The 72,089-nt window shown below is 41.7% G+C and overlaps 2 long non-coding RNA genes across 8 annotated transcripts; both read right to left on the bottom strand.

Moving 5' to 3' along the window:
* Positions 1–25,232: 25,232 nt before the first annotated feature.
* On the bottom strand, positions 25,233–36,836 carry LOC135729904 (uncharacterized). Of its 2 annotated transcripts, none has more exons than XR_010525800.2 (5): positions 36,548–36,836; positions 36,262–36,341; positions 35,246–35,320; positions 25,594–25,651; positions 25,233–25,472 (listed from the first exon to the last, which is right to left on the bottom strand). It is a non-coding gene; the product is annotated as an uncharacterized lncRNA (long non-coding RNA). The 2 variants fall into 2 exon arrangements; XR_010525799.2 differs by having other exon boundaries at positions 25,234–25,472; positions 36,262–36,346; positions 36,548–36,835.
* Positions 27,039–34,024, bottom strand: LOC135729902 (uncharacterized). Of its 6 annotated transcripts, XR_012337971.1 has the most exons (10): positions 33,858–34,024; positions 33,415–33,460; positions 32,771–32,787; positions 32,643–32,660; positions 32,292–32,478; positions 31,275–31,400; positions 31,132–31,183; positions 30,732–31,023; positions 28,978–29,046; positions 27,039–27,757 (listed from the first exon to the last, which is right to left on the bottom strand). It is a non-coding gene; the product is annotated as an uncharacterized lncRNA (long non-coding RNA). The 6 variants fall into 6 exon arrangements; XR_010525794.2 differs by lacking the exons at positions 27,039–27,757; positions 28,978–29,046 and having other exon boundaries at positions 29,062–31,023; XR_012337972.1 differs by lacking the exons at positions 27,039–27,757; positions 28,978–29,046 and having other exon boundaries at positions 29,062–31,023; positions 31,283–31,400.
* Positions 36,837–72,089: the final 35,253 nt, after the last annotated feature.

Here is a 72,089-nt window from a genome sequence, read left to right as displayed (position 1 = left end):
TTTGACATCAAAGGTACTATCACATGTTATACATCTAATGTGATTTACATGCTGAATTGCCCCTATGGTCGTGCGTACATAGGAAAGACCACGAGACCTTTATAGACTAGAATTTCTGAACATCGATCCAACATTAGAAATTGTGATCCAAAAAGCCCTGTTGCTGTTCATTTTACTCAAAGCTCACATAATTTGTCTTCTCTCCGATATTGTGGAATTGAGGTAGTAAAAACACCTCCAAGAGGGGGTGATATTAATTCCCTACTTTTAAAACGAGAAGCCTTTTGGATATACACTTTAGATACACGTGCTCCAAAAGGAATGAATGAGGAGATTGATCTGCGACCATTCCTCTGATTGAATTTGTGGACTATGTAGATATTAATCTGTGTGAAGATCTAATTGATCAGAATATATATTTTTGGACATGTATTTGGTGATTGATATCAGTAACAGGACTATAGTTGTATATTAAGGTGAATATTTCACTTATTCTTCATGGGAGATGGAGTGCATGTGTAGGTTTATCTGTATGAGATGTCCCTGGTAATGTAGTATATTTATATATTTTGTATTTTTTATGTATATTTATGGTCAATATTTCTGTCAATGTTAAGAGCTCTCAAAACTGTCATTTACTCAACCTCATATTGTGTCTAACCTTCATGATTTCTTTCTTGAGTGAAACACACACAAAAAAATTGAGAATTTTTTTTGGTTTTTCCCTGACTAGCAAAAAATACAATGGAGTGGGGACCAGACACTGTGGTTATCAACACTCTTTAAAATAACTTGTGTATCACACAATAAAGAAACTCATAAAGGTTTGGATTGTCTGTTCTGTTATGTAAACTATGACTGAATTACATGTTTTAAGTTAACTATACCTTTAAGACAGTATTTTAGAGTTAACACTGCTTTAAATTCAACCATAACTGTGACAGTAGTGCTGTTAACTGTATGTCTGTCTGTAATTTATTGTAGCTTTGTTTACAGTGCAGTACAGTACGGCATAGGCACCTATCACGTGGGTGCTCGATACACGAGATATTCTCCATTTATAAAACTTTATTTGATGTGGTTTGTATCTGACGTTTTATTTTATTGACAATTATGAAGAGCGTGTTATTTCAGAACGCATTTAATCCGCTTAACTCGGATGTCAGGTGGATTCCCTTCACTTAGAGTGAACTTTCCGTTTTTATTTGACTAAAACTGGATGCTCTCCCCATGGTAAAATCATTGTACTTTTTCGTAAGCGCTCAATTATAAATGATGCTCATTTACAAATCAGAAGTAATGTTAGCGCATCTTGCGGTCAAGTGCACGTTATGAAACGGAGCCTGCGCGACCGTCGACTTCAAAGGATTATTAAGCTAATGCATTATTTCATTATTTGCACATCCACCCTGACCAGTTTACCTTAGCGGGTCAGACGTCTTGACTCTCCGTTGAAAAAGATGGTCAGAAACTGCGGGTGGAGGAAGGAGATCACGCTGGATTTTGTGATTCCATCGATAGCAGACTCTTGTTACTGATTGGCCATACGACTTGTCAATCATCCCCACTTTCTATGTGGTGGCAGAGCCATAGAAAAACAGAGTTGTGCCACCGGAAGTCCAGAAGCTCGCCCGTCACGTGATTCACAGAGATTTCAGTTAGTTCCTAGAAGCTCATAGTGAGCCATTGAAATACATTGAGTTAGAGGCAAAGAGCTGTGATTTTTCTTAATTTATAGTCAAGAAACGTATTTGTTTTTACAATATTTATATATCACATCAAAATGTGAAGGTAGTATTGTTATGTAGTTATATAAACAATGTTTTTTGACAAATTAAATTCACCAATATAGGAAGATTTGTATGGTCATCTGCTGGTATGTCCCTTGTTAACATGTTTTACGCTGCCTTTAGTAACTTTAAAGCTTTAAAATGCATCACACTGTGTACTAATGTAAGTTTATGCCTGTTAATAATATACAAAGTGAATGTGCTGTGTATGTAACTCATACTGGTTTAATTTATTAATATACAAATCACAACATAAAAAAGACTTACAAAGCACTTTGTTTAATTTATTATAAATTATAATAATATTTCTGGCTTAGTGTAGTTTTCTTTTTGTTGTTAATATAAACATCTGATGGGAAATAACATCATCATCACTTTAAATGATTACTTATCTCTTAACTATGTAAGTATACATTTGACAAGTTATTAATAAATTAATTTATTTTATTTTATTTATTAACCAGCAAAACCACAGTGTCAAAAACACTCCACCCATACGTTTGATGCATAAATATGCACTTTATACCAGCATCACTTTATTTAATAGCCTCTCTAATTACACAATATTTACAATAATGGATGAATCTGCATTAAGAAAACAAAATTTACCAATAAAAGGCTGTTCGTGGTTTGTTGTGTGTTGCTAAAGTTATCCACAGCTTGTCCTAGCCTGACCCGTTTTCTACTAACACCCCCTAAATGTACTTATTAAATGAGAAATAATGCACTACAAACACACTGATGCATAAAGTCATTCGATTCACATGTATTGCTAACATACAATCTTATTTGTCAAGAGTATTAAGTCTTAAATCTTGTATTAAGTTCAACACATTCAATCTTTCTAATGCAACTCTATGGAGCTGACTGTAACTTCCGGGAACTCTGGAGAGACTCTGTGGTCCGCCATTGCTGTAAAAAAAACGTTCCTTTGGAGTCAATGGACTTGACGTAACTCTCTCCTTCTATGGCTCTGTGTGGTGGATGAGCCCAGTGCTATGATTGGACATATTTTTCTTTTTTCTGTTGCTTCTTTTGAGTATTTCGAGCGGCAAAGGGCGTTATCAGGTTTTTGCGTAGTTTAGAGTGACAAATCGTACCACCGTACTTTGAGGTCAAAATGAGTACCTGCTACGCAAAATGCGTACAGGTTGGCAGGTCTGCTGTAATGAGATCGCCTGTCAGTGTTGTCAAAAAAGTTGCCTGCACACTGTACTATTTAGCAGTCGAGGGGAGATTACGGAAGACGACAAACGCCTTTGGATTATCAAGACAGGTGGTGTCGAAAATAGTAAGGCATGTATGTGAAGCAATTACTGTCCACTTGGGCCCTGTGTATATACAGTTACCTGTCACTGGGTCCAAAGTAAAGGAACTTGTAGAGGGGTTTCACCGAGCCCATGGCATTCCTTAGTGCATTGGTGCCGTGGATGGGACCCATGTTGAAATAAAACAGCCATCTACAAATGCTATGGATTACTTGAACAGAAAGGGGAGGTTTTCTCTTAACATACAAGCCACATGTGACCACAAATATTCATTTATAGATGTCGTTGTCAAATGGCCAGGTAGTGTCCATGACGCACGTATGTTTGCAAATTTGATGCTGAACACACATTTGAAAAATGGCACGATCCCCTTCTCAAAAAAACAAATAGTAGAACATGAGGAGCCTATTCCAGTTTTTCTTCTTGGGGACCCAGCATATCCGTTGCTTCCCTACCTGATGAAGGAGTATGCAAATGGGGCAAGCACTGTTCAGGAACAGTATTTTGGACTCTCCATATGTCGAGCCAGAATGGTTATTGAATGCGCCTTTGGCAGACTGAAAGCACGATTTGGAGCATTGATGGATATGGATATTAATCTAAACGACCTGCCCTTTGTCATCTATGCCTGTTTTGTGCTCCATAACTACTGTGAGGCCACCCAGGAGACGACGGACGAGAACAGTGTCAATGAAGCAATTCAACATGACAAGGACAACCAGCCAGACACACAGACTTATTTCAGAGCTGACTGTATCACAGCAGAAGGGAAAAGGGTCAGGAGAGTTCTTACTGAATTTCTTGATCCATAAAAGGGACTTCTATCTGTTGGCCACTTCTCTGCCTAGTACATGTGGGTGTGTTACATGCCAGTAAAACTGTTGTGAGTATTGTGTAAGGCGCTATATAAATGTGTATTATTATTATTATTATTATAATAAGGTGCTGTGAGCTGCGTGATCTGCCAAGCTTTAAAAAGCTAAGATGTCAACAGTCATGCACATTGTGCAGGAGGATCTGGAACAGAGGATGTTTTCTTTCGTAGGGAGGACATTGAGGAGACTCGGTTTGGAATCAACAACAATCTGACTCGTTGTCATTGGTTGTGTCTGTGTTTTTAAGGATAAGGCTCCACCATGTTGCCAAACTCACCTCTCTTGAACTACAGAAAGGGAGCACGGGAAAGAAGCTCTGCAAAACAGTCCTCTTTCAGGGGTGGGTGTGTATGTGCGTGTGTTTGTGTGCGCGCGCCCGTGTGTGTGTGGAGGGGAGGTTACAAATCATATTAAATTGTTTCTTCACCTTATTAAAAAGTCTTATTTTACTGCAACTATCTGTTTCTGCATCTTTGTCATATTTATAGTGTGTGATTTATAAAATATCTTATATCCTACATCACATATTTTGATTTTGGACTCACTTTATATCTTATATCAGAATATTTTATTACTGTTTAGTGAATATTCATTCATTCCTACTATGAACATTAAGTGGCGCTGTCCACATTAGTGTTTGTAACACTAATATTCTAAATCTAAATCGTGACAAACTATATATTGTTGGAAAGGTCAAAGAGTATAATTTTCATATTTCATTACCATTTGGGGTTTCTAAAATGTTACGGGCCCACAGGTAGGCCAAATTTGTTTTTGCATATAACACTAAAACCCTACTCTAAACCTAAAAAATCATGACAAGCTATATATCATCGGAAAGCTCTCAGAATGTAGTTTTAATATTTCAAAAACTTTTTGCATGAAAAATAATGCGGTGACAGTAATTTATTAGTTTGTGAGTATACAAGAGTACAAGCTTATGTGGCAAAATCTAGTGGCAGTTGTTGGTAAAACCATTAAAATTGTGACACAAACATCATTTTTTGTGATTTTAACTTGAAATTTGGATATCAACTACTTGAGACATATTGCTTCATGTTAACATTATTTATTGTGTGAAACATTAACTTTTATGTAATTTTATTTATAAATTAATATGTTACTGCATTATTTTATATATTAAAATAAAGGTAAACGGCTATAAAAATATTTATATTTAATATTTTTTACTTTCTAACTCATTTGTGAAAAACCCTAAATTCTTCTTTAAAACAAGACCAAGATTAGGTTTCTAGCCCAAAGAATCCCAGAGAAATATTCATTGAAAGATGTACATCACATTGTCACCCTCCACTCAAACGGGATTTGCGGCACATAAGGGGTTAAAATACGCCAAACCATGTGTCCTGTATCATAGCTCCATGAATGACCTTTTCAGCAAAAAAACCTGTGTGAAAATCTGTTCGGTATTCACTGAGATATGATTAATTAAATGCGCTGATAGCTCATTCCACCAGTCATACAGATTACACTGAGTGGAGCAGGTGACCGATCTAAGATGGCGGCACCATGTCTCGCCGCGCCAGTAGGCAGTAGCGGTCGATAGGGCGTCTACCTATATGATGTCTATGACAGCACTACCCAAAGCTTCAAATGAATGGGACAGCAGTGGCTGGTGCAGTCGACATGTATGTTCGCGGCCGCGCGTGCGGAGCAGAACCGTCACGTGTTACGGTAAGGAGGTTGTAGGAAACGGAGGGAGGGGTATGACAGCGAGCTCATCAGATGTTTCCTAAAAATAAACATTGTTCACGAGTCCCGCAGCTCGAGTCCGAGTCGAGTCTGAAGTGTTTGAGGACGAGTCTCAAGTCGAGCCTGAAGTAACTGTGTGTGCGACTTAAGTTGCATTCTAGTCCGAGTCTCAAACTCGAGTCCCCATCTCTGGCATACACATGTGCGCAATGCTGCCATTAAAGGCTCTCAGTGAGTATAGTCTACAATTAAAAATAACATTGATTTGAGTTAAGTTCTGTTTTATTTGAGTTGTTGTAATTTCAAAAGACTTATTACAGCAGTTTTCTAATGAATAATTTTTCTGTGTGAGGTGCAGGGCTTTTGTGGTGGAGCAGGGCCTTGAGCCAGCGTATTGCCCTTGTATACTCACCTGTATGCCCAAAGTGAAGATCCAGTGGCCCTCCTGTATACACACCTGTATGCCCAAGCTAAGAACCACCGTATTGCCCTTGTATACTTACCTGTATGCCCAAAGTAAGGATCCAGCTGCCCTTCTGTATACTCACTCTTCTACCCAAAGGTACGAGCCAGAATATCACCCCTGCAAATCCCACCTGTAAGGTCAGAGCGAAGAATCAGTGTGTCGACTTTTATATTCAATCTGTATTCTAAAGGTTGAGATCCAGCATCTCATCTCTGCAGACTTACCTGGACAAATCAAAGTTGAGATTTTGTGTATTCTTCTCGCATACTTACCCACACACCGAAGGCCAAGACCCCAGTGCATTCATCTGCATACTTACTGGCCCGCCCATCCAACCAGGCCTGGTCGCTCTGTCAATACTTACCTTGGACCTTCTAGGTGTTTCCAACAGTGGACCCAGGACCTTGTTGCTAGCAGTGTCAGGTACGCAACCCATTTAATTCGTCAGTGTTACTTACCACCTCCACTTCTTCACGTGCAGGAATCGGAGAGGCTCCACTGATAGTTCTCCTGCAAGACAAATACAAAGACGCAGCTGTGAATAACCCTGTTGAGGTCACGTGAGGGAGAGAACACGAAGAGTTGAGAACCTACCTGAGAGCCCCCGTGACGGAGTCAGAAGCGACTCGGATTGATACTCTCTGGCCCTGAGAGTTACATTTTTAGTATTCCCCCCCTCCCCTACATACTTTTTTAATAAATTAAAGTTTGTTTTAAGTTACTTACGCTCCTTGTGTGTCTGGTCATTGGGGTGTTCTTGGGACCTCCTCGAGGTGGAAACTATGGAGGGGCGACATCTGTGGTCCGCTCCGACCTGTGACAATACTGTTATTTTTTTGTCATTTTATGCTATAAATACCTGTGACTATACTTTTACTTGAGTGTTGTGTTTTATATGGTTGTGAAGTTGGGTTAATTGTAAGTGTGAGGTTAGATGCTCCAAAATATCTTTAAAACCATAAATGTTTATGAAACTATTTCTACATTTACAAATGCAAAATATAAAATGTGTCTAATCTGACATATAAGGTGAAAAACCTTAAAACGCAACCACAGGTCGTATAAGCTTTGGCCGCTAGAGGGCACTAATCCCTTATACGTCCCTTGACATTTTGGGACGGTTTCCCGGACCAGGATTATCTTAATCCAGGACTAGGCCTTAGTTTAATTAGGAAATATAACTAGTTTTAACAAACATGCCTTACTAAAAACATTACCCGTGTGCATTTTGAGGTAAAACAAACGGCACTGATGTATTTTAAGATATGTCAGTGCAAGTTGTTTTCAGCTTGGAGAGCTCTTAAAAGTGTTTAAGTCTAGGACTAGTCTAATCCCTGTCTAGGAAACCGCCCCCATATCATGGTGCTTGCACAAACTATTAGGTCGGAATTTTTGGAGGACAGTTTGAAGAAACTCTACATAGCTCACAAGGAATCCCTGAATGTTAAGCAGCAGACACACTAATATAATTCCTTTATCAAACCACCTTTTTGCAAAAATATGCAAAACACAATCAATTCAATTTTATTTAGCGCTTTTCACAATTGTTAATTGTTGCAAAGCAGCTTTACATGAGTAGATGTAGAGGAGAACACAGAAAATCAATAGATAGTATAAGAAGTAGAATATAGCGGCTAAGAATAAACCGTACAAGTGAACTTATTAATAATGTAACATATACAGTACAGTGCTAAATTAAGCCAAAGATGGCTGACTCTCCCTGGGACGAAAAACCCCCCTAGGAGAAAACCCGGTGGGAAAAACTCCTAGACGGACAAAAACCCTTGGGAGAAATTAATATATATTTATATATATATAGACACGGTAGGGATAGGAAGCGGGTAAGCGGATTAAACTGGTTCAGCCGGTGGCCATTGGTTGCGCATCGGCTGGGCATCACATTGAAGGACAGCCAGTAGATCAGTGGTGCGATGTCCTTCACAGTAGCAGGAACTGGGTCTGTTTGTCTCATTGTCCTCGGGGTCGAGGACGCGACAGGGAGACAAAAACAGAATTCTATTAGCGTGTAGGGGCCGTTCGCATGTAATGCAAGTGTCATACATTATAGTGGTTTCATTCAGCTCGGTTCCAGGCTAACTATTGCGGCAATAGTATACCCAATTACCCATATGAGGTATCTGAGTGCTTTGTTCTAGACAAAATAACTACTGCGGAAAAAGTACATTTACTGGACATTCTATGTGAATGCTTTGTTAAAGAAGAATGTCTTAAGTTTAGATTTAAATTGCTCGACTGTGTCTGATACTCAAACATTATTTGGTAAATCATTCCAGAGCTTAGGGGCCAAGTAGGAAAAGGATCTACCACCTTTAGACACTTTTAATATTCTAGGGATAATTAAGTAACCAGAATTTTGTGATCGCAGTTTACGTGGTGGATTGTATTCTGATAGTAATTCTTTAATATACGAGGGCGCTAGGCCATTTAAGGCTTTGTAGGTGATTAGTAATATTTTAAATTGTATGTGGTTTAAATTTAACTGGTAGCCAGTGTAAAGATGCCAGAAATTTACTAATGTGGTCATACTTTTTAGATCGAGTAAGTACTCTTGCGGCGGCGTTTTGAACCAGCTGTAGCTTGTTTACCTGATTTGCATTGCATCCCCCGAGTAACGAGTTACAATAGTCTATTCTAGAGGTCATAAAAGCATGGATAAGCTTTTCTGCATCTGATGCAGAGAGCATATGGTGTATTTTTGAGATATTTCTAAGATGGAAGAATGCTGTGAGGCAGACGTTGGAGATATGACTATCGAAAGATAGATTGCTGTCAAACATTACGCCTAAATTCTTAACCGTGGAAGATGGCACCACCATGCAGCCATCTATGGGCAACTTGTAATCTGACATATTATGTTTGGAGCGATTTGTTTCAATAATAAGTATCTCAGTCTTATTGGAGTTTAGCATAAGAAAGTTATGTGCCATCCAGTCCCTAATATCACAAATGCAGTCTGTTAGTTTGGCAAACTGGTGGGTTTCGCTAGGATGTGACGAGATGTAATGCTGGGTATCATTCGCATAGCAGTGAAAACTTATATTATGTTTCCTGATAATGTCTCCTAGAGGTAACATATATAACGAGAATAGGATAGGACCTAAAACTGATCCCTGAGGTACGCCGTATTTAAAAAGGGAGTGATATGACTCTTCCTCATTTACATAAACAAAGTGAAATCGATTGGTTAGATACGATCTAAACCAGGCTAACGCCTGACCACTGATGCCAACATAGTTTTCTAGTCTATTGAGTAAGATTGTGTGATCTATTGTGTCAAAGGCTGCACTAAGGTCTAGTAATATAAGGATTGAGATTTCACCACGATCGGATGTTAGTAGGAGGTCATTTGTAACTCTAAGCAGCGCTGTTTCTTTGCTATGGTGGGGCCTGAATCCTGATTGGAACTTTTCATATGTATTATTATTCGCTATGAATGTGCGTAGCTGGCTTGCCACTACTTTTTCTAATATTTTAGAAAGAAAAGGTAGATTTGAGATTGGTCTAAAGTTATTAAGATCTCCCTGGTCAAGATTTGGTTTTTTAATGAGCGGTCTAATAACTGCTAGTTTGAAAGCTGTTGGAACGTATCCTAATTCTAGCGATGAGTTAAAGATATTTAGTACCGTGTCTGACACTACATGAAATACCTCTTTTAGTAATTTTGTGGGAACGGGGTCTAATATACAGGACGATGATTTAGATGACATTACTAATTTAGAGAGCTCTTCTATTGTAGTAGGTTTAAATGACTCAAGATGTCCGTATGGTAATCTAGTGGTAAATGTACTATTGGGTAGAGTGGTGGCTGCTTGCATAGATTCTATGTTTTCCCTAATAAACATTATTTTGTTAGTAAAGAAGTTCATGAAGTCGTTACTATTGTGTTGGAGTTTACTATTGTTTTCTGTTTGTTCTTTGTTTCTAGTCAGTTTCGCAACTGTGCTAAAGAGGAAACGAGGGTTGTTATGATTTTCTTTAATAAGCATACTGAGATAGGTAGATCTGGCGGTTTTAATAGCCTGTCTGTAGTGTTGAACACTCTCTTTCCATGCTGAACGCCATACCCCTAACTTTGTGTTTCGGTAGTTTCTTTCCATTTTTCTAGCTACTTTTTTAAGGGCTGCAGTATGATGGTCATACCATGGAGCTGGCGTTTTTTCTTTGATTCTCTTTTTCGAATGGGAGCAACGACATCCAACGTGATAGAGCAAACGTTGTTCAGGTTTTCTATTAAAATATCCAGATCTTCACGGTTATCTGCTACATGTTTCATTTGAGACAGGTCTGGAAGAGTGCTAATAAAGCTATCTTTAGTGGTGGAAATTATTGTTCTGGCTAATCTGTAGCATGTTGTAGACTGAGCGGTCCTATCTAGAAGTATTGTGTTTTACACAAGGCAATGGTCTGAAACAGCATCGCTCTGGGGTGATATTTCGATGTCATTACGCACATCCTAATGCATCTTTTGGGTTATCCACATGGATATTAAAATCACCAACGATAAGAGCTTTATCTACAGTGACTGTAAGCTCAGATAGGAAGTCTGCTATTTCTTTAAGAAAATCTGTGTGGTGGCCCGGAGGCCTATATATGGTAGCTAAAATGAACGAAAACTGTTTGTTGTTACGATCAGTTATTTCCATATTTAACAATATTATTTCAAACGAATTAAATTTAAGTTCGGATTTATGGTTTACTTTAAATATTTTAGATGAGGAACGTGTTTATATGAAATAATCCTTTTGAAATAACGTTGCGGAGAAAAGTTCTGCTTAAAGATGTAGCCGTGCATGAAAAGCAGACAGCTTCACTGGTAATTTCTCTACCTTACAATCACACAAAAAGAACGATCACCAAGCTGGGCAAAAATATTAATATGAACAGTCACATGGCCTTCAGACAGCCAAGTTTCCCAGAATGCATTTCGCGTCAACGGCAATGAAGCTTAAAGCTTGCACAAATATTACTCTTTCTGTGTCATCAAATGTAGTTTTAAGAGCTGTTAAATCGAGAATAAAAATGAATAAACTTCAAATATGTGGTCAGTTAGTAAAGATAGCGCCTATATTAAATTTCCTTTTAGATATGTGAGTTCCAGGTAATCAGAGGGTGGTCAGCGGCGTATACAACGAGGAGGGCAGCCTCATCTTTGCAAGTCCTTCTGAAATTTGTCGTTATCTCAGTGCAGCTGCTCTGCCCTCCGGTGTCTGATGGTCAAACATAAAATATTCCCTTTGGATCTAACTGGCATTTTTGTCTCAAAAATGTATTTCTTTATTATTCATATGAAGTCTGTTATTTGTTATCCTTTCAACTGTTGGTAAAGTTAAGTTTCATAACTAAAATCACATATATTTTTATATAATCTTAACACTGTAGTAAATTACTGCGCTTTAATTTAACTGGGTGTTTTTCTTGTGTTTATTTCATGTTGTACAATCGTTTAGTAGTATTAAAATAAATGGTTTTATAATAAAATAAATAAATAAATGTGTTTTATATCATACTTCATTTGGTAATAAATACATTAAAGCTAATCAGCGAATTCATGTGTTGCTTTACCACATATTAGGGTTTTTGCATTTTATATATTTAGTTAAAAACCATTAAAATAAGAATAGCCAGCACTGCATGTATTGGCTAGATTCTATTATGAAGAATAATATTAATACAAATGTATTATTCACAGCATTGAAATGTGAGGTTAAGAGTATTTCATTTGTATCCATAGGGCAGGCCTACTCTGTGTAGCTGGCCCACCATCTACTGGCAAAAGAAATAGTGAGGTGGCCAAAGTTACTTGCAGACTCATTGTAGAGAATTTTGACTTTTTAGGCTACGTTGCGTTGCCTGGCTGATTAAAGCCCTTTTATTTTCCAATTTTTTTTTACACTTCATACCTTGAACTTTTCCCTTACTCGCCGTAAGCCTTAGGGAGGTGGGTGCACACTCATTTCTTTTTGTAATATGTTTTTTTTCCCTAGTCAGTGAAGCAGCGTATACCTTTTGTTGTTAATTTCATTTTCTGTTGTTAGTTAAGCAGTTTCGTATTTAAGTAGACAGATCACATATTTGCGAATCTTGTTTTCTTTTCTCCTGCTGGGCTCTGCAGGAAAAGGCTGATTAAGACCAAACAGCATTTACACAAGTCTCTAGTGTTTTTTCTTTACCCCTTTATACACGTAAGATGCTTTATCCACTGCAAAGGTGATGAATCTAGAAAACTCTGTCATTGTTTGCTTTTATATTCATTATACATACTAGAGGTCTTCTCGGGTCCAAAGAAATGTACCCGAAATGACCCGAATCACTTTATACCCGTACCCGACGTGGATAAATAATTTTTTTTAAAGAAAGACCCGACCCGAGGCAAACTCGAGAATATTAGACCCGAGTCCGACCCAAACCAGTGGCATTTTTTTTTACCCGACTGGACCCGAATGTATACGGCACCGACGTGTGTGCAGTCTGCAGCCCCGCACTCAGCAGTCAGATAGAAAGAAACCTTGCTGGTATCACAACCAATTTGGTGAGCTGCTCCATTTGTTTGAAGACGACACCCAGGTAACCGCTAAAATGTACATTGACTGACATGTCTGTCTCAACAAAAATTAACCTACTGCTAGCCACACAATGTCGCAATCTCTCTCGGCAAACAGAGGAGGGATTAACAAACAGAAAACCAGTGTTCAAACTAATGTCACAAGGTGACGATCTTTTAGGGGGCGGAACCAAAGTTGGGAAAGTTTGGTTCCGCCCGGAAGTGTTTCCGCCCAGACCGGAAGAACCGAACACCGGACTTCCGGTAGCGCCGTAAGGGGGAAGATTAGGAAATTCAACGCACCTGTGCCTAGTTGAGAACAGCGGTTGATGATTGGAAGATACGCTGAACAAGGCAGTACTTAAGGCTGAGTTTATTCACAGTCAGGAGACCTTTTGGGTGTGTGTGTAAGCACTGTGTTGTGCCCGCTGGTACGCTGTCTTGTGGCTGTTTAACTCTCTCTCTCTCACAGGCTGGAACGGTAAATTGTGAGGACATCGTGAACCTTAAAGGTTATGAGGAGAACGAACATACGACGGATTGAGACGAAGTGAAAGTGGATATTTAAAACGGCATCGCTGTGAGTACTAGAGCAAGCTGAAAGTGATTGTTGTATTGACCTGGTATATGCTATCATAGAGCGTGGTGGGTGAGCTGAGGAAATATTATCGAAGCAGACACAATAACGAACATCACTAGCTGGGCCGCATATTTCCATCGCCAAGCCTGAACGAAGCGAAGTGAGAGAAGACGGGCGTCCTTTTTGTACACTTGAAGTGGTGGGTGAGTCTTGGTGCTGTGGATACATTTATTTTTGACGTGGTGCTGTCTATTGCTGTGGGTTGCTGTGTTTGGCTGTGTGTGTTTTGTCAGATTAACCCCCGCCTTCACACACTTCGTCAAGGGAAGACAAAGAGGCTGCTGGCGTATTTAGTACAGTACAGCATACGTTGTGAGCGTGCTTCGGGCCTCCAGAAATAGTACGGTGCTCAGAAACGATTCTTCCCCCTGTCTAGCAGTGATGGGAATAACGGCGTTATAAGTAATTGGCGTTAGTAACTGCGTTATTTTTTTCAGTAACGAGTAATCAAATAAATTACTGTTTCCCCCGTTATAACGCTGTTATCGTTACTGACATTAAAATGCTGCGCGTTACTAAAATTGATCTTACTGTAGTGATTTTCAGCCGCATATGCTCACTCTCTCAGCCAAACACTGTTTTTCTCTTGTGTGTGTTGTGAGAAACATAACGAATGCTGATTGGCTTAATTTCCATCGGTAGCCAACCAGAGGCAGAGTTCACAAAAAGGCCCGCCCACACGCGCAGTCCAAGTCAGAGGAGCGAGCAGCAGTGTTAAAAAGTCTGAGCAACTTGGTCACTTTGTTGCTAGATTTAGCAACTTTCTATCACTTTAGCGACTTTATAGGACAAATCTAGCTATCTTTTCTGGCGTGGTTGGAGACTTTTGTAGACTGACATGAAAAAACGCGTCGTTTTGTCTTCTCAACGAGCAGCGGTGCTGCTGCTGACTGTGCCCCATCTCAAAGCACTGACATGCAGCCCGGTCATCGCGCATCAATCACTCCGAAAACACCGGCGACAGGGTGATGGCTAGTACAACAAGCTCAAAGGTAGCGGTCGCAAACACGAAGTATTAAGCACTACTTTTCCATTGTTGAGGTGAAAGGCAAGAATGTTTGTGTAATGTGCAACTTATGCCCATGAAGAAAAAGTCTCTCTACGTCTGTGGCAAGTAATTCTGATCTAATAAAGCACCTCACATCGTCACATGCTGCCACAAAATTAGTGATTTCTCTTTAGTAGCCATTTTATTAATTTAACATATTTAATTTTGTAAGGGGCATTCAAGTTATTTGAAATATAATTTTTTTTTAAGTAACGCAGTAATTACTTTTCCTGGTAATTAATTACTTTTATAATAATGTAACGGAGTTACTAACTCAGTTACTATTTGTGAGAAGTAATTAGTAACTATAACTAATTACTTTTTTAAAGTAACGTTCCCAACACTGCTGTCTAGCCATTGGGTGGATGTGAAGAGTGGCGGTGAAGAGCCGAGGAAGCAGCAGAGGTGTGAGTACGATTTGGGGCTGTTATTTTTGATGTTTCCATTGTATAAACGTTGTTGTTGCAGAGAGAGAGGTGACGTAATCCCTTCGTCCCGTGGCCTCTACAAAGGGGCGCCCCTGTCCAGAATTCGAACACCTGACGGCAACGAGGAAAGGGCAGCGCTCGGCCCGGTGAGACGCTGGGATTTTCCGCCCCTCTGCTACCATCTACTGGTCGTGAGGGTTCGCCCCCGACGCTACCTAGGAATTACTTACCCCAGCACACGTCGCGCCGATTGCTGTAAGCCCGCCACTGTGTTTCTGTGTCCAAGTCGATACCTGTGGAGAGAAGAGGAGAGAGAGTGATTATTTCTGAGGAGGAACAGAGTGAAACCTGTACTTACGGTACGCTGAGTCCAGCTAAGAGGTGAGAGCCATCGTAAAGCAAATTAACTGTGCTTTGTGTCCAAGTCGATACCTGTGGAGAGAAGAGGAGAGAGAGTGATTATTCTGAGGAGAAACAGAGTGAAACCTGTACTTACGGTACGCTGAGTCCAGCTAAGAGGTGAGAGCCATCGTAAAGCAAATTAACTGTGCTCTGTGTCCAAGTCGATACCTGTGGAGAGAAGAGGAGAGAGAGTGATTATTCTGAGGAGAAACAGAGTGAAACCTGTACTTACGGTACGCTGAGTCCAGCTAAGAGGGGAGAGCCATCGTAAAGCAAATTAACTGTGCTTTGTGTCCAAGTCGATACCTGTGGAGAGAAGAGGAGAGAGAGTGATTATTCTGAGGAGAAACCGAGTGAAACCTGTACTTACGGTACACTGAGTCCAGCTAAGAGGTGAGAGCCATCGTAAAGCAAATTAACTGTGCTTTTGTGTCCAAGTTGATACCTGTGGAGAGAAGAGGAGAGAGAGTGATTATTCTGAGGAGAAACAGAGGAAAACCTGTACTTACGGTACGCTGAGTCCAGTCGAGAGGTGAGAGCCATCTTGAAGCTTACTAATTGTGCTTCTGTGTCCAAGTCAATAACTGTGGAGAGATAAGAGAGGAGTCGTGAGGAACCTGAACACAATTGTGCAACTACAAGGGAGAGCCTTCATGGGAAAGATCCAGGTACGCAACCCGAATATTAACCCCCCACACTCATTTGGCTTTTGATTCTGCCTCCAGGAGGAAGAAGGAGCGCGCCACGGATCATTAAGGCCAGGCTGGAGCCTGAGTCCCACGTCCTGGACCCCCGTTGGCCCCTTGCTTCCCGTTACCCCCGGCTGAGGCCCACCTGGAGGGCAGAGCCAGATACTAGTTTTAATTTCCCTTCCCCATTTCCCCACTACATTTTAAATATTTAAATAAAGATTGTTTTAATACATACCTGTTCTCGTGTTGTCTAGTCTTTGGGTTGGCTTTGGGGACCTCCTCGAGGTGGAAGTTGAGAAGGGGCGTGGCTTAGCAAAGTAACAGCCAGCCCCTGGGCCGTGACACTAACATATTGCAACAATTTCCAGAATTTTAACGTGCTTGTTTGCAAAAATATACTTACAATGGAGATGTTCTTTTCCAGCGGCGTCTGCCATCTTGGTCGAAAAGTTTTGCCAGCTCACTGAGCTCACAAGGTTTCCTGGGTTATTTCATCTCCCACTTCGTTTAAGCCTGCATCTGTCCTGACTACATTTTGAGGGTTGATTCTAAGCTGAAAATAGCACTCCATCTTGGTCCCTAAAGTAATGGGATGCCCTACCCTACACGTGCTAAAACGAGGGTTAGGGCAAAAATGTAGGGAAAGAGGAGGTATATGGACGGGCCCTTAATGCCAGTGCTACATAATTTGTTCCTTAAATATCAAGTGTGAATGGATCAATGCATGACTGATTAGGATCCGGGTAAGGCCTAATGGAGGAGTTGTACAACTGAGAGTACCCTTACAGTCTCCAACATGGGTGCATCATCCTTCTGGACATCAAACAGTGAAACAAGGGACACAAGGAAATGCATTGGGTCCACATGTCGAACTGCAGAGCAACATTTATGGTGTAATAAGAAAGAAAACGAAATATCAATGCTCTTGTTAAAACAGCAATGTTTGTGATCCTTACACAAAAGAGATCTGAAAGTGTTTGATGGTGATACTTTTCAGAATCATGCATTCATGACAGCTTTCAGGAACATTGTTGAGTGTAAGACTGCAGTGATTGCCTGTATTACCTTGAATAATATACTGTTGGTCCCCCAAGGGATTTAGTACAAAAGTGTAAACATATTGACCCACACAGGGGATATACACTTACCTAAAGGATTATTAGGAACACATATTCAATTTCTCAATAATGTAATGGTGTGAGGGATGTTTTCTAGGCACACTTTAAGCTCCTTAGTGCCAATTGGGCATCATTAAAATGACACAGCCTACCTGAGCATTGTTTCTGACCATGTCCATACCTTTATGACCACAACATACCCATCCTCTGATGGCTACTTCTGGCAGGATAATGCACCATGTCACAAAGCTTAACTCCCTGGGGTCCAAACAACACGTTTTGTCGTGTTTTCTACTTATTATAGCAGAATCAACTTAAAGGTGAGAGAGAGACGAGGAGAGGAGTCGCAAGCCCGAAGCTCCGTTGAGCTTATCAGCTAAATCCTATTTTTTCACTATCTTATTCCTATCTATATAATATGAAAGACCAATGTCGCACACCTGTGAGTTCCGGTTAGGTGCGTAGGATAAAGAGACAATAGTAGTCCAGTAAACATATATACAAAAGAGATATCCCGCACACTAATAACTTGCAAAATATTTATTGCGACGTTTCGATCGTAAGATTTTCTTCAGGCATATGAACATGATCTAGGTATCACAAAGTATTTATAAAAATTCATGGACCAATCACAACAGCCAATAGTCACAGACTAATCACAGTATCAGACCTTCAATGACCAATCAAATTTGTCTACAATTATTTCCATCACATCAACAACCTCAATATCATACACAAATCAGAAACAGTCTATAATGACAAGAAAAAAGAGAAAACACCACAAACCGTACATACTGCATGAAGAATTGGAATAAGCATAGTGCAAAACTCCATCAACAATTTAAAAAAACAAATTTTTTCCTCTCAAGATTATAACATCACATTGAAAAGGGCTTCATCATTTAAACCAAGAGGCGATAATGTTTGTAAAGTAAAAATCCAAAATAATTCGCGTCTCTGTAGGAGCATGTCAATGTCTCCGCCTCTCGGTGGCATAGTCACTCTTTCTATCCCACAAAAACTTAGAGAAGAGACATCATGACTCATGGCCATAAAGTGTGCCGCAACCGGATAGTTAATGTCTTTTCTTCGAATAGAGCTCTTGTGTTCACTAATTCTTTTTTTCAATTGGCGCGTAGTTTTACCAACATAGCCTAAACCACACGGACAACGAATTAAATACACCACATGTGTAGAGGCACACGTTATCACAGAATTAATGTGGAATTTTTTTCCCGTTCTAGGGTGACAGAAGAATGACATTTTTTTCGTGTTATTGCACTGGGCACAATTACCACACCGGTAATTTCCATTTTGTAATGGACTAATAGTTCTCTGTGTAAGACTGTGTGTGCAACTCTGAAAATGGGCATGTACTAGATGATCTTTTAAATTTTTTGCTCGTTTGTACACTATAAGTGGAGGGTTAAGGAAAATAGAACTAAGCTCAGGATCAGATGACAAAAGATGCCAATGTTTTTTGAAAATAGATCGAATTAAATAAGATTTGTCGGAATGAGTCGTGATGAAAGTAAACGAATGTTTTTTAACCTTTTTTGTCCTCTTCTTTAATAATTGAGCTCGTGTATTATGAAGAGTAGTATCAAAGGCTTCATCAATCCATTCTGTAGGATATCCTCTTTCTAGGAATTTCATTTTCATTGTCATTGACTTCTCAATAAAATCTGAATCAGAGTGACAAATCCTTCTTAATCTACAGAACTGACTCTTCGGCAAACCCTTCTTTAACGATGTGGGTACAAAAGAATGAGGGCCGTCTAATCACGACTTTGTTCACTAAAGAAACCGATCGCAACACATTACTACTCACAACTAGCTTTCACCCTACCTCGTTAAAGAAGGGTTTGCCGAAGAGTCAGTTCTGTAGATTAAGAAGGATTTGTCACTCTGATTCAGATTTTATTGAGAAGTCAATGACAATGAAAATGAAATTCCTAGAAAGAGGATATCCTACAGAATGGATTGATGAAGCCTTTGATACTACTCTTCATAATACACGAGCTCAATTATTAAAGAAGAGGACAAAAAAGGTTAAAAAACATTCGTTTACTTTCATCACGACTCATTCCGACAAATCTTATTTAATTCGATCTATTTTCAAAAAACATTGGCATCTTTTGTCATCTGATCCTGAGCTTAGTTCTATTTTTCTTAACCCTCCACTCATAGTGTACAAACGAGCAAAAAATTTAAAAGATCATCTAGTACATGCCCGTTTTCAGAGTTGCACACACAGTCTTACACAGAGAACTATTAGTCCATTACAAAATGGAAATTACCGGTGTGGTAATTGTCCCCAGTGCAATAACACGAAAAAAATGTCATTCTTCTGTCACCCTAGAACGGGAAAAAAATTCCACATTAATTCTGTGATAACGTGTGCCTCTACACATGTGGTGTATTTAATTCGTTGTCCTTGTGGTTTAGGCTATGTTGGTAAAACTACGCGCCAATTGAAAAAAAGAATTAGTGAACACAAGAGCTCTATTCGAAGAAAAGACATTAACTATCCGGTTGCGGCACACTTTATGGCCATGAGTCATGATGTCTCTTCTCTAAGTTTTTGTGGGATAGAAAGAGTGACTATGCCACCGAGAGGCGGAGACATTGACATGCTCCTACAGAGACGCGAATTATTTTGGATTTTTACTTTACAAACATTATCGCCTCTTGGTTTAAATGATGAAGCCCTTTTCAATGTGATGTTATAATCTTGAGAGGAAAAAATTTGTTTTTTTAAATTGTTGATGGAGTTTTGCACTATGCTTATTCCAATTCTTCATGCAGTATGTACGGTTTGTGGTGTTTTCTCTTTTTTCTTGTCATTATAGACTGTTTCTGATTTGTGTATGATATTGAGGTTGTTGATGTGATGGAAATAATTGTAGACAAATTTGATTGGTCATTGAAGGTCTGATACTGTGATTAGTCTGTGACTATTGGCTGTTGTGATTGGTCCATGAATTTTTATAAATACTTTGTGATACCTAGATCATGTTCATATGCCTGAAGAAGATCTTACGATCGAAACGTCGCAATAAATATTTTGCAAGTTATTAGTGTGCGGGATATCTCTTTTGTATATATATCTATATAATATAACTTATTAGTTTATATTAGGAATACTTTACCTTGACGATTACTGAATTGTATTACTAAGCGAAACGATTTTATCACTAGTAACACCCAGTGTTAGCATATAGTCCGCTAGCATCACCATTCGGTGCCGGCTAAAGCTAGCATTTCTTACCGACTGTTTACTTAAACCTGCCTTCGTCGGCGATCTAATGGCGGATTCATCCGAGGTATGCTTTTCTGACCTGTCCACACCAGATCGGGAAGCTGTGAAGGAGGTGCTGCCTGGCCTTCGCAGAATCAGCGTGCCTCACATCACCCTGACCACAGACGCTCGTAGGCGGCTGAGGCGTACTGCGAGCTAGCACCCGTCTCGATGCAGCTTCACGGACCGCGTTCGGGCGAATGGAGACGCCATCGTCCAGCATGAAAACGGTAAGACTCCTCTTGTCATTGTAACCTGCACTACTTGCCACATGTACAGGTTAGCTTCTTCCGTCAGCATAGAGGGGTTTACATGTGCTAAGTGTATTGAAGTAGTAAGGCTGACGGAGAAGGTTGCAGAACTAGAAGCGCGCATCCGAACGCTAGTTGAGGACAGTAAGACCGCTAATGTAAATGTTACAAACACTGTTTCGGGTGCGCCTAGTGTTAAGCGTAATACACATGGCTTGGTTCCGACTTCAGAGTCAAGGCGTCTGACTAACTGGGTGACTGTCAGGCGGCATAGTCACATTCGGCACCCAAATCACGCTCCTGTTTTAATATCAAACAGATTTTCTCCACTCAGCAATACACCGGCTGAGACTCTGTTAAAAGTGCCCTGGTTACTGGAGATTCTATACTCAGGAACGTTGACACTGAGGCACCAGCCACCATAGTCGATTGTATACCGGGAGCCAGAGCGTCTGACATTAGATCCAAACTTAAAGTGCTGGCTAATGCTAAATGTACGTTTTCTAAGATTGTTATTCACGCCGGCACGAATGACACCAGACTCCGCCAGTCGGAGATCACCAAAGATACTATTAAAGAGCCAGTAAGATGACAATTTTAAGCATCCTATCACTATTTATAAGTCCCGGACAACAGGTTTAAATGCATGCAAGGTCAAAAAACACTGTAATTTTCTCAAAACATAAATTTAAAATTACCCCATTTCTCAGAGATCCCCAAACGATTCGTGTGAAGCCGTTCAACGACTCAGTCTGCCTAAACCCCACCTTTCAGTAGCCTACTCTGCTCTGATTGGTCAACTGACACAGTGTCTTTGCACAGATCACAGATCAGTCTCACAGACCACAGATCAGTGGCACAGACCAACAACAGTGCAACATGATTTACTGAGAAGACATTATCAACATCAATACACATCATTCATCATTAATCCAAGCAATAACAACGACGATTGAAACTAACATTTTACACTCATTTAAGCATTTATGTGAACTAACCGGGTCATAACAAAACCGTAAATGAGAATGGGTTAGCCGTTTGCTAACGTGACTCTCTGACAGTACATTAACAGTTTAAACACACAACATCATTCATCATTAATCCAAACAATACAAACGACGATTGAAGCTAAAAATTTTACACTCATTTAAGCATTTATGTAAACTAACCGGGTCATAACAAAACCGTAAATGAGCATGGGTAAGCCGTTTGCTAACGTGACTCTCTGACAGTACATTAACCTGTTAGCCAGCACTTCTATTTTTGAGCATTTTCTGAAAAACGACAACTCCAAACTAAAACGTCTGCAGCTCTTAAACCCTATGGTCTATATTCATAATTCTGGTCTTGTTTGAAACTAGACCCAGGTGAAAAAGAAATATATTTAAATAGTATTTTTTGGGACATACTTAATATATTTAAAAGCTACTATACTAAATGCATATTAAATGTATTATATTGAACCCACTTCAAATATATTAAATGCATTTCAAGATATATTTAAAGTCAATTTTAATCTATTTGCATTATATTTAATATATTGAAATTGTGTTAAAATGGAACAACTTCAAATATATTTAGTGCAATTTTAGTGTACTTCTTTAAAATTCATTTGAAATGCACTTCTAATACACTTAAAAATACAGTTAGAATACATTTAAAGCTTAATTTAACTGTGCTTTAAGAACACTTTAATAGTACTTCAGCATATTAGAAATATACTAGCATTACATTAATAGAAATGTATTAGCATTACACTACTATTTTATTATAAAGCTGTTTTTAATATTTAAAATGTTATATTAAAATCATTAACTTCTTTAACTCTGTGGACCCTGTACCGGGTCCAGAATTATCTTATTTTGACTTAATATAAAATATTCCTGTAATTTGTAATGGTCTGTCATGGACCCAGTACCACATATGAGATACTGTTTGAAAGCTTAGACTCTCTACTTTCTGCAGATATGCATCACTTTGACATATCTTTTACTGTAAGAAAGTTATTTACAATTAATTTACACCATCACCCCCCCGATATTTTTTAATATCTTTTAATATTCATATATTTCATGTTTTTCAAGTATAACAAACATGGGCAAGTCTTATATCAAATGAAAGCTCTCAGTCTCAGGAATAAGTCTGCAGCGTTATTTTTGTCCTATTATCATCACCTATCTAACAATCATCGAATGAATAATGAGGTAAAAAATTGTCTTTTGTAAACATATGGGAAACTTGAGTGTGAACTGCCTCAGATAGCACATATAGCCACAAATGATACACCATCTTTTATTTTAGGTCCTACTCTAAACAATGAGTCCATTCACAGCATTTTCTTTGGTTGTGTGCATAATTAATCCCTTGCTATTTATTATATGTGCAAAACAAAAAATTAATATTTATATGAAAAATGTATTTTCGCACACTTCAGTAAAATGAGAATAACTTTTGAATGCAACATGCTAAAGAGTTCATTCTTTTTTTATGTGTTTACTGTCTGCTGCTGGTAACAACCAGAACTGTCTGCAGTCTGCTAGACCACCCAGAACCAGAGTTATACACTATCAAAGATAGTATTTACAACATAAAAAAAGAAAATTTGGTGTTTTAGCATATGAAAAACCACATAAATAACACTATTTGTCACAAACAACAGCTTTTTATGTATCTTCAAAGGGATTTTTGCAAAATGATATAAAGATATTGCATTTATTCCACTGTATGTGGTTATGGGAGCACTTCAAATGTTTTTTGGCAGAAATTGTACACCATAAGCGTATTAGTCCTCCCATCAGTTGGAGTAAAATAACTTTTGCATTTATTATGATAGAGAAAAAATTCCTTTTTCCTCTGTAAGCTGGCAATTGCTGGAATCAAACAAAACTGTCTGGAGGTTTCGTTACCACTCAGGGCCAGAGTTATACACTTTTAAATACAGACTTTAGAAAAAAAACATCAAAAAGCGCCTATTTATTTTTGTGCTTATTAGAGAACTGACAACACATACAACCATGTTTAGCACTTTTAACAGTGTTTTATGTAATTTCAAAGGGTTTCCTGTAAAATGATACCAAACTTTTGTATGTGCACCTCTGCATGTGGGTATGGGAAGCTTTTGAAATTGGGTAGGCCAAATCCAGGCAAAAATCCCCAAAATAGCCTCAGAGTGTAAGAAGTTAAATATTAAGACACATACACAGATTTTGAATACAGAACAATTTAATATACTTCATATTGTGTTGTGTACATTACAAAAATATCTAAAGTAAATTAATCAAGCACAGAGACATACATAATCTCTTGACCAAAGAGAAACATATAAAACAAATATCAGAGAAATGCATTTACAGAGCTACTTCTATCAAATTGTACAACATTAACATTAAATGTATTAATGAAAAGTACACTATGAATATGCAATCACTAAATATTCATAAGCAATGATTATATAATAATCATAATGTAATTCTCTGCATAAAAAGTTAATGAAAAAAAAAATGTTAAAGTGCAATTTAAAGACGGAGTGCACAATGTTTGAAAAACGCTTTGGAAAAGGAAATTGGGCCGACTACCAAAACACACTTGTAGCCAACCAGCAGTAAGGGGCGTGTCTACTAACTGACATCCTTGCCGGGGTTGCGTATGTGTGTGGTAGGCCTGGCAAACTCGATTCCTTTTAAGGATCCGGGTTATTGTGAGTCACTCACTAAAGTGATCCGGGTTGTGTGATTCACTTGAGTCATTTGAGTCAGTATTGCTAAATTGCCAAGGAAACTCAGTACAGACCCACTTGTAACCAGCTGATCCACGCGACTCGAGATTCTCAGAGCCGGAAACATTGCAGACTCGCAGACCATGGACATGAGACTCGCTCTACAGATCCACTAACCGGCTGATTCGCGTGGATCAGCCGGAGCCGGTTAGTGGATCTATAGAGCGACTGAAGTATCCTCAAAAGCAAATCCATAACAAAAGCCTTTCACTTCTGAAATAACATGCTTATAGGTTTTAGGTTTGGTGTGTATGGTCAACCATTTAAAAAAGAAGCCTAATAACAATAGCATAATAATATAGAGAAAATATAGAATAAAACTGTCCTGCTATTGTAGCCCTCAGAGCCGGAGAGACAGTTCGCGCAGATCAGCCGGTTACGGATCAGCCGGCGGATCAGCTGGTTACGGATCAGTCGGTTACGGATCAGCCGGTTACGAGTTGAGAGACTCTCGAGTCAGAGCAGATTCGCATGTCTCTCGAGTCCGCATGGTTTCCGGCTCTGGGTGAGAATCTCGGGTCAGTTCGCGGCTCGCGCGGATCCATGGGTCTCTCGAGTTTGCAATGTTACCGGCTCTGAGTGAGAATCTCGGGTCAATTCGCGGCTCGCGCAGATCCGCAGGTCTCTCGAGTTTGCAATGTTTCCGGCTCTGAGTGAGAATCTCGGGTCAGTTCTCGCGCAGATCAGCCGGTTACGAGTGGATTTGTAGTGCGAGCGAAGTCTCATCAATAATGTTGAAAGAGGTTTGTGTGTGTGGTGGCGCTGTTTATGGTTTTACATTGAATTGTAGTAGGACTCAACTGATCCGGGTTAATGACACTAGAGACTCGCGACTCATGAGTTAATTTAAAGATCCGGGTTAAAGATCCGAGTGAGTCACGACTCGAACAGGTCTAGTGTGTGGTGGCTCTATCAAAAGAAGGTCCAGATTCTATTGGGGTAGAGGCATGTTTGTTTAGGTCATTTCAAATGTTAACATTTGCTTTCAAAAATAGTGCACTCTGCCTTTAACCAACTTAAGATAAACCTATAAAAAGCTGAACTAAAACACAAAACAGTTTAGATGTCACATGTTTAAGTGGAGGGTGACTTCTTCTTGCAATTCAGACACCGTAGTAATTGAAGACTGCTTTATCACACGGGCTGTGAAAAGGAAACAGAATATACCAATTAACCAATAATGAATGAACATTTGGCTATCCATGTTTAAAATAAATTGGCATAGATATACATGTATGGAAGTTTTGTTAACTTCTCAGTTTACCTTTTAAAGCTTTGACTGTGTCCTCATCAAGCGTGTCAGTTTTATCTGTCAGAGCACTCTACAAGTGGGAATGAAGATAGGATTAGAACAGGCTCATGAAATAAAGCAACCTGTGTGTATTACAGGATATGTTTTACATTGATAATTGTGTTTTATTTGAACCTAGATCATTTTCCATTGTTCGTCTATTGTGGTCTTGCAAACTTAAGGTTCACCTCTGTTTAAGGAGATTTAAGGAAATCAGAAATGATGCCAAACAGGGCTCCAGACTGCTATCAAATGGTGGCATTTTGCCACCTAAGTTTGAGAGTGTGCCACTGAATTTTACATCCGGTCGCACATGTGCGACCAGCAAATTTGACCTTTTTTTTGTGATATGACCACTGATCTATATAAATGACTGGATTGCGCATAGAACGCTTGACGTAACTGCGTGAGGTGAAGCCAGCGCAGAGTTCGAGCCGCCATCTTGGTATACCCAACCGGCAGAGAGCGTCATTGACTTCCATTCAAAATCATGATCAAAATTTACCCCCTTTACAGCGTATCAGTTACACAAGGTTAATTTTTAGGATATGTGTACGTTAATTATTTGTTAATTCTGGTGTTATTTGCAATGTTTATGTTTTAATCGGGCAGGATAATGGATTTATAAAAAACCGTTAAGGTGAGTGTGTCTGCTGCATTTGCTAATGACACAGGTATAAATAAAGTTTTTTTTGACATTCAGCTACACTGTGACGGTCAGCGTTATATCTCTAAATAAGTTTAGGTAACTTGTAAGTTAAGATAACATAATTACAAAACTAGCAAATTATTGCATGCACATACTGTACAAAGCATGATTATTTATTTAGATTTCAGAATGAGCACGTTTATTCCCAGACAGCACACATACATCTGGCCGACGTTGTGCCGACTTTCAAAGTTCCATCGGCAAGATGTCGCTCAGGGAGCGTTTGCTCATTGGGAAGATGTCGTCTAGATGTCGGCATCTCGTCGCAAATGCCCTCGGGCCGATATTTAAACGATGCAATTTCAGCCGCTCTGCACGGGCTTTACCGGGCATTTATTTATTAATTTAAACCTTTATTCATTCACATTTATTCAGAATAATGTGCTTCTTTGCAATAATAACTAAAAACAAGTACACCACTGTCAATAACCGTTGCAAATTTATTCATTTGACAAATATAACACATAAACAACTTGGATAAATCAGTAACAGAATATTTAGATGTGTCACACATAAATTACATATTCTGTAACTATTATACACTGCTATACTACTGTGTAAACGTTTTACTTACACTTAACTAAAATATTTCTTATACCCTTCAAAATAATATACTCTTAAGGTATATGATTCAATTACGTTTGTGGACAAAAATATAGTCTCAACATATACATTTATTTCAATTGAGAACTAAAATGTAATTTAAATTTTTTTTTTTTCAAATTACTTGGACAAAATGATAAAATAAACAAGTAATTCAAGCCCATAATACATGGAAATTTCTTTAAAAATATCTCAGGGTGAGATCTCAAAAAATTACTGAAAAAACCCAAGGGTATATATTTCACATTCTAGGCAAAGGGTGGCTGCATTTGAAATGCTAAAATATAACAGTTTGGATTTCAGAAGTTTTAGTCTCAAGATAATTCACATATGTTGTACAAATGGGAAAAACACGGCCTGTGAAAACCCAGCAAAGTATTTCTTTGTGACTTACTGTTTTCTACATAAAATCATCCTACACAATTCAGAAAACATTCTCTGAAAAATTAATCTTGACATCTTCAATACTGACTGAGTAAGGTCATGCCAAAGACTGAACTCAATGTTAAATCAGTAAATTCAAACTTTAGATGTCATAAGATGTTAAGACAGTAGCCTGGATTTCATATACAAGGTCACATATTTATGTATCTTAGAAATATATTGTAAATAATAATGTGCATGTACATAACAAAAACATTTAATCATAAAACATTCTCGTCAGGTCTTCTGTCTTTATTTACTGCACTCGTCTCTGCAAGCAGTGCCTTTAAACCTTAGAGGTTCCTCTTTGTTGCCTTCGTTTCCTGTCCCGAACACCGCCTTTTAAACATCTGGACACCACTTCTTCCTCTCCATGGTTCCTCTTTGTTGTTTTAGGATCACCTAAAATGTAAACATCCAACAAAAAATTATTAATCATACGATCACATTTTTATATTTAAATTTAAGTGCCTATGGCAAACATGAACAATCGTGTATATTGGATAGATAATCAAAAAGTGGACCCACAAAGCATACAGTACTTTATGTAAGCATATAAAACATCTGGTCTACTGTGTTGTTGCATTCCTGAATGTCTGGCTGTGCATTATAAACAGTGTTAATTCTTCTTTGCATCCTCAGCTACAGCTATACTTAAAATGAGTGCTATAGGAGGAATTAATGCAAATGTCTTGAAAATTATACATTTTATTGTTAGAGATATCTAAAGATAACAGTCACCCACTTGCTTACCACCAAACTGTGTTGAACAAGTGCTTGCATCAGTGTTCGTGTAATCGAGTAAAGTATAACCTTATTCACACAGCACTTTGGTCCCAGAAAATATCCGTAAAATTGGCAGAGAGGCATTTGTGTGAATGCAAACATGTGTCGTAGATGTTCTGGGATTGTTCCAGGAAAGAGGACCTAGTAACATTACTGTAAGATACCTGGAAAGCCCTCTTTGTGAATGAGAAGCAGAAACAATAGCGTAGTTTTGAAGTTATGGTTCAGCTCTTTAAAACAAGGGTTTTACAAAGGTCGGCAAACTGGACCGAAGCAGAGATCAGGGAGCTCGTCACTATCCACGCTGAAGCAGAGATCATTTAGCAGCATAACAGTTCTAGCGCATCAGGCGCTCACATGAGCTTATATTAAACAAAATACATGTGCGTCATCGCAACAAGATATACCATTCAGCTCTTTAAAACGGGGGTTTAAATGAACATTTACATTCACGATGAGAAATGTCTGCAAACTGGACTAGGACAGAGTTCAGGGAGTTTCAAATATCCACTCTGAAATTGGGTTAATTCATGTGCATACTAGAACAGCGCATCACGCATTCCATTATAGTCTTATCATAAACAAAAATCCAGTCATCTGCAGAGAGATATAATCAATAATAACAAACCTTCAGACACTGTGGATAAAACCTATCAAGTGCAGGACTTTAAACCCATCATGTGTCTTTACGGCATAAACACAGATTCCGGAAAATCATTGGCAGTGTGAATGAACCAAAAATCTAATGGTCCTGGACCAAGTTTAAGTATAATATGAATGGGCCCTTCTTCAATGTATCGTGTTTAACAGATACCAAGTTGCAAAGTTTGTCTCACCTGTGGGCTACAACACTTAGTTCTGTCCTAGTATACGCCTTATTCCTCGGTCTAGATCTCACCCAAACACTGTAAACGGAGCAGAACAGAAATGTTAATTTGTAAGTAGAAATGATAAGTGGACCCAGATTTGTTCCAGAATGTATTAAATGAAGTTAACATGGCCTGCTTTGTCTAAGATAAAGGATAAAATGCACTGTTAAATAAAACACATTTTAAAAGGGTTGAGTTGTCTGAACAAAGTCATCTTGTTGCTTTGACGTCTTTGTTTTAGTTTATCTTTACCATTCTGCTTGTTAACAGCACACATCATCAGTAATGTTCAATTATTACTTTATGCATTACTTTATTATTTTATTAATGTTAAACACACCTTCAGGATCGTCAGTGTACTCAAATAGATAAGACTGAGCAGTGTTGATTTACCACCAGGGATTTTGATCTGTAACTGAATTCAGTCAAAGCAACAAGATGACTGTCTGATGACTCGAATGAGTTAAAGGATTACTCCTCCCACCAAAATGAAAATTGACTGATTATTCAAATTCATGTCATCCAAGAAGTTATCTATTACTTTTTTAACAGAACACAATCAGAGTTATATTAAATAATTTCCTGGTTCTTTACATTTATATATTGTATTTATATTTTTGCTTTATAATGTCATTGACTGGGATCAATGTTTTTCAAAGCTTAAAAGTATATCCATCCATCATTAAAGTAATCCATATGTAACCAGTGGATTAATAAATGTCTTCTGAAGCGAAACAATACGTTTGTGAGAAAAACTATTCATATTTATTGCTTTTTGTGATAGAGACAAGACATTTACAAAGTTAAAAAGACAATTTAAATATGGCAGCACGTGTTATCGCATTGGATGTTATGCATCTCATGACTAGTCGTAATATGAATTGTGATGAAACGCAGTAGAGACACGTGAGAAACAATGCGATTGAGTTGTTGTAGTCTGTTTACATAACGTATGCATCGTAACTCGCTTAAAGCTTAAAATATAAAGTTTTTCTCATAAGCCTATCATTTTGCATCAGAAGAACCACTGGGTTATATATGGATCACTTTAATGATGAATGGATGCACTTTTGGAACTTCAAAACATTGATGCCCAGTCAATGCCATTATTAAGCATTGAAGAACCAGGACCAGTGGCGGACAAGGACTTATTTTCCGAGGGCGCACAATGCAATGCGAAGCTCATCCCAACATGTATGTAGCCCGTTATGTGTGTGGTTCGTCATTTTAAGATATGTGTTAGGCGTGTCGCATGTGAATCACGTGTCATGTCAAAATAAGTGCCTGCTGCACACACGTCTGAAGGGTTTATGATAAAAGATACCTGCATTATCTCATGTGTAATCAGAGTTTAATGTTAAGTGAATGTGTTGTGTGTATTTTGTGAACGTGAGCATCTCTTTTATCATAAAAGGTTTTGACGCGTGTGCAGCAGGCACTTCTTTTGACAAGACACGTGATGCACATGGTTTACATGACGCAACAAACACATATTTTTGAAAACACGAGCAACACACATGACACTCTGAACACTTATTTTGAATTCGCACCCCTCAGAAGAGCAGTCATGAGCTGCCACTGGCCAGGACAGTATTAAATATAACTTTAATTGTGTTTGGCTAAAGAAAGAAAGACAAACATCTTGGATGACATGGGGTTGAGTAAATAATCCTTCAAAGCTAAAAGTTTACGTAAAAATGATAATTGTATCATTTACTCACCTTCATGTTGTTATAAACTTGCCAAAAATTCTTTAATCTGATAAATGATGTCAATCATACAGTTGATGGTACCCATTGACTTCCATAATAGGAAAAAGACATTTTATTGAAGTAAATGAGCAGCTGTGTACTTAACATGATTTATCAAAATATCTTGTTTTGTGTATATCACAATAAATAAACTCATGCCGGTTAAGAACATAAACAGGGCCTGTGTGATCACTAAAGCACAATAAAAAACATGTAAAGCTATCTTACCTTGAAATAAAATTTGACACAGACTACTGAAAATCTAATGAATGAAAAAGACAAAAAATAATATATTATGCACAAACGTTAAAAACAACATTGCAGTGTAGTGCTTAGTTTAATGTGTTTCAAATAAGTAAATTCAACTTACATTATTTGTATAGTATATATCAGTACAGTGACATGCACAAGTTTGGGCACCCCTGGTAAAAAAAAAGTCTGTTAATGTAAACATTTAAGCGAGGGGAAGATGAAATGATCTCCAACAGGCATAAAGTTAAACATGAAACGCACATGATTACCACTGTATGTAGTCCAGTGCTGGCATCGTCTGAAGTCCTTGCAAGGGTCGATGTCATCTTTCCATTTGTGTTAGGTCATCTGACAGAGGCAGGATCCAGACTGCAGCTCACATAATTGCTAGTAGAAATAGAAAAGCAAATTGAGAAAATTTGCATGACTGCTGTTCATAGCTTTTTAGGTAGTGGATAGTTGTGATTATTAAGTTATTTATAACCTGAGGCAAAGGTTAGTGAATGCAATTATGTGTATGCTAGACTTAGAGCTGTTGTGTTTGGTCGATAGAATCGGCGGTGTCAATTTCAACGTCGATAATTAGTCAACATAAATATTGTGTCATCACGACAAAAATATAGTCTTTTCCCCTTTGACATGGCAGATTTAAATGCAGATTAACATTCACAATGAGAAATATCTGCAAACTGGACTGAAGAAGAAATCAGGGGGCTCGTCACTATCAGCTATGAACATTCACCAGCATAACAAAACAGCGTGTAACGCAGTGCTTCCCAATCCTGGTCCTCGAGCACCCCCTCCCAAAAACTTATTTAAAACACCTGATTCAAGTTATCAGCCTCCTTCCAAAATGGTAAAAATGTCTCCCTAACAAGCTGATGAGTTAAATAAGGAGACAACTAAAAATTTTTGGGAGAGGGTGCTCAAGGACCAGGATTGGGAAGCACTGGTGGGAAGCACTGGTGTAACGCACTCCTTTATGATCTTATTAAACAAAAAAATACACGTGTGGTTTCTCGAGAGAGAAATCACGGATAAGCAAACTACAGATACTACAAAAAAACCTACCAAGTGCAAGACTTTAAATATGTCATGTCTTTATGGCATGTGTGTGAAAGCACAAACAAATCCAGAAAACTATTGGCAGCGTGAATTAACCAAAATCAAATAATCCCAAACAACTCCCGGATGTGTACTCTGTATTTTTTCCATAATATGTGAGTGAAAAGGGCTACAGACATTAACCATTCATTGAAAGCAAGTTGTCCACTGAACCTTAAATGTCCTTGTCAGTATCGGGAAAGCGGTCCTGAAACAAATATCCTTGTCGTAAGAGATGTACGGCGTACTGTCTCGAGTAAACATATGGAGTCCTTCTTTAGGATCTCTGACTGCCGCACTCTGATGTTGTTCACCTGGCGTGTAACATGACAACCCAAATTGTCTTCATTATCCCAGGCACCTGCACAGAAACATTGAGAACACAAGCACCAGGGAAGCAGTGAGTGTGCGTCTTGCCTACACTTAATGTAGCGTGTACATGCCGGGCGATGGAGGCCCCGGTGATCCCAACATAGGGGGGATAATCAGTTATAAGTGAGTAACAGCTGGTTAAAAATAACTTACAGCAAATGATGTTGTGATCTGTTTTGCAAAGACATAAAACATAACAATTGAATATTACAGATTTACATAAATGATGTCCAGTTACACACACTAAAATGTCTTGAGGTGTCTGTTAGTGAAATACTTACACAGCAGTGCCAATGACCTGTTAACACACAAGAAGAGAGGAAACATATATGAGGGAAATATTAGCTAAGGAAAAAGGCAAGAAATTTATTCAGTCATTTCCAGCCCTTGATGTGTTTAAAATCCACAGTATGGCAAATGACTATGATATGAAACACCTGTTCATTAAATCACTGTACATTTCATACATCTGATATACAATAACGTAAATCAGATTGCACTGTGCATAACAAAATGGTTGTCAAAGAAGCTGAACTAACTTACATAATGCCAATGTAAACATCTCTTGTTTGTGTTGTTTTTAAATTTGCTGCCATTGTAAGCACTCAAACTATCATAGAGATCATAATAATACACTTTATACAGTAACTAAAACTGCCAGAGCATCATAAATATATATAGAGACAAAAAGCATATTATTCACACTCACTAAATGTGTTTAAAATGACAATTTACCTCAGACAAGATATTTGCAAAAGCTTTTCTAACAAACGGGACAGAACAATTAACCATAATATTATGTTGATAATTTAAACATCAAACAAACACTCAAAATGAAATGAAACAACCCAAATTACTATGTTATTGAACTCAATTATATAATCATCGATAATCATCCTCATATTTTTCCTAAAATGTAAATTACCTCAGAATACTTCCAACTGCTGTTCAGAAAAGCAATGGCCATCTGCCTATTAAGTTCATCGTTTATATAGCAACAAAAACACAATACTGAACAAGTGAAAGGTATTCAGATTGATTTCAAGTACCATGTTTTTTTCATAGCATAAAAAATTAGACGAGAAATTACCTTTCTGTCCTCACGTTAACATTACCTCTAGTCTGTCAGACTCTACATAACAACAAGCTGACACGTATTGTTTTACAGAAACATTTTAGAACAACTAAAAATAATGGAAATTATAATCTCTATTAAATAATACACAAACATTTTAGCAAAAATGCCTCAAATCTGAATAGCGCTGCTAGTACCACAAACGCATGACTTTATTAGCTGTACTGTAGTAGACGGAGTGCCTTATACTAACTTTTAAGACTTTTAATATAAGATTTTTGTCGAAAACTTACCTGAGCCACGTACGTCTGCGAAGTCAGCTCCCGCATTTTTTCCTTGTTCATGGCAAGACGAGACTGTAGTGGCTTCTCTGGGTTAAGGAATATATCGCCATCTGTTGGTTTGGCATGCTCATGACAATGCATCATACCGGGGTTTTGCGTGTTCGAGTTGACGTGGAATTGTCTGTTTTTTTACGAAGGAGGGGAACCCAAAACAATGATACGTGTAAAACAAGCCAATAATCCCTTATTTGTCCTCACTTTCCCGAGTTGTCCTTTCTCTAACTTACTTGAGTATTAACGGCGGCTGGCAACCAGCGTATGTACATTACTGCCCCCTCCTGCTTCGGAATAATGGAACTTAGCAGCTGTGTGTCATTAAAAGCAAAGAAAGCGCTGCTATTTTATTTATTTTTACTTGTATATTATATTAAAACATTTACATTTACTTAACGGATTCCATTTTTCTCCACTTATTATCATTTACTTAGTTCTTGTACATACTTGATACACCCATGATGTCGCCTTTGCTCTGGTGGGTTGCAAAGGGAGGAGTAACTGGGCACGCACCAACAGAGAGAAGCGCGGCATCGGCCTCCGGTATAGTTATCCGACCCAAAGCCGACGTAACAGACAAGCTTGATGAGCGGGAAATACCGTTGACTTGACTGAAGATTTGGCCGATGCCTGGCCGATACTTATTAGATGTTTCAGATAAGGAGGCCGACGTACGCTCTTGAGCCGACGTCGGGCAGACGTACTTGTGCTGTCTGGGTTGTCATTAATACTAAATATGCTGCGGTCTGTCTGCTGATCTGATACTGTAATAAAGATGAATGTATAATAACTGTTTAAAACGCAAAATGTACAACTTTCAGTAAATAACTATTTACATGCTTTGGACGTTTGTGTTGTAATAATGTACAGGGTAACTTCAGATATAAAAACGAAGACGAGTAAAGTGATGTTTTATCATTAAAATCTGATAACGTCCATTGATTAAATAGAACGTTTGGGTATACCAACATGGCGGCGCGGTGGCTTCACAAGTGTGACGTCATGTGCAATCCAGTCATTTATATAGATCAGTGGATATGACACTAATCTGAAACAGCACATTGTACTTTCTGAATCTAAAATTAAAGTATTTATTAGTAATACAGTCTAAATTAGTAGACATGTGAATATTTGGTTAGCATGTTGTTTTACCGTGTGTGCCCCTAAATTTTCTGGTTGCGCCCCTAAAATTTTCAGTTGGGGGCCACTGTGCTCCTAGTAAAAAAAGTTAGTCTGGTGCCCTGCCAAATGGTGCAATGATGACTAGCCCAAGTCCCTTACAGCTTTACAATAAAAAAAAACGGTTTTTACAAGAATAATTCAAAAGGACAGAAATTAGCCACCTGGAATGGATGTGTTGCAAACGTTTTTCTTCACTCCACATTTGCCCCGATTCAAAAATGTCAATAGCAGTTGATCTGAAAACAACATGATCTCACAAAGTTCCGTGGGATAGTCACGGAATTTTTTGCTCATTTTTCCGTGGCATTCTCACGGATCTCCGCATATTTCCGTGGCCCTGCCACGGACTTTCTTTTTCGTGGCATTCTCACGGATTGGTTACTCAACTGCTTTTTCCTATTTTCAAACCATTGTCGCTTCGGTTTAGGGTTAGATTTGGTGTTTGCGTTAGTTTGTCACTTTAAGTATTGGTTTATACTATTTTTTCTAAAGTATTCTTTTATATTTTCTAAACTTTAATCAATTGTTGCCTGGCGTTGGGGTTAGAGTTGGGTTTGGGTAGGGATGTCATTTTATGTAAATCTAACCCTAAACCGAAGCGACAATGGTAAGAAAATAGGACAAAACAGTTGAGTTACCAATCCGTGAGAATGCCACGGAAAAGAAAGTCCGTGGCAGGGCCACGGAAATATGCGGAGATCCGTGAGAATGCCACGGAAAAATGAGCAAAAAATTCCGTGACTATGCCACGGAAATTCGTGAGATCAGGTTGTCTGAAAAACAACAGGCAGGTAAATGATGATTAATGATTTGTTTTCGTTTTAAGATTTACTTACCCCGAGTACAATATATTAAGACAATATAATATAATCAAACCCAGCCTCGGCAGTTTTACAATCTCTCATAAAAGTATCCTTTCTTACAATGTCATTTTTGTGTCCATATGTAATTAGAAATACATTTAAAAATAAACAAAAAGACAATAAGGTTGTCAAGATTGAACTGATATAAACATTAGCCATGGAACATTACTGGAGTTATAATAACCATATGGTCATATCATGGTATTTTCAGGTAAGACAGCTCAAACATTCATTCATTTTAAACTAACGTTAGCGTTGCAAGAGAAACATTAGAAAAACTTAAACGTGAAATCAAATAGCAACAACAAACTTACCACCAAGAATAAGTCTTTCTATGCGCTATATCTTCATTTGTTCCTGTCTACTTGGGATCTGGTTGGTCATATTTATGTCGCTGTGCTAAAAAAAATGAAAGGTTTTAATGATTTCTGAAATGCTTAAGAGAAATGCCTAACGTTAGTCAGAAAATAAAGATGTTCCAATTACCACACGCAACACAGACATAACGTTACATAAAGAAGCTGGGTTAAATGTAATGTAATGTTTTACTTATTTAATAGTTAACTAAATAAAGAAATGTGAAAGTCTGTCATCACTTACCCTCGTGTTGTCTCGTTCATCTCCAAACAAAAAGCGAAATACTTTTTCCCTCAACGTCAGATCCACTAAAACTGCTCATATTTTAAATCGAGTTGTTTTATCTTAGTCCTCTGGTGAAATATGATCGCCGATTAATTAAATAAATACGTTTAATGCAGAGTCGCCATCTAATTTAACAGTTTATACGTTTAATGCAAGCAACCGCATGCACCGTGAACAACTGAACTAAACTGAACAAGTTTCAAATAGCACCGTGACGTGTTACTATGACATCAACCAATCAGGTTTAGTCACGTGTGTCACGTGTGTTGTTTGAAATTAAACACTAGCAAACGTAAGATTTTAAGCAAATCTTTGAAAAAATAGCTTATTGTGCAATCGGAATGATATAATGTTGAAATGCTTGAGGAAAGTTCAATGTTAGCTTATTACAATTAATGAATCATGTTTTGAAAAAGTATGTTTTATCCAAATATACTAAAACTTCACTAGAAGTACATTTGTGTTTAGCATATTTCTTAAAAGTGTAATTATGCATATATTTATTACCAGCATACTTTTAGTACACTTAATATAAATACATTAAAAATATTCTTAAGTTTAGCATATTTCTTAAAAATGTAATAAAGCATATATTTATTACCAATGTACTTCTAGTACACTTAATATAAATACATTAAAAATATTCTTAAGTTTAGCATATTTCTTAAAAATGTAATAAAGCATATATTTATTACCAATGTACTTCTAGTACACTTAATACAAATACATTAAAAATAATCTTAAGTTTGGCATATTTCTTAAGAATGTAATTAAGTATATATTTATTACCAATGTACTTCTAGTACACTTAATATAAATACATTAAAAATATTCTTAAGTTTAGCATATTTCTTAAAAATGTAATAAAGCATATATTTATTACCAATGTACTTCTAGTACACTTAATACAAATACATTAAAAATATTCTTAAGTTTAGCATATTTCTTAAAAATGTACTTAAGTATATATTTATTACAAGTGTACTTCTAGTATACTTTTAAAAAACATGTTTAAATGCAATTTAACGTATTTTTAATACACTTCAAATAAGTATGTTGGAAATACAAATGTATTATAAACATACTATTTGTATTTTAAGTATATTTTTAATACATTAAATACTACGTCTTTTTGACCTGGGGACACTTGACATATTGTTGCCTAATAGTCATAACAACTCAGAGTAGTAAAGAAACAGAGTAAAACAAGGTAAAATATACATTAAATGACTTCCGTTTTTCTTTAAATAACATTCACTTAGCAAAAAAGGTATGAAATGGTCATCTGAGACACCTGGGGACACCATATAGGTCAACTGAATGTCTGACCATGCTGTGATTCAAATTTGAGAATGATACTCCAAAAAATGTTGTTTCTGTGAGCTTTTATTTAAAAAAAGTCCAGGCGTCCTTTCAGAAAAAGTGCACTTGGAAACTCCAAATATACACATGATAACAAAATGACATGATTAAGAAAATGAGTCAGGACTACATACTACATGATGTATATCAATTCAGAACTTCTCTGCCCACCAAAGCACATAGAAAAAACTGTTTCAGAAAAAAAACATTTGCACATTATAACAAAATACTTGTTATTTTGAATGTGGTCGCTCATGAATGCACTCCAGATTCCAGTCCCCCTCTGTGTCAGCTGAAGACCTGTTACATCACATCACAACACAACACAACACAACACACACACAAAGCAAGAGAGGATTTTAGTTTGAGTCAAAAGTTAGAGACATACAACTATTTGTATGAGAAACTATGATGTAATATACATGAACATAATACATACACACACACACACACACACACACATTACATTAATATATTTATAATTACAAATGTCTTATGTTTGCCAAATAACCTATATTTCTCAGCTGGTAATACTCATATTTTCCACCACATATCTTATTTTCTAGTTTTTAGTTTGTATATTCTGTGCTTCCCTTTCAGTCGGTCACTACGACGTCACGTCGTGACCGACGAATTGGGAACTCGCTTAGAGAGACCAATCTGCTTCGTATACTACTAAAACGCCAATGAACTTGGCCTTGAGATATTTGCATAATGCTGGCGCCGCCCCGCCAGGTGCCTATATAAGCAGCAGGTGCAAATATGGAAATTAGCTTTTTCGCTTCGAAAGCCGGCATTATCTGCTACTGAGAAGCTACTTGCTCTTCTGGGAACGGTTGCTGAAGGTGATTGACAAGCAGTACTAACACAGCGGACCCTCGCAGTATTCCACGGCTCTGCATCTTTTTTGTTTTGAGTTTAGTGTGTGCGTTGCCTTCCCTGTGCGCATTATCAGCTGAGCAACTAAAGAGTGATTTTCCTAAAAGAGTGATACGTGAGAGCTCTGTGTCTTTTTAAAGGCAGCCACTCTCTCGTATATGCGGCGATCAGCGTCCTTTTCAGGATAGCTTTTCGCCCGTGCGATCTTGGATGCGAGAAGTATAAGGGTTCCAGTGACGGTCACGAGCGCTGTCTTCGTGCTCAGGTATCGAGCACTCCGGGGCTGCGTTCGTGGAGAGTTTCTGTTCTCTCTGTGAGAGCATAACCCTCTTGGATTGCGGAGACGACTGTCGTTTCTACGGGAACGCTGTCCGCGCCTTTGCAGTGCTGAAGCCGCCATGGTGCGGCTGTCAAGCGCTCGCAGGGTGCCCTTCGCGTCACTACGCTGAGTAGGACAGAGGATGCGTCCTCCACCTACCAGCCTTCTCATCCTCAGCCGGTTGAGGCTCCGGTGGAGACTGCAGAGTCGTGTTCTACGATGTCTGCCGAATCCATTGGACCTCCTTCTGGTCCCGTCACTTCTGCAGCATCAGAGGGGTGTCCATTTTTCCTCCGAGGCAGAGTCGTTCCGGAGATGGCGGCCGTGCCCGCGAGCGGCGGAGACGGTAGAGTTGGAAAGGTTAACCCCTCTCCGCCCGAACCGTCCCGCCCACATGATTGGTACTTCGGAGCTGCTCGGGCCTCTCGGTCCTCTCCTCCTGTGCCTTTCTTTCCCGACGGCACGAAGAGCTGACGTGATTTGCGGCCGTCCGGCCGTTCAGCTTTCACCCCTCACCTCCCTCACCAACAGAGCCGCTAAGGGCGGGGACCCCTTCAGTGGAGCAGGATGCGTTCCTGGAGGGACCACCCAACCCTTCCCTCCCGTGTTTGTAGACAGTCGTCCGGTTACGGACGCTGCCCATCAGGCATGCCGGTGAGGCGGCTTCGGCCCTGCACGCAATAACGTTGCTGCTGGCTCACCAAGGATTTACGAGGGAGGCCGCGACCTTCAGTCGTGCGATGTCCACCACAGTGGTTCAAGATCGCCACCTTTGGCTGTGTCTGGCTGACACGACGGACGCAGACGAGAACAACTTGAATGCTCCTGTCTCACAGACCGGCCTCTTCGGCGAGCCAGGGGAGTCGTACAGCTCCGCTGCGCAGACAGAGGCGATCTCCTAGGTCATGCCCCGGCGGAAGAGAGCTGCCCTTGGTCCACCACGCCGGCTCCTCAGTTTGCCTCTCGGCGTCCTGCGGCGACCACCTCCGTTCCCCTCCTCGGACCCCATCTCGGCAGCGCAGGGGAACCGGTCGTCAGCAGCTCGCCCCGCCCGCTTAGCCGCTTCCCGTGAAATTCGGGAGTTTAAGTGGCCAGTGAAGGGCGACCCGGATTGGCAGAGGATCACTCTTCAGGAGATGGAGCTCCTTCCCCCGATAGAGGGTCGGGTGGAAAATCCTTGGTTTGCATATGAAGAGCTCTTTTCCAAAACGCGATAAACGCCATTTTTAAAAAAAATGAGTTTGTCATGTCATTTGGCTGTGTACTGAACCTATTCACTGCTCCATGAATGTTTTATGTCAAATTATTACATTTCCTTGTTAAAATGTAGGTACAAGATGCCGTTCTTTTCCAAAACGCGATAAGCGCCGAGCCTATTTTTAGCCTAAACGCGATTTATCCTCTCGACCAATCAGAACTCGATGAGCGTTCGACGCAATCCAATGGCGGCGCTCTGAACAGATGTTTGTTTATGTTCATTCATTACTCAAAATGAGGATTAATGTCATGTTAATACATCATCCGGAGAAGGTACCCGTTTGCAAGGCGATCTTCATCAAAGTGTTTGGTATGTAACGTTACAACTTTCGTTTCAGAACTGGCTCGTTTAATACCGTTTTGTACGTTCGCGATAAAGTTTTTTTCCTGTGAAGAAGCCTGCTAACGTAACATGAAAAGTACTGAATAGCTCGATAGCCTGCTGATAGACAGACTTGCGTTTGATACATTGACCAATGTCGTGCAAAAGTACAAAATGTGGGTAGTGAACAATGCAGGGACATCTGTAAAGTTGTGCTCTTTGGATTGGACATTATGAGCGTGTTGTTACATGGTATGTCATTGAGAGCAGATCAATGGGAGCTCGCTGTGTGTAGACGAGAGAGAGAGAGAGAGAGAGAGAGAGAGAGAGAGAGAGAGAGAGAGAGGTGAAATATTAAGCAAAAGGGGTTCCTAATGCCCTGCTAAGGAGAAAACTGAAATGGTGGAGGAAGTAATAGCAAGTTAGTTATGTGTAATTCTGTTTATTTCAAACTGGCTCCAATGTATATCACAATATGAATAATTTACTTATTCATTTATAGTATGAAGAGTCCCTGAGTATATGTTGCATATTCTCTTATTTGTTTTTTTTTGTTTGTTTTTTAAAGAAAAAACATACATTTATGGAAAAAATATATGGATTTATAGCGTTTTGAAAAAAATAAAATTAACTTTGAATTTATAATCAACAATATTGTTGTTTGATTTAATAATCATTATTCAACATGTTCAGATTGAGCAAAAAAAACATTTTAACAGTATAAATTGAATATTTACAAAATGTGTAGGTCTAGGTAAAACATGTACTTTTTCTGAAAACTATTGAAATGGATTTATAGCGTTTTGGAAAAGAGCTCTTCATATGTTCCACCGGCTGTTCGGCCGGTACCCACTTAACCACACATAAGAGTGCATTCCTCTTTCCTCTCTAGGTCTCCGGAGGATCGAGAGAGCCGTGAGCGGGTACACACCAGCTCCCCTACCTCTCCTCTATCGCCAGCGGGTGACCTGAGGAGTCCGAGCTCTCCGCTGAGGAGACCGGACCACCAGCACCCTCATCGGAGTCTGCGCTCTCCGTAGAGGAGACCAGACGACCGTTACCCTCAGCGGGCTCAGGTCAGTGTCACACACACATACTGTAGATGTTTATGCTGTCACAGCAGACGCACCGGCAGTCCCACCTGTCTCGCTTCGCTGCCCCACCGCGGGTACTTCGGTAGTGTCGTTATTTCTCCTCGTACAGTGCCTGGGTGCTTGGCTTCAGCTTTCGTTGGGTTTTACGCACGATCCGCCTCGGTTACGAATCCGGCACACCCCAAAATTCGGGCTTTCGTTTCACTGTGGTGAAAGCGTCCGATGCACATGTACTGCGTGCAAAAGTCGATATCCTGTTGGCGAAGGATGTTCGAGCCGGTCCCTCTTACCGAGATGATGATGATAGGGTTTTTCCAGCCTTTATCTCATAGTACCCAAAATACGCGGCGGGTTACGATCGATTTGATTTACGCACTGGCTCTACGAAGGTGTTCTTTTTGGATGATAACGCCGAGGCTCGTATTTCAATATTCAGATCGGTTTGCAGCCTTAGACCTGTAAGACGTGTACTTCATGTGTCCATCTCCCCTCGCTTTAGACCGTTTTTCGCTCTGCGTCGTGGGGTGGGCATATTATTACTAAGTACACCATTCGAGCTGTCTCTCTCTCTCCGTGTCTCCATGTGCTAGTCACGGCATTAAAATGTCAGAGAGAGAGCGTTGTTCGCATTCTGCTTTTATCTACGTCGACTTATAATAGCCCGTTCTTGGCAGACGTGCGCGAACACAGAGAGTTAATGCTTCGGCATCTCGCTCGTTTAAGTCTTCAGGTCGACTGGGAAAGAGCAACTTTGCCCCGTGCAGAGGATCCTTTTTCTCAGTATGGAAATAAGACTCGATCGACTAATTGGCGTGTTTTACAAGAGCGCGCAACCAGTCAGTTCTGACTTGCCTCGGTTTAATTCGAGGGAAGTACGCGGCCCCTCTGAAACAATTTCAGAAGCTCCTGGACATATGACAGCATGCTTGCGGCTGTGACACCGTCCGAGCTGCTTCATATGAGACCGCTTCAGCGTTGGCTTACGATCGAGTCTCGAGGAGAGCGTGGCACACCGACATACACCGTGTAAACATTACACCTGCGTGTCATTTCAATTTTTCCCCGTGGTAGACCCGGCATTTCCGATAGAAGATATGCCCCTGAGGGGTCTCCTGGCATTCTGTATATTGCAATGCCCTCAGCACGGGATGACCAGCCACGTATGACGGGCTTGCAGTCTCAGGGGTGTTCATAGCACCCCAACTGCCGCGAGCGGTGCGCTGTATATCTGGGACTTGTACGCTCCGCTATGGAGATGCGAGGGAAGGATGTATTAGCCGTCACCGATAACATTGCGACTGTTGCGTTATTTACCGTTAAGGCGGTTTTGCGCTCTCGTCACCTGTCGCATCTCGCTCGTCATCTCCTCCTTTGGAGTCAGAAGCATCTGAGGTCCCTTCGTGCCATTTTCATCCCGGGTCGCTCAATACAGCGGCAGACGCGCTTCCCGAGCTGCGCCCCCGGCGAATGGCGACTCCACCCCCAGACGGTCCAGCTAATTTGGAAGAAGTTCGGTCGTGCGTAGATGGATCTGCTTGCGGCGCCGGACGATTCCCACTGTTGCCTATTTTATTCACTAACCGAGGGCAGCCTCGGCGTGGATACGTTGGCACACAGCTGGCCGCGGGGGATGCGTAAATACGCATTCCTTTCAGTGAGCTTTATCGCGCAGACACTGTGCGAAGTCAGGCAGGACGAGGAGAGCCTTTTTAATAATCGTCCGTACTGGACGACTGGGAATTGCTTTTCATAGTTAATGCTCCTCGCGACAGCCCTCCCTGGCGGATTCCCCTGAGGAAGGACTTTCTTTCTTTAGGAAGGGGCACATTGGCACTCGCGCCCCGACCTGTGGGATCTCCATGTGTGGTCGTTGAGCGCGCGCAAGGTTTAGGTGATTTATCGCAAACGGTATCTAACACCATCGACGCGGTTCGAGCACCGTCCACAGACGGGCTTACGCGCTTAATGAAACTTTTTCGTCACCTGGTGCTCTTTGCAACGCGAGGACCCCAGAGAATGCCCATTAACATTGTGCTTTATATCTTCTACATAGGTTAGATGGTAGGCTGTCCCTTCGCCATTAAAGTTGATATCGCCGCTATTTCTGCTCGTCACTCACTCACTTATGTCACAGGTGACGGTTTGTGAGGGCGGAACCAAAAGCGTGGAGGACGATGGTTCCGCCCGGACGTTTTTACTCTGAACACCGGAATTTCCGGGGTTTCCCCGGAGACGAAATCAAGCCTGATTTCGCCCAGGTGAGGATAATTTACACAGCGGTTGCTGATAGGCTGATGAGGAGAAGAGGTAGAGGATTTAAAGACCTTTGAAGACATCAAACGGTGTGCTTGTTGTGTACTTTGTGTACGCTGTGTTGCTGCTTTGCAGACGGACTACGCTGATCAGATCGTTCCCCTGGGGAAGAGAGAAAAGGAAAAGTCAACTGGGCGAAGGAATACTGGGTGATTTCACTCGTGAGTGAGCGGATACAGGAAACTATTGACAACGAAGAGTGAGTGACAGCTGTAGTACTTTTCTGTGCAATACTTGGAAGAGGAGTTGCTTGGTGTGTGTCTTTTGTGTTTGTGTTTTTTGTGAGGTCCCTGGCCCCACTGGAGAGGGAAGCGTGGGCGAGACGTGGGTTGACCGGAAACACGGACGAGATATTTGGTAAGAAGCGCCGGTTACTAGTAAAGCAGTGGCCCTGCGGGAAAAGGAAGCGCGGGTGAGCCAGAGGAGTGAAAACAACACGCTGGGGCTGTGAATAACATACATCTTACTCTCATGGGTAGCCAACTATTAGCCAACTATCCTCTCGAGGAAGTCGAAGCCAGGTGGCTAGGTCGATTAAAAATCACGTGAAGTGTGTACAAGAGTGCTGTGGGTGAGTTTCACTTATTAATGGTGTTTACGTTATGCTTGCTGTGTGTATGCTGTGCTTGTAGCGACCAAACTGCCCAGCCTCGGACGGTCGCGAGAGGACGACATTCGTTGTGGCCTGAGTCCTACGGAGAGAGAGAAAACCTAGTCTTTGGCCCCGGGTGTGTCAACGAGAGCTTCACTCCTCTAAAGAGCAGGCAGTGGTGAAGCCCAGTGGTGGATAGGAGTGAGTATTGTATAAAGTGCACCGTGCGGATTGAGGATCATAGCTGTGTGTACTGACCTGTCCAACAGAAGCCTGTGGTGTGCGGAGCCTCGACGAAAGTTCGCCCCAACTCGTGACCCTGGTCGTGGAAACAGGAGGGGGAGTTCTGGGAAGCGTTCGGCTCCGTGCCACTGGATCCATCAGTCCCTACGACGCCCGACAAGCTTGAGTGGACGGGTGAAGGAATACGGTGCACCAACGCTGTAGCAAAAGTCCACTGTCTGTGAGTGAGTGTGAAGATCCCCAGTGCTGTGAGTAACTTATCCTGTGTAGTGATATTTGACCTGTGCTTATAGCAACCACTTACCTGTGTCCCAGCGAATGCTCTGTGTGAACGAAGATGCCCAGTGCTGTGAGTAACTTATCCTGTGTAGTGAGAGTGACCTGTGCTTATAGCAATCACTTACCTGTATTCCAGCGAATGCTCTGTGTGAACGAAGATCCCCAGTGCTGTGAGTAACTTATCCTGTGTAGTGAGAGTGACCTGTGCTTATAGCAACCACTTACCTGTGTCCCAGCGAATGCTCTGTGTGAACGAAGATCCCCAGTGCTGTGAGTAACTTATCCTGTGTAGTGAGATTTACCTGTGCTTAAAGAAATCACTTACCTGTGTTCCAGCGAATGCTCTGTGTGAACGAAGATCCCCAGTGCTGTGAGTAACTTATCCTGTGTAGTGAGAGTGACCTGTGCTTATAGCAATCACTTACCTGTGTTCCAGCGAATGCTCTGTGTGAACGAAGATCCCCAGTGCTGTGAGTAACTTCTCCTGTGTAGTGAGATTTACCTGTGCTTAAAGAAATCACTTACCTGTGTTCCAGCGAACGCTCTGTGTGAACGAAGATTCCCAGTGCTCGAATGCCCTGTGTAAACCAAGATCCCCAGTACTGGAAGGCCCTGTGAGAACCAAGACCCCCAGCGCCGTGAGTAACCGACCTTTGTGTGGTGACACTTACCTGTGTTCGCAGCAACCTCTATCTGCATTCCAGTGCACGCTCGGTGGGAACGAAGACCCCCAGTGCTGTGAGTAACTTGCCTTGGTGTGGCGACATCTATCCGTGGTTGTGGTAATTGCCTACTTGGTGCCAGCGAGTGCTCTGTGGTGTACGAAGTCCCCAGTACTGTGAGTTGTCTCCCTGAACGTCTCGCTAACGATTCTCTGCTTCCAGGATCTGAAGAGCAACGTACCTAAGGCACAGGAGAGAGAGAAAACGGAGAGTTAGAGAAGTAGTGACCCGTAGCAAAGTACAGCTGGATAATTCTTTGTTTGATTCTGCCTCCAGGAAGAAGCGGAGTGCGCCACGGGTTTTAGGATTGGAGCCCCGAAGGAGCCCCTGTCCCCCATCCTTGTCATAAGTGGCCCTGGAGGCGAGAAGAAGCCACATCAGTTTTAATTTCCCCTTTCCCCTTTCCCTTTTTTTTCTTTTTAACTATTTAAATAAAGTTTATTTTAAACGTAGTTTACTCGTCGGTTTGGTCATTTGGGGTGGTCTTGGGAAACTCCTCGAGGTGGAAGAGTTGAGAGGGGCGTGACCTTTAGTATATTCGGGTCCGCCCCCGGCCGTGACAGATTTGGCGTAGTCGGCAGGGCTCCACCTCGAGTTGAGCGACCAAGGCCCTCCAATGGCCGACGACGAGTTGCCCGAAGTCCCACCCTGTGTTGTGCCTGAAAGGCCGGAAGCACCACCCCGTGCCATGCCTGTGTTCCTGGGGAACCCCTGGGTGCAGAAGTATAGTGGGGTCGAGTCCGAGGTCCATTTAACTGAGTGGAGGGCCCAGATCGAGTATTTGGCCGGCCTGCAGGGGCTGAGTGCTAATCAACAGCAACAATTTGTGTTAAACTCACTAGGAGGAGAAGCCCGGCGAGAAGTACAAGCCGCCCCCGAGGCCGTTCGAGCCACCGCCCAGTCCATATTCCAGTTCCTTACCGAGCAGTATGGTGACACCACCCCTGTAGCCGTCCTGAGGGCACAGTTTTTCAACTGTAAACAGGGCCCCCATCAGTCTATTCGAGCCTTCGCCCTGCAGCTGCGCGAGCAGTACGCGCGCCTGCAGCGGCGTCAAGACCATGGGTTGGGAGACGAAGAGACCCTGTTAAGGGACCAGTTCCTGCTAGGGCTACGAGAGGGTCCCCTACGTCAGAACCTCCGGGTGCAGTTCAGAAGAGACCCTGAACTTACGTTCAATGATCTGAAAAAGGAGGCCATGGCCTTGGAAGGCGACCAAGCTGAAGTAAAGGAGACCCCCGTATGTGCAGCGGTGAGTGGCCCGGCGGCGGCCTCAGAGGTAACGGACTGGAAACAAGCATTGAAGATGGAACTTTTAAAGGATGTGCGGGACCAGATGGCTGAACTAACGAAAACCCTGGTAGGAGAGCTGCGCCTAGGGCCAGGAAAGAAGGAAGAAGGGCCCGCCCCCCGAGAACGGACGTATTCTGACCGAGGCCGAGATGGGATGAGGCGGCCCTGGCAGGCTAGTCGGCCCAGGTTCGAGTGGGACGAACAAGGTAGGCCCATTTGCAATCGGTGTGGGACCGCAGGACATGTGAGTAGGCAATGCGGGCCGCGAAGAGCCTCCGAGGGGGGTTTTTAGGACGACCGGCCACAGTGGGTCATGTGGTCGGCGCCCCCCAAAGTGACCCTCATAGAAGAGTGGAACCCAAGGACGGGATGATCGGGCTTAGCCCAACGGTGGAGGTCCAGGTATGTGGCACCACGGTGCGATGTCTCGTCGACACTGGCTCCCAGGTCACCTTATTTTCAGAGAGTTTGTCCCATGAGATATTTGGAGCCTACCCCGCACACAAGGTTGAAGCGCCCTGGCTTACCCTGAAGGGGGCGAACGGCTTAGAGATTCCCTACATCGGCTATAGGCTTACCGACTTCGAGCTATATGGAGTACGAGTCCCGCAGAAGGGGGTCATCATTGTACAGGACCATTGTCTCGGCCGTCATCGAGCCCTCCTAGGTATGAACGTTCTCTCGGAGTGCTGGGAGGAGCTATTTCGGGCTAGGCCCGTACAGACGATACCGAGGGCCGAACGGCCGGGCTGGGACCGTGTAGTGGCCGATTGCCGGAGAGTGCAGTTGGCTAAGAGCCGAGACGGCCGAGAAGAAATTGGATGAGTGGCATGTCGGTTTGCATTGTCAGTACCAGCAGAAAGTGAAGCCATAGTGTGGGCCAGGGTCCCACAGCAGCATCAAGGGCCTGAGAGCTGGGTGTTGGTCGAACCCCACGAAGACTGCACACAGGTGGGAGTGGCCCGAGGACTGGCGGTGGTGCGACGGGGCCGAGTACCGGTAAAAGTCTGCAATGAAAACCCTTATCCAGTACATTTACACAAACACCAGCGGCTAGTAACGATGACGCCGGTCGAAGGCCATCAGGTGCGGGATAAAAAGGACGTGAGTTTCCGGCGGGTGCACCCCGCAGTGGTTGAGGTAGCCCTAACACAAACAGAAGGAGCGTCTAGGACGAGGGGGAAAAAGATGCCGGCCCATTTGACAGGGGACTCCTTACGAGGAGAGGACCTGGAACAGGAACAGGCAGAAGAGCTTCGGGAACTACTGGAGAGATGGCAACACGTGTTTTCCACCCATGACGAAGACTATGGTTGTACGACGGTGATATGACACAGTATCAATGGTCAGAACCAGTATCAATGGTCAGAACCAATTGACCAAGAAGGATGCGTTCCCCCTGCCTCGCATTGAGGACTCGCTGACAAGTCTGACCAAGTCTGCATGGTATTCCACCTTAGATTTGGCCAGCGGGTACTGGCAGGTGCCGGTCGAGGAACGGGACCGAGAAAAGACCGCCTTTACCACGCCTTTTGGTCTTTTCGAGTGGGACCGGATGCCCTTTGGGCTTTGCAACGCTCCCGCCACCTTCCAGAGACTGATGCAACGATGTCTAGGAGGTCAGTTAATGGAATCTGTGCTAGTATACCTTGATGATGTGATCGTGTATTCCCCAGACTTTGAGACCCACCTGCAACACCTGGAGAAGGTGTTTCGAGAGATGGAGAGGTACGGGCTGAAATTACAACCGGAAAAGTGCCACTTGCTGCGCCGCAAGGTGCAGTTCTTGGGACACGTGGTGAGTGCGGCTGGAGTGGCCGTTGACCCCGGGAAGGTATCTGCAGTGCGGGACTGGGAGGCTCCTAGGACTGTAAGGCAAGTGAGATCCTTTCCAGGCTTTGTGGGATACTACCGGCGGTTTATAAAAGGGTTTTCTAAGATCGCCAGACCCTTGAACCAGCTGTTGGCGGGGACAGGGCGACCACGGGGGCGGGGATCCCCCGCGGTGGAGTGGACCACAGAGTGTGAGACGGCCTTTAGGGTCTTGAAGCAAGAACTGTTACAAGCCCCGATTCTAGCGTATGCTGACTTCTCCCAACCATTTTTGCTTTACACAGATGCCAGCAACCTGGGCCTGGGAGCGGTGCTCGCACAGAAACAAGATGGAGTAGAACGGGTGATTGCCTATGCTAGTCGGAGCCTCCATCCCGCCGAAAGAAATGATGCGAATTACAGTTCCTTCAAGCTCGAACGGCTGGCGCTAAAGTGGGCCCTGAGCGAGAAATTTAAGGATTACCTCTGGGGAGCCAAGGTAACCGTGGTCACTGACAATAATCCTCTGGTACATTTGCAGACGGCCCGGTTGGGAGCAGTAGAACAGCGATGGGTGGCCCAGCTAGCCAATTACGACTACCAGCTGCAGTACCGACCGGGGCGGGAACACACCAACGCAGATGCCCTCTCCCGGTTGCCAGCGAGGGAAGATTCGAAGGGCCCGGCCCCACTCGAAGGAGAACAAGGAGAAGAAGGACTGATGATTGGAGTAGTGGAGGCGCCTGGGAGCCAACAGGAGGCAGCGCCCGTAAGTTGGGGATGGGACCCCCAGCGTTGGAAGGCTAGGCAGCAGGAGGATCAGGAGCTGCGAAATCTGAGCGAGTGGCTTAGGCGGTCCCTGCGACCGACCCCCGCCGAGAGGCAAGCTCAGACAGAGGTGGGTCATAAAATACTGGGGCAGTGGGAGAGATTGAAGTTGAGAGAAGGGGTATTGTGCAGGACCATTCGGGACCCGGAGACCGATGAAGAGGTTAGCCAGATTGTGGTACCGGCCAGCCAAGTCCGGGCGCTGTTGGAGGCATATCATGACCAGATGGGGCATCAGGGGCAGGAACGCACCATGTCGTTGCTACGCCGACACTTCTATTGGCCAGGGATGGAGGTTTCTGTGAGTTCGTTCATTCAAGCATGTCCCCGATGTACTCTGTTTAAATCCCGGCAGGAACCACGAGCACCGATGGTCCCTATCCACGCAAAGGCCCCCCTCCACATTGTAGCGATGGACTATCTGACCCTGAGTCGTCCAAAGGACCGATACCATAACATCCTAGTCGTGACTGACTTGTTTACCAAGTACGCCTGGGCTATCCCCACCCTCGACCAGACAGCGAGTACCACGGCCACGGCGCTATGGAGGGCGGTCTTCCAGCCATTTGGGTGCCCTGAGTTTCTGCACTCGGATCAGGGCCCAAATTTCGAGTCCCGTATAATTCGAGAACTATGCCAGCTGTACGGGTGTATAAAGACCCATACGACCTCGTACCACCCCCAAGGGAACGGAGGGTGTGAGCGCTTCAACCAGACCCTGTTGAGCCTGTTGGGAACTCTGGATCAGAGACGCCAGGATGATTGGGTGAGTGCCTTACCGAACTTGTTGCAAGCATACAATAACAGCGTGCACAGTACGACGGGGTATGCCCCCACGTACTTAATGTTTGGCAGACACATTCGCTTGCCCATAGATCTACTATTGGGAACATCGGGAGGTGAGAGAGAAGGGAACGTGACCGAGTGGGTAGGACGAAACCACCACCGCCTCCACTTCGCCTATGAACAAGTCAATAAGAAGATCCAGGCAGCCGGGGAAAAGAACAAGAGGTTGTATGACAGGACGGCGCGGGATGCTCCCTTGCTCCCCGGAGAAAGAGTACTAGTCCGGGATAATCGGCGACTAGGTGGAGGCAAGTTGAGTGATCGGTGGGAGGCTAGGCCATACATTGTGCAGTGGCAGCAGAGGCCGGGACAGCCGGTGTATACGATCCGGCCAGAAGGGAAGCCCGGACCGGATCGGGTGGTTCATCGGAACATGATCCGCCCCTGTCCAAACTATCCACCACCAGCCACAGAGGTGGCTCCCGCTGCTCCTTGGTATGAAGGGTGGGTTATCTTCCCAAGAGGTCCGGTAGAGGGACCGGCCCAGGCGGCCCCAAGGGAGCCCGAGAACTTACCTGTTGTAGCGGGTCCAGCGAACGAGGTAGCCCAAGAGGCTCCAGGAGAGCCGGACGACTTACCTGCTGAAGAAGCCCCAGAGCCCCTACCACAGCGTCCCCAGCGGGAAAACCGGGGGCGGCCGCCCATCCGGTATGGAGAGTGGGTCACAGGAAGCGGTTCTAGGGACTAGAACCATTTCGGCGGGGGAGGATGTCACAGGTGACGGTTTGTGAGGGCGGAACCAAAAGCGTGGAGGACGATGGTTCCGCCCGGACGTTTTTACTCTGAACACCGGAATTTCCGGGGTTTTCCCGGAGACGAAATCAAGCCTGATTTCGCCCAGGTGAGGATAATTTACACAGCGGTTGCTGATAGGCTGATGAGGAGAAGAGGTAGAGGATTTAAAGACCTTTGAAGACATCAAACGGTGTGCTTGTTGTGTACTTTGTGTACGCTGTGTTGCTGCTTTGCAGATGGACTACGCTGATCAGATCGTTCCCCTGGGGAAGAGAGAAAAGGAAAAGTCAACTGGGCGAAGGAATACTGTGTGATTTCACTCGTGAGTGAGCGGATACAGGAAACTATTGACAACGAAGAGTGAGTGACAGCTGTAGTACTTTTCTGTGCAATACTTGGAAGAGGAGTTGCTTGGTGTGTGTCTTTTGTGTTTGAGGTCCCTGGCCCCACTGGAGAGGGAAGCGTGGGCGAGCCGTGGGTTGACCGGAAACACGGACGAGATATTTGGTAAGAAGCGCCGGTTACTAGTAAAGCAGTGGCCCTGCGAGAAAAGGAAGCGCGGGTGAGCCAGAGGAGTGAAAACAACACGCTGGGGCTGTGAATAACATACATCTTACTCTCATGGGTAACCTAACTATTGGCCAACTATCCTCTCGAGGAAGTCGAAGCCAGGTGGCTAGGTCGATTAAAAGTCACGTGAAGTGTGTACAAGAGTGCTGTGGGTGAGTTTCACTTATTAATGGTGTTTACGTTATGCTTGCTGTGTGTATGCTGTGCTTGTAGCGACCAAACTGCCCAGCCTCGGACGGTCGCGAGAGGACGACATTCGTTGTGGCCTGAGTCCTACGGAGAGAGAGAAAACCTAGTCTTTGGCCCCGGGTGTGTCAACGAGAGCTTCACTCCTCTAAAGAGCAGGCAGTGGTAAAGCCCAGTGGTGGATAGGAGTGAGTATTGTATAAAGTGCACCGTGCGGATTGAGGATCATAGCTGTGTGTACTGACCTGTCCAACAGAAGCCCGTGGTGTGCGGAGCCTCGACGAAAGTTCGCCCCAACTCGTGACCCAGGTCGTGGAAACAGGAGGGGGAGTTCTGGGAAGCGTTCGGCTCCGTGCCACTGGATCCATCAGTCCTTACGACGCCCGACAAGCTTGAGTGGACGGGTGAAGGAATACGGTTCACCAACGCTGTAGCGAAAGTCCACTGTCTGTGAGTGAGTGTGAAGATTCCCAGTGCTGTGAGTAACTTATCCTGTGTAGTGATATTTGACCTGTGCTTATAGCAACCACTTACCTGTGTCCCAGCGAATGCTCTGTGTGAACGAAGATCCCCAGTGCTGTGAGTAACTTATCCTGTGTAGTGAGAGTGACCTGTGCTTATAGCAATCACTTACATGTGTTCCAGCGAATGCTCTGTGTGAACGAAAATCCCCAGTGCTGTGAGTAACTTATCCTGTGTAGTGAGAGTGACCTGTGCTTATAGCAACCACTTACCTGTGTCCCAGCGAATGCTCTGTGTGAACGAAGATCCCCAGTGCTGTGAGTAACTTATCCTGTGTAGTGAGATTTACCTGTGCTTAAAGAAATCACTTACCTGTGTTCCAGCGAATGCTCTGTGTGAACGAAGATCCCCAGTGCTGTGAGTAACTTATCCTGTGTAGTGAGATTTACCTGTGCTTAAAGAAATCACTTACCTGTGTTCGAGCGAACGCTCTGTGTGAACGAAGATTCCCAGTGCTCGAATGCCCTGTGTAAACCAAGATCCCCAGTACTGGAAGGCCCTGTGAGAACCAAGACCCCCAGCGCCATGAGTAACCGACCTTTGTGTGGTGACACTTACCTGTGTTCGCTGCAACCCTCGGTGGGAACGAAGACCCCCAGTGCTGTGAGTAACTTGCCTTGGTGTGGCGACATCTATCCGTGGTTGTGGTAATTGCCTACTTGGTGCCAGCGAGTGCTCTGTGGTGTACGAAGTCCCCAGTACTGTGAGTTGTCTCCCTGAACGTCTCGCTAACGATTCTCTGCTTCCAGGATCTGAAGAGCAACGTACCTAAGGCACAGGAGAGAGAGAGAGAGAGAGAGAGAGAGAAAACGGAGAGTTAGAGAAGTAGTGACCCGTAGCAAAGTACAGCTGGATAATTCTTTGTTTGATTCTGCCTCCAGGAAGAAGCGGAGTGCGCCACGGGTTTTAGGATTGGAGCCCCGAAGGAGCCCCTGTCCCCCATCCTTGTCATAAGTGGCCCTGGAGGCGAGAAGAAGCCACATCAGTTTTAATTTCCCCTTTCCCCTTTCCCTTTTTTTCCTTTTTAACTATTTAAATAAAGTTTATTTTAAACGTAGTTTACTCGTCGGTTTGGTCATTTGGGGTGGTCCTGGGAAACTCCTCGAGGTGGAAGAGTTGAGAGGGGCGTGACCTTTAGTATATTCGGGTCCGCCCCCGGCCGTGACACTTATAAACGGCAGATCAGTTGGCCAGCATGATTTGGTTATTACATTTAAGAGGCGCTCGCAGGCCAAACCCCTCGCGCCCTCCCTCTATTCCTCCTGAGACCTGTCCATGGTGCTGAAGCCCTTCAGGTCCCCCATTTCAGCCTTTGCAGTCTGCGAGTCTGAAGTTTTTGTCAATGAAACTCTGACCCTGCTAGCATTGGCCTCCGTGAAGAGAGTAGGGAATTTACATGCATTCTCTGTTGACGATTCGTGCCTTTAGCTTGGTCCTGCTGTCTACTGAGACCCAGACCAGGCTACATGCCCAAAGTTCCCACCACTCCCTTCAGAGATCAGGTGGTGAGCTTGCAGGCGCTGCCCCCGGAGGAGGCAGACCCAACCGTGGCTTTGTTGTGCCCCGTACGCGTACTGCGACTCTACGTGGTTTGCACGCAAAGCCTCAGGACCTCAGACCAGCTCTTTGTTTGTTTTGGTGGCCAGCAGAAAGGGAAAGCTGTCACTAAGCAGAGGATGTCTCATTGGATAGTTGACTCTATCGCCCTGGCTTATAATCTTCAGGGTATTCCTTGCCCTTTAATTTGAGAGCGCACTCCACACGGAGTGTTGCCTCATCTTGGGCTCTCGCTCGTGGTTCCTCGCTAACAGACATCTGCAGAGCTGCTGGTTGGGCGACACCTAATACGTTTATTAGATTCTACAGTGTTCGTATCGAGCCTGTATCCTCTCGTGTTCTTTCCTCATCAGGGGGAGCACGGAGAACAGTCTCGCAGGTCGGCTTGCAGCCTCCAACTGATGCTTCATAACTGTGTCAGTATGGAAGGCCTTCAGAGCAAAAATGCGTAATGGTTTGAATTGTTCTTCCTCCACTGCCTTGGCAGCCTTTGTTGCGGAGCATTGGCTGTCAGCCTTTCACTAGCTGTATCCTCGCGAACCTACGTGTCTGGCTCGGGCTCCACATTGTGTCCCACTGGGTTCCTTTGTGAGTATTTTTCCGTGGGGTTAATCCTACCAGCCCACGTTTCCCTTAGCAGAGCTCTGCTTTGCTTACACAGCCACGGCTGTCTTATTCCTCAACTACGGTTGACTTTCGCCCACCATTAGCCCTTAACAGGGTGGTGGCTTCCGCAGCATTCCTATACCGCTCAGATAGGGCGCTTCCCAGTCGCTGGCACTACTGTGGGGTTATGGAACATCTAGTGCCCGGCTTTCTGCCTTAAAACCTATCTCCTCCTCCTTAAGTGGAACCGGAGGGCTTTACGCAGACACTGGAAGAGGTCAGCCCCTAGTGGCGTTTTGGTAGGGATTCCCAATTCGTCGGTCACGACGTGACGTCGTAGTGACCGACTGAAAGGGAAAGTCTCGGTTACGGATGTAACCCTCGTTCCCTGAAGGAGGAAACGGAGACGTCACGTCCCGTCGCCACAGGGCTGCCACCTGCTGTTTATCGGCCGGTCTCATTCTCCCGGCTTTCTCAGCGAAAAGAAGCTAATTTCCATATTTGCACCTGCTGCTTATATAGGCACCTGGCGGGGCGGCGCCAGCATTATGCAAATATCTCAAGGCCAAGTTCATTGGCGTTTTAGTAGTATACGAAGCAGATTGGTCTCTCTAAGCGAGTTCCCAATTCGTCGGTCACGACGTGACGTCTCCGTTCCCTCCTTAAGGGAACGAGGGTTACATCCGTAACCGAGACGATTTGATTCATATAGCTATAAAAATGATTCATTTATATAACATGTCATAGAAAATGAAACCATGTAAAACTCGTATTTTAGTCATCTCCAATGTTACTTTATAATCAAAACAGCTAACAAGAAACAAGAAATGTAACGTAAAATAACTAATGAACAAAAGAATCCACTTACTTTATCCAAGCGAGCGCAGCTGAGCTCATAGTCCGGTCCATCTCTCGTCGACGACGCGGTTTGTTTTTATCCAGTCTTGTATTTTTGCTCCGCGATCATGCTCTTTATCAACTTCTCCAAAACACTCTCAACACAAACAAGTCCTCTGCAGTCGACAATCCACAATGGAGATGTTATATCTAACCTTTGATAGGTTTCTCAGCGGCTCCGGAGAGCCTAGCCTGCAGCTATGCTACCCAAACAAACAAACGCGCACGGAGGGGGCGTGGGCATTTCTCTCCATGCGCTTCTGTAGATTTGCGCAGAAGTACACTTTACTGACGTAAGTTGAATCCTTGTAATCGTTTCATGATTGGTTACTACCCCTGCCCATCAAAACTTTGCTGGCTAAGCATTGGCTGGCTTTGTTTTGGCGTAATCCAGTCAAAAGCCTATGGTGAGCTGAAGGACATCTCTCTGGGCAAATCGGTGTTCCCGTGACATTTTGAGTTGTCAAACCTTATCTGATTGAACAAAACAGAAAAATAGGGCGCGATATTTATCGGAAGAGTCTAACGAACCAGGAAGAGATGGATTTTCACTGATAAAACTCGATATTTGATAGAAAATAAACATGATCGGTCATACTTAGCGGACGCGCGGATGTAAACAAAGGAGGATATTGCGGGATTTATCACTATTTTTCGTTGTTTTGGAGTAAAACGTGGGATGCTTTTTGAAGAGTGGACCCTTACGTTGCAATGTACGTTGAAGTTTTTGGGAAATGTCAGAAATGATCAGAACCATATGGCAAGATATGTGAGTACCGACACCCATTTTTATATGCGTTCCGTCTGCATTTCATGTAACCCTTTCCACACCAGTGTATTGATTGCAAAAATAAGCTCAGAACATGAATTTTGAGTGTTTAAACTTTCAAATAATGCAAAGTTTATGATTGTTGATTGAATATTTAATGTTAAACAAAGTACAAAAACACGTAAAATGCCCCCTAGGGACCGCCGCCGGGCCGGTGCGTGTTAAGAAGTTTTAACAGTTTAAACACACAACATTACAAACGACGATTGAAGCTAAAAATTTTACACTCATTTAAGCATTTATGTAAACTAACCGGGTCATAGCAAAACCGCTTGCTATCGTGACTCTGACAGTATATAAGTTAGAGTTTAAACAACGATATCATTCATCATTAATCCAAGCAATAAAAACGAATATAGACATTTTACACTCATTTAAGCATTTATGTAAACTAACCGGGTCATAACAAAACCGTAAATGAGCATGGGTTAGCCGTTTGCTAACGTGACTCTCTGACAGTACATTAACAGTTTAAACACACAACATCATTCATCATTAATCCAAACAATACAAACGACGATTGAAGCTAACAATTTTACACTCATTTTAGCATTTATGTAAACTAACCGGGTCATAGCAAAACCGCTTGCTATCGTGACTCTGACAGTATATAAGTTAGAGTTTAAACAACGATATCATTCATCATTAATCCAAGCAATAAAAACGAATATAGACATTTTACACTCTTTTAAGCAAGTATGTAGCTATAATCATACTTACAGTTTGTGGTTAGGAGACGCATGTTGTTCCAAATAAAGTGGGTACTGAACCACTTTCATTGCCAAACGTCTAAATCCCTCCGATAAAAATTAATTTTAACCACTGATTCTTCACAACCAGACACGTTTAGAATATCCCTCCTTGAAAAAGTCTCCTTTGGTAGTGAAAACAACACAAGCTGAAAACACAGCGTGAGCTGATTTTTACACTCACACACTAACTAGCTGTGGGCGGGTCATAGTTTTCGTTTCTCCCGGGCAAGGCTGTAGGCGAAGATTAGTATCTCATGTGACGTGGATAAGTTCGTGTGACGTGGATAATATCAGGAAGAAGACTCACTCTCTATAACAACTCGTTTCAGCGATTCAGAGTCGACTCCCTACTTTAGAAGCCAATAACTTTAGTAATCGTGCACTTTTTAGTTCAACTACTTTACACGTTGTTTACATTGATGGACAGCTACACGACACACTGCAATAAAGGTAAGTTTCGATTTTGGATCTGTGTGGCTCTTTAAAGAGGTGTGTGAAATTGCACAAACAATGTCAGACAATGTAATTTGCTCTGGTCCCCTCCCCGCCTACCGGGGGGATGAAACTTACAGTAGATTAGTTTCTCTTCATGGCTGGATGTCAAAGTGGTGCCCTCAGCATAACGTAGGGTTTATAGACAATTGGAAGCATTTCCGGGGAAGACCTGACCTGCTAAAGAGAGATGGCCTCCATCCGTCTCCGGAAGGAAGTGCTGTACTCTCTAGAAATCTGACCAATAGTCTTACTTTTGATATTGTCTGACTATCCAGGGCCCAGGTCAGGAAACAGACAGATCGGCTTACCCATCAGTCTGTTAGCTGCCTTGACATGTCAAGATCACATATATCCCAGCACATGAAGCCTTTTTTACCAGAGTACCAACACATCTCGACTGTGTCTGTTCCTCGAACAAATAAATACAGAGCACCGTTTACCTCGTCTCATACAAATCTTATTAACATAAAACTAGAACACAATACATTAAAGGTAGGGTAACACATTTTGAAAAATGCTAACGGTAGCCGCCTAGCAATGAAATCCCACCCTCAAGTCAAATCGCCTTCCAAAGTCACGCCTCTTTCCAAACACATGAACACGCACAGATCAGACGGTCACATCTCATGTCTCATTCAGCAGTGAGAAAACTTTGCAGTACAAAGTCGAATAACACTTCCAAAATAACCAAACAACTGGTTTACATCAGAATTAGTTTAAGCACACGTTCGGTTGTGTAGACGTAGTAACTATATCGTTACGCTAATCCGAAATTTTATAAGCAACACAATGTTTCATCAAAGTAGAATATCTGAATCCATCTCAGTACAAACATATCGCGTACCTACCGTACCAAAATAAACAGTGCAACGACCCTTTCAGACCCTTTGCCTCCTGCAGCTGTTTCATCTCGTGGTAAAGCAGTAAAGTTACCAATGTTAATTTGGGTTTTTGCTCTTGCTGATCCAGGCAGTTTTTGCTGTTGTTGTTATAAAAGATGTCTTTCATTGTGTGCCTCCTGTGTTGGTTGTCAATTCAGCAGAAAAGTTTGCTGTTCTCACTGTTTACAGACACCAGGAGGTGAGCGCACGTGAACGCGCCGATGACGTATAGTGTCTGCGTGGACAAAAATGGAAACGTCCGTTCGGACCGAAATGTATGATTTGTTGAAAATTTTTTGGTCCTACGCCTTTCACAGATGACATAAATTTCTACAAATACATTTAAACAACTTAACACAGTGATTGCTATCAGGATGTGAGGAGACTTTTAACCAGCATAACAACAAATGTTTTAGGATCAAATCTGTTACCCTACCTTTAACAGATGAAACTCAAATGTTAAAATTCGGCCTTCTTAAAGGTGCCCTTCCTCTGGCGTTTTTATTGCTTTATACTGTTGTCTGAGGTCTACTCATGACGTTTGCATGGTTTTTACATCAAAAAACATCAAAAGCAATAAGTAATAGGCCATTTTGTACCCTGATTTTGAGGCTGGTTAGAGAAATGATCCATTTTGATGGGCGGGCTGCATTGACGACTTTGAAGTAAATGCCCACTGCTATGATTGGATAACAGTTTTTCGTTCAAACTAACTTTCAATTTAATCTCATGTGTAATCAGTTTAATGTTAAGTGAGTGTCTTAAGACACAGTGTCTTTCTTACACACGCATTTTTTATCATAAACCCTTTTGACACACACACGCGTGTCTTTTATCGTAAACCCACGCACAAACACACACACACAAGCGTCTTTTACATAAACCCTTCGACGCGCGTGTAACGAACGCATAAACACACGTGTGCATCATGAATTCGCGTGAATCGCGTCCCTCTGAAGAGAAATTCCAGCCACCACAGTGACACATAACACTAAAGTGTTTTACTCACACAAACACGCGTGTCTTTTATCATAAACCCTTTCAAAGCGTGTGCAGCATGAATTCGCGTCCCTCGGAAGAGAAAACACCGGCCGCCACAGTGACACATATAGTACTAAAGTGTTTTACTCACACACACACACGCGTGTCTTTTATCATAAACCCTTTCAACGTGTGTGCAGCATGAATTCGCGTCCCTCGGAAGAGAAAACACCAGCCGCCACAGTGACACATAAGACGAAGTGTTTTACTCACATAAGCTGCGCCATTCTGTCCGGATCCAATATTGATGGAGGAGCATTGCTTTTTAATCGCAGTCTCTCTTCAAATCCAGCGTTCTTCTGAACATCCAAACATGTAGCAACTGTTATGACTCCCTCGTTTAATATAAATGATGTCTCGATGAAAAACAATGACCCGAATACGGTACGGTTGACATTTAGCCATCCTTGCTGTAACTTGTTATGAAAACTAACTCAACTACACGTAATATGTGGGCGCGGTCTCAAGTTGAAGAGCTCATGAATAGTAATCACCTCGATCAGTTCCACGTCACACTGATAAGCTTTTCTAACTGATCTGATTTCTCCACTTATTTCTTTTCAGTGGCTAGAGCTGACAGAGGAGGTGGAAGTTAATTTTCACATTCACGACACAACACAAACACATATGGACCTAACACATATGAAAAAATACAAGTAAAAACGGTTTTATGTGGAAGGGCCTCTTTAACATAAGATCGCTTACCAATAAAGAACCTATTATCAATTAAATAATTACTGACCAAAACTTAGATGCACTCTGTTTAACACAGACCTGGCTTAAAGGCTCTCTAAGCGAATCTGCGAGACGTTAGTTATTGTTGACGTTTGAAACTGTTGTCAAACAGATGGAGCGTAGCTAACTCCTCCCCCTCCCCCTCCCTTCCGTGCTTTCATGAACGCACCCAACCCCCACCCCCAAATCCTTCTTGTCGTTTATTGGCTGGAATACTTTGTTTTGTTTTGTGAGCTAGGTTTGGCCATTTGTTGATATTGCCGTTTGTGAAACCTGGGCTGTCTACAGAGATCGCGTTTTTTTACAGTTTGATCAGCGGACAGGCAGCAAGCAGATAGTGAGGAGATGTTTCCGGTATGTAACAAAAAATGTTTTATGGTCTAAAACGCTTCAATTCGCTTAGAGCACCTTTAAAGCAGACGATTACATCAGTTTAAACGAATCCACCCCACAAGACTATTATTAAAAACACGTTCCTCGTCTAATTCAATTCAATTCAATTCAATTTTATTTATATAGCGCTTTTCACAATTGTTAATTGTTGCAAAGCAGCTTTACATGAGTAGATGTAGAGGAGAACATTGAAAATCAATACATAGTATAAGAAGTAGAATATAGCGGCTAAGGATAAAAAACCGTGTAAGAGAGCATATTAATAATGTAACGTATACAGTAAAGTGCTAAGTTAAGCCAAAGTTGGCTGACTCTCCCTGGGACTAAAAAACCCCCTAGGAGAAAACCCAATGGGAAAAAATCCTAGAAGGACAAAAAACCCTAGGGAGAGATTAATATTTATATTTATAATATATAGACACGGTAGGGATAGGAAGCGTGTAAGCGGATTAAACTGGTTCAGCCGGTGGCCGTTGGTCGCGCATCGGTTGGGCGTCACGTTGAAGGACAGCCAGTTGATTAGTGGTGCGATGACCTTCACAGCAACAGGAACTGGGTCTGTTTGTCTCATTGTCCTCAGAGTCGAGGACGAGACAGGGAGACAAAAACAGAATTCTATTAGCGTAGGGGCCGTTCGCATGTAATGCAAGTGTCATACATTATAGTGGTTTAATTCAGCTCGGTTCCAGACAGGCTAACTATTGCGGCAAGAGTAAATTACCCGTATGAGGTATGTGAGTGCTTTGTTCTAGACAAAATAACTACTGCGGGAAAAGTACATTTACTGGACATTCTATGTGAATGCTTTGTTAAAGAAGAATGTCTTAAGTTTAGATTTAAATTGATCGACTGTGTCTGATACTCGAACATTATTTGGTAAATCATTCCAGTGCTTAGGGGCTAAGTAGGAAAAGGATCTACCACCTTTAGACACTTTTGATATTCTAGGGATAATTAAGTAACCCGAATTTTGTGATCGCAGTTTACGTGGTGGATTGTATTCTGATAGTAGTTCTTTTATATACGAGGGCGCTAGGCCATTTAAGGCTTTGTAGGTGATTAGTAATATTTTAAATTGTATGCGATATTTAACTGGTAGCCAGTGTAAAGATGCCAGAATTGGACTAATGTGGTCATACTTTTTAGATCGAGTAAGCACTCTTGCGGCGGCGTTTTGAACCAGCTGTAGCTTGTTTACCTGATTTGCATGGCATCCCCCGAGTAACGAGTTACAATAGTCTAATCTAGAGGTCATAAAAGCATGGATAAGCTTTTCTGCATCTGATGCAGACAGCATATGGCGTATTTTTGAGATATTTCTAAGATGGAAAAATGCTGTGCGGCAGACGTTGGAGATATGACTATCGAAAGATAGATTGCTGTCAAACATTACGCCTAAATTCTTAACCGTGGAAGATGGCACCACCGTGCAGCCATCTATGGGCAACTTGTAATCTGACATATTAGTCTAATAAAGCTATCTTTAGTGGTGGAAATTATTGTTATGGCTAATCTGTAGCATGTTGTAGACTGAGCGGTCCTATCTAGAAGTATTGTGTATGACACAAGGCAATGGTCTGAAACGGCATCGCTCTGGGGTGATATTTCGATGTCATTAATATTGAGTCCGAGTGACAGAATTAAGTCTAATGTGTGCTTACGAGTATGCGTGGGTCCAGACACGTTTTGTTTAATACCGAGAGAATTTAGAACATCCATAAACGCACGTCCTAATGCATCTTTTGAGTTATCCACATGGATGTTAAAATCACCAACGATAAGAGCTTTGTCTACAGTGACTGTAAGCTCAGATAGGAAGTCTGCTATTTCTTTAAGAAAATCTGTGTGGTGGCCCGGAGGCCTATATATGGTAGCTAAAATGAACGAAAGCTGTTTGTTGTTACGATCAGTTATTTCCATGTTTAACAGTATTATTTCAAACGAATTAAATTTTAGTTCTGATTTATGGTTTACTTTGAACATTTTGTTGTATATTGTAGCTACACCACCCCCTCTCCCTTTTAGGCGAGGAACGTGTTTATAATAATAGTCTTGTGGGGTGGATTCGTTTAAACTGATGTAATCGTCTGCTTTAAGCCAGGTCTCTGTTAAACAGAGTGCATCTAAGTTTTGGTCAGTAATTATTTCATTGATAATAGGTTCTTTATTGGTAAGCGATCTAATGTTAAGAAGGCCGAATTTTAACATTTGAGTTTCATCTTTTAGTGTATTGTGTTCTAATTTTATGTTAATAAGATTTGTACGAGACGAGGTAGACGGTGCTCTGTATTTATTTGTTCGAGGAACAGACACAGTCGAGATGTGTTGGTACTCTGGTAAAAAAGGCTCTATGTGCTGGGATATATGTGATCTTGACATGTCAAGGCAGCTAACAGACTGATGGGTAAGCCGATCTGTCTGTTTCCTGACCTGGGCCCTGGATAGTCAGACTATATCAAAAGTAAGACTATTGGTCAGATTTCTAGAGAGTATAGCACTACCTTCCGGAGACGGATGGAGGCCATCTCTCTTTAGCAGGTCAGGTCTTCCCCGGAAATGCTTCCAATTGTCTATAAACCCTACGTTATGCTGAGGGCACCACTTTGACATCCAGCCATGAAGAGACACTAATCTACTGTAAGTTTCATCTCCCCGGTAGGCGGGGAGGGGACCAGAGCAAATTACATTGTCTGACATTGTTTTTGCAATTTCACACACCTCTTTAATAGTATCTTTGGTGATCTCCGACTGGCGGAGTCTGGTGTCATTCGTGCCGGCGTGAATAACAATCTTAGAAAACTTACGTTTAGCATTAGCCAGCACTTTGGATCTAATGTCAGACGCTCTGGCTCCCGGTATACAATCGACTATGGTGGCTGGTGCCTCAATGTCAACGTTCCTGAGTATAGAATCTCCAATAACCAGGGCACTTTTAACAGACGTCTCAGCCGGTGTATTGCTGAGTGGAGAAAATCTGTTTGATATTAAAACAGGAGCGTGATTTGGGTGCCGAATGTGACTATGCCGCCTGACAGTCACCCAGTTAGTCAGCCGCCTTGACTCTGAAGTCGGAACCGAGCCATGTGTATTACGCTTAACACTAGGCGCACCCGAAACAGTGTTTGTAACAATAACATTAGCGGTCTTACTGTCCTCAACTAGCGTTCGGATGCGCGCTTCTAGTTCAGCAACCTTCTCCGTCAGCCTTACTACTTCAATACACTTAGCACATGTAAACCCCTCTATGCTGACGGGAGAGGGAGAGGTGGGTGGTGTAGCTACAATATACAACACAATGTTCAAAGTAAACCATAAATCAGAACTAAAATTTAATTCGTTTGAAATAATACTGTTAAACATGGAAATAACTGATCGTAACAACAAACAGCTTTGGTTCATTTTAGCTACCATATATAGGCCTCCGGGCCACCACACAGATTTTCTTAAAGAAATAGCAGACTTCCTATCTGAGCTTACAGTCACTGTAGATAAAGCTCTTATCGTTGGTGATTTTAACATCCATGTGGATAACTCAAAAGATGCATTAGGACGTGCGTTTATGAATGTTCTAAATTCTCTTGGTATTAAACAAAATGTGTCAGAACCCACGCATACTCGTAAGCACACATTAGACTTAATTCTGTCACTCGGACTCAATATTAATGACATCGAAATATCACCCCAGAGCGATGCCGTTTCAGACCATTGCCTTGTGTCATACACAATACTTTTAGATAGGACCGCTCAGTCTACAACATGCTACAGATTAGCCAGAACAATAATTTCCACCACTAAAGATAGCTTTATTAGCACTCTTCCAGACCTGTCTCAAATGAAACATGTAGCAGATAACCGTGAAGATCTGGATATTATAATAGAAAACCTGAACAACGTTTGCTCTAGCACGATGGATGCCGTTGCTCCCATTCGAAAAAAGAGAATCAAAGAAAAAAAACGCCAGCTCCATGGTATGACCATCATACTGCAGCCCTTAAAAAAGTAGCTAGAAAAATGGAAAGAAAGTACCGAAACACAAAGTTAGAGGTATGGCGTTTAGCATGGAAAGAGAGTGTTCAACACTACAGACAGGCTATTAAAACCGCCAGATCTACCTATCTCAGTACGCTTATTAAAGAAAATCATAACAACCCTCGTTTCCTCTTTAGCACAGTTGCGAAACTGACTAGAAACAAAGAACAAACAGAAACCAATTGTAAACTCCAACACAATAGTAACGACTTCATGAACTTCTTTACTAACAAAATTATGTTTATTAGGAAAAACATAGAAACTACGCAAGCAGCCACCACTTTAGCCAATAGTACATTTACCACTAGATTATCATACGAACATCTTGAGTCATTTAAACCTACTTCTATAGACCCCTTTATCACCCACGTCACTGTGACGTCACCGCTCTAGCTGGAGGCAAAAAATAAGTAGGAATTCATAGCCGGCGCGCTAAAAGTTTGAGTTTTTGACTTTAAAATGTCATCTTGTTGTGTTCTTGGCTGCCAGATTAGAAGGAACCACACTTTTGGTTCAAAAATAAAGTTTTACCGGATCCCGGCAGACATTTCTTCACAGAAATCAAGAAGACGATTGTGGATGAATGCAATACGGCGTACAAACTAGACGGAGATAAATAATACTCGTGTTTGCAGTGCACACTTCACATCAGGTCAAATAATCTATGCATATGTACTGTTGTGTTGGTTTTATCTAGTACAAATCAGCAAGTTTCTGTTGTATAGGTGAAAAGTCGCCAACCGCGCTATTGTTTAGCTTAAATGTTAAACAAACATACAGCGATAGATGTGTATGCCATTGTTTGAATAGTCTCTTAAAATAATACACATTGCTAATCATAGTTAGCACAGTGATAGGTTACATAAGACAGTAAGCCTAGACAAAATTACCCAAATCCACCTGAAAGTAATTCATATGTTGTCCAGGAAATATCTAAAACCTGGTTAAAATCAAAAATTTTGAAAATACCTGTCACGGTCCCGCAGAATCAGTGACTGTACATATTCGGACTGATCCGAAACTTCTTCTGCATCCATGTTTAATAAATCCCTCCTAAAACGTGCTAGTTTAAGCTTGTCAACATAGCCTCTGCGGCTCTTTCTGCCTCCAGCTAAGCCCCGCCCACACAAATACGTCACATTGTTTACCAACTGTAAAAGGGTCTATAGAAGAGCTCTCTAAATTAGTAACGTCATCTAAATCATCGTCCTGTATATTAGACCCCGTTCCCACAAAATTACTAAAAGAGGTATTTCATGTAGTGTCAGACACGGTACTAAATATCTTTAACTCATCGCTAGAATTAGGATACATTCCAACAGCTTTCAAACTAGCAGTTATTAGACCGCTCATTAAAAAACCAAACCTTGACCAGGGAGATCTTAATAACTTTAGACCAATCTCAAATCTACCTTTTCTTTCTAAAATATTAGAAAAAGTAGTGGCAAGCCAGCTACGCACATTCATATATCGAATAATAATACATATGAAAAGTTCCAATCACGGTTTCAGGCCCCACCATAGCACAGAAACAGCGCTGCTTAGAGTTACAAATGACCTCCTATTAACATCCGATCGTGGTGAAATCTCAATCCTTATATTACTAGACCTTAGTGCAGCCTTTGACACAATAGCTCACAGAATCCTACTCAATAGACTAGAAAACTATGTTGGCATCAGTGGTCAGGCTTTAGCCTGGTTTAGATCCTATCTAACCAATCGATTTCACTTTGTTTATGTAAATGAGGAAGAGTCCTATCACTCCCCCGTTAAATACGGCGTACCTCAGGGATCAGTTCTAGGCCCTATCCTATTCTCGCTATATATGTTACCTCTAGGAGATATTATCAGGAAACATAACATAAGTTTTCACTGCTATGCGGATGATACCCAGCTTTACATCTCGTCACATCCTAGCGAAACCCACCAGTTTGCTAAGCTAACAGACTGCATTAGTGATATTAGGGACTGGATGGCGCATAACTTTCTTATGCTAAACTCCAATAAGACTTAGATACTTATTATTGAACCAAATCGCTCCAAACATAATATGTCAGATTACAAGTTGCCCATAGATGGCTGCACGGTGGTGCCATCTTCCATGGTTAAGAATTTAGGCATAATGTTTGACAGCAATCTATCTTTTGATAGTCTCCAACGTCTGCCGCACAGCATTCTTCCATCTTAGAAATATCTCAAAAATACGCCATATGCTGTCTGCATCAGATACAGAAAAGCTTATACATGCTTTTATGACCTCTAGAATAAACTATTGTAACTCGTTACTCGGGGGATGCAATGCAAATCAGGTAAACAAGCTACAGCTGGTTCAAAACGCCGCCGCAAGAATGCTTACTCGATCTAAAAAGTATGACCACATTAGTCCCATTCTGGCATCTTTACACTGGCTACCAGTTAAATATCGCATACAATTTAAAATATTACTAATCACCTACAAAGCCTTAAATGGCCTAGCGCCCTCGTATATTAAAGAACTACTATCAGAATACAATCCACCACGTAAACTGCGATCACAAAATTCTGGTTACTTAATTATCCCTAGAATATCAAAAGTGTCTAAAGGTGGTAGATCCTTTTCCTACTTAGCCACCAAGCTCTGGAATGATTTACCAAATAATGTTCGAATATCAGACACAGTCGAGCAATTTAAATCTAAACTTAAGACATTCTTCTTTAACAAAGCATTCACATAGATTGTCCAGTAAATGTACTTTTCCTGCAGTAGTTATTTTGTCTAGAACAAAGCACTCACATACCTCATATGGGTAATTTACTCTTGCCGCAATAGTTAGCCTGTCTGGAACCGAGCTGAAATAAACCACTATAATGTATGACACTTGCATTACATGCGAACGGTCCCTACGCTAAAAGAATTCTGTTTTTGTCTCCCTGTCTCGTCCTCAACCCCGAGGACAATGAGACAAACAGACCCAGTTCCTGTTGCTGTGAAGGTCTTACCCGTTTAATTAAATACCTTAGTCTTCATTGTAGCAGAAAATGTGAGCTCACTACAACCTCTCATATACAATAAAGTCAATGAAAGAAATGAAAACCAATGCAATACGATTAATGTCCACCCACAGACTGTTTTTAAACGGTGTTGGATAAATATTTTTTGCTTTGATGTGTGTGATTTTGGTTAGATGACAGTTGGTTGTACAGTAGGTTACAGTTTGACAAGAGTTTACAGTTTGACAAAAGCAAAATGTTTTGTTTTTTTGCGACTGTATACAAATTTAAGCAAACACGTTGCCGTTTGAATTATGTCCCATATGAACAAAATGACAGAGTATGTATTGTTTTTATGTTTCCACTGTTCAATCGCGCCCGCACCTCTCTCTCTCTCTCTCTCTCTCTCTCTCACACACACGCGCGCGCGTGCGCACACACTCACATCATGTCTTTTTCTAACACTAGTTGCGCATTACTTTAATTTTCACGCGAGTTTTATTTATTTTTATATCGTGTATATATTATATTATAATGTCACGTGTCCTGCTACTACTGGCACTTAGCTCTTGCTGATGTGAAGTTAACTCGGTCTGTCCCTCATCATGACCAGGCTGTGGATGCTCAGGCTCGCAAACATAGACGCTCGCGAATTCCGGGAATCCGTGGACCAATCACGACTAGTAGGCCGACTCTTCTCCCTTTTTTTTTCTACACGTAGCAGCATATAAGTGATCGTATTAGTGCCTCTGCTGTTGGCTGTTCATATTTATTAGACTTTTTTTGCCATCGGCCGGGCGACGGCCCTCCGTTGAACGGCCGTTCTGGACTTTTCCAGAACGCACAGATTGCCAATCCGTCCCTGCAAACAAAGCATACATTTTTATCAAATTTAAAGACTTTACAGCATTTTTTGGATGATAAATTTTATACACACATGTGAGGAATATCTTCATTTATGTCTGGACATTGAGGAAGAGAAGCGTTTATCTTTAACGTTACATAAGAAGAAGAACAATGGAAGACGCACTGGAGGAGGATATATTTCTGAAGTGAGTTACTTATTTATCCTCATTTATATTTGCTTTCATGTAATATGCTTATGGCTTGTGCAGTTCAGCCTACATAAGCGACCTCAGCAGACTGCACGCTTCGGATTGAAAAACGTTCACATTGTTTACAAACAAGGACATGTGATCTCACGTAATGGCGGATATCTGTTACATGCTGTACAGTGGTAGACACAGTAATTTACTTTCGTTTCCTTCATGGAAACTTTCTGTGAGCCTGCACTGCAGGCTCTTTTAAGTGTGTGCTGTAATATGATTCCATATATTTTTTGCATGCAATGCAATTCCATACGATGCGCTTTACACGCGACACCGGTTTTTATGAGCGCCGCGTTGTTTACGCGGAGACGCAAGCTAACGCACGTGGTCGCCATATGCAATGTGTTTTTAAAGTTCCAACACGCTTACAGAAACACATTTAAAACAGAAGCTAGATAAAAAGGGGATGGGCATCTGAATTTAGTTTATGTACATGATAGTTTATCTGAATGTAGTGCTATCAGTGATATTTGCCCGTCAGTTATGTATGTAAGGGTATTTCTGTGGACAATTTATGCTAACAGCTGTTTATAACTCTCTTACAGGTCTGCATCCCTCTCATCAGTACAAAACTATGAAGTGGAAAAACATATTCAAACTTTTTGGACATTAAGTTATATGGTAACATGAGCCACATGTTTACAGCTCTGTTGTTTATCAGTTTCTTACTTTATACAAGTTAAGTTTTTGAATAGGGTTTGTTTCCAAATAAACTGAAAATGTCCTAGTGACCTTCATTTCTATTTTTATTATATTGTTAATTTCTTAATAAACCTCAAACAAACATGTATACATTTGTCCTCACATTCGTCACTGTAGTTCCCACTCACATGCCTGCCTCATTATGCAGCTCATTATGTCAGCCTTTTGTTTCCTGAGCTGTCAATCAATCCTTCTCGCATACGGCCCCTCTAAACAAAAAGTGTCTTAAAATTTCTAAATCAATATGTGACCCGCTCTGGCGAAATGAGTCGGAAGTCGCAACGTTCTATTTTAAGATATGAGCCGATAATGTGAAAAACACTGAAATAATCGATTTTTTTTTTTTTTACCTAATTTCAAAGAACAGACATTCAAAAATAATCTCCCAAAGTTTCGTAGTCCAAATAATTGAGTAAAGGTATTTTAATGATTAATAAAGTTGAAAAGGTTTTACGCTGGAAATGAACTGCGCTTTTCTCAAGTTCTCTCGTCACCTCGGAGCATTTCTCGGGTATTCCCCGAAACGTCACTATTTCTGCTCTCCAAATATGGTGTTGCACGTTGTTAAAGAGCCAATCAAAAAGCAAAAAGATCATTTGTCAATGGGAATCCCGGGGCATGCGATTGGTCCAGCCATCCTTCTGTCAGACTCGCAGCACTCTGTGTAAACAATCTCCTCAGAAAGATTAAACAAATTTGAGAAATGTCGCTGTCAAAAGAGAGCAAAGTCGCCAAAGCATTGAACTCACTTGAGGCTTCTAACCTAAGCTCTGCTGCTGGTCAGCAAGAGTGGCTAAAGCTAGTAAGTGATTTTTTTGGCTCTGGAGACGTGTCATCCTCTGATGACAGTGACATCTTAAGCGACAGCCCTGTGGAAAATGATCACGACGATGATGAAAACGTTGAACAGCCTATGACTGATGTTGGAGAAATTAATAGGGTCATGTCTAGTTGTGAAGCAGTTAGCCGTGATCGAGAAGACGAATTAGCAAAAATACGTGACTTTTGCTGTAAAGGGTGTAAACTCAACGATGGAGAGCCGTGTTTTCGGTCACTCGATGAAGATTTTGTTTACGAGATACGTCTGTCTATGGCCTCTCTCACTGAATACGAGAAAGACTTGGTCCTGTTGGGAAAACTGAGTTGCCACTTTCACAATTCCAAGATGACAAGATGCTCAAAGAAAAAAGTGCAGCAAGAGCGTCGGCACCAAAGGACAGAAAATTACGTTAATGGCAAGAAAGTCTGTCGAGAGACATTCAAGTTTTTACATTGGTAAGTAACTTTAAAAATGTAAGCAGCTCTTAATACAGAACTATAGCTATAATGGCAAAATGCATTGCTGTACATTTTTGACAGTGGGTTGTTTTTATTTTAGCATAAGCCAAAACAAGCTGACAGCTCTCCTAAAGCATTACAAAGAACATGGAATGACGCCCCGTGTAAAAACATCCGGTGGCCGTCAGAAATCAGACAAGCGCCTGCTCACGCATGATGACATCTGTCGTGTGGTATCATTCATCATCAACTTCGCGGAGCTTCACGGACTGGTTCTTCCAGGTCGAGTCCCTGGCTACAAACGCTTTGATATCAAGTTGCTGCCCTCTAATTACACCAAGGCTACAGTTTTTCGTGCCTATGAACAGGCAGTTAGGTCAGGAGGTACGTATTCTTTATTAATGAGCATTTCAGTGCTGAATTGATAAACCTATTATGGTGAAAAAGAACTTAATGTAATAATGAATGTCACAAAAATCTTAACAAGATGTGTTCCAAATTTTAGGATGATATCTGAAAAAAAGAGCTTTCAGTAAGATTTTATTTGGGCGCAGTACCAAACGTTTTCACTAGATGGACAGCCAAGCTTCCTTACTGAACATAAATGCGCCTCCTTTTATGTTTTGAGCGATCTGAACCATGTATTTTCCATAATTTTCATTATGAAGTAGATAATATTCATGTTTATCGCTATTTATTTATTTATTTATTTTATTAGGATCCCCATTAGCTGATGCAACAAATGTATCTGCTACTCTTCCTGGGGTCCACAACAAATAACTTGCATAACAATACACAATACTTTTATCCAGTTTTACACCAAAACACCTAAACACGCCTAATTAATATGAAATATTCTTGTTGCAAATTGATACATTACTACTTCTTTTTAATTTATTTTAAAAAACAGCCACCAAATATGAAAACTTTTTTGTAAGCTTTCAATAGTTTGTCAATATTACTTTAGGTTTTTACTAAGATGGCAGTCAAGGGGTTAAAGTGCATTAATAGTTTATTGTTAATAAATAGTTAATTGATGAAGTTTTTCCTAA

Source organism: Paramisgurnus dabryanus, chromosome 11, assembly GCF_030506205.2.
Source record: "Paramisgurnus dabryanus chromosome 11, PD_genome_1.1, whole genome shotgun sequence".
Lineage (NCBI taxonomy): Eukaryota > Metazoa > Chordata > Actinopteri > Cypriniformes > Cobitidae > Paramisgurnus > Paramisgurnus dabryanus.
This window is presented reverse-complemented; position numbering and strand designations above follow the sequence as displayed.